General features: G+C 43.3%; 1 protein-coding gene across 1 annotated transcript; it reads left to right on the top strand.

The window, feature by feature from the left end:
• Positions 1 to 12,165: 12,165 nt before the first annotated feature.
• Positions 12,166 to 67,890, top strand: Trit1 (tRNA isopentenyltransferase 1). The gene is made up of 11 exons (XM_045149134.1): positions 12,166 to 12,345; positions 48,212 to 48,352; positions 54,409 to 54,507; positions 55,183 to 55,328; positions 58,740 to 58,882; positions 60,784 to 60,895; positions 61,433 to 61,545; positions 61,775 to 61,852; positions 64,564 to 64,673; positions 64,985 to 65,102; positions 66,718 to 67,890. Exons 1-11 carry the CDS (start codon positions 12,166 to 12,168, stop codon positions 66,885 to 66,887), a joined length of 1,410 nt encoding a protein of 469 aa, XP_045005069.1. The 3' UTR covers positions 66,888 to 67,890.
• Positions 67,891 to 71,697: the final 3,807 nt, after the last annotated feature.

The following is a 71,697-nucleotide window of genomic DNA, read 5'->3' as shown; positions in this document are numbered from 1 at the left end:
CGAGGCCACCCAGAGACTATATAGTGAATTCTAGGTCAGGTTGGGCTACAGTGAAACCCCACCTCTAAAAAATAAAAATAAGGGCTGGAGAAATGGCTTAGCGGTTAAGCGCTTGCCAGTAAAGCCTAAGGACCCCGGTTCAAGGCTCGATTTCCCAGGACCCACGTTAGCCAGATGCACAAGGGGGCGCACGCATCTGGAGTTCGTTTACAGTGGCTGGAGACCCTGGAGCTCAGGCTGACCTGGAATTCACTATGTAGTCTTAGGGTGGCCTCGAACTCACAATAATCTCATCCTCTTACCCCTGCCTCCCAAGTGCTGGAATTAAAGGCATGTGCTACCATGCTCAGCCTTGTTGGTTTTACAAGTTAGGGTCTCAAGATAACCCAGGATGACATGAAACTCACTCTGTAGTTCCAGGCTGGCCTCAAACTCACAGCATTCCCCCTACTTCTGCCTTCTGGGATTAAAGGTGTACACTACCCTGTACACAAAAGGTGTACACAAATTCTGTTTTTTATTCTTTATTTACGTGTGTGTGTGTGTGTGCGCATGTGTGTGTGTGTGCATGCCTGTGCTGCTGCATGTATGTGGAGGTCAGAGGGTAATCTATGGGGGTTTCTTCTTTCCTTCCACTTTATTTTATTTATTTATGTATTTATTTTTGTTTTGTTTTGTTTTGTTTTTCAAGGTAGGGTCTCACTCTAGCCCAGGCTGACCTGGAATTCACTATGGAGTCTCAGGGTGGCCTTGTACTCTTGGCAATCCTCCTACCTCTACCTCCTGAGTGCTAGGATCAAAGGGTGTGCATTATGCCTGGCTTTTAAAATTTTATTTTATTTATTTATTTGAGAGAGAGAGAGAGAGAGAAAGGGAGGGAGAGAGCGAACATACTCCAGGGACTCTAGCCACTGCAAATGAACTCCAGACACATGCACCACCTTGTGCATCTAGCTTATGTGGGTACTGGGGAATCAAACCTGGGTCTTTAGGCTTTGCAGGCAAGTGTGTTAATTGCTAAGCCATCACTCCAGCTCCTGCCACTTTTTTTTTTTTCTGAGAGGAAGATAGCATTGTGCAACTGTAGTCTAACCCCAGATATGTGTGCCACCTTATGCACATGTGCAAACTTGCATGCTTGCATCACCTTGTGCATCTGACCTTGAGAGTTGAGAGTTGAACATGGATCCTTAGGCTTCACAGACAAGTGCCTTAACCACTAAGTAATCTCTCCAGCCCTTTTGTTTGTTTGTTTGTTTTTTCAAGGTAGGGTTTCACTGTAGCCCAAGCTGAACTTCTTTTATTTTTAATATTTATTTATTTATGAGAGAAAGAATGAGACAGAGACAGAGAATGAGTGCACTATGGCCTCTAGCTACTGTAAAGAAACTCCAGACACATGTATCACAATATGCATCTAGCTCACGTGGGTACTAGGGAATCAAACCTGGGTCCTTAAACTTCACAGGCAAGCACCTTAACCACTAAGTCATCTCTCCAGATGCCCCCCACCCCCAACCTTCTTCATGATTCTCCTAGCTCTGCCTCCCATTGCTGTAGGTGCACTGGAATTATAGATGCACGTACTACTTTGTGTCCTGCTTTACATGGGTGCTGAAGAATTTTTTTCCCCTTTTTCTTTCTTTCTTTCTTTCTTTTTTTTTTTTTTTTCTTTTCAAGGTAGGGTTTCACTCTAGCTCAGGCTGACCTGGAATTTATTATGTAGTCTCAGGGTGGCCTCAAACGCATGGTGATCCTCCTACCTCTGCCTCCCGAGTGCTGGGATTAAAGGCATGTGCCATCATGCCTGGCAGGAATTTTGAACTTGAATCAAAACACTTGTAATCAAGTGCTTTTATTTATTTATAAGCAGAGAGAGAGAGAGAGAGAGAGACAGACAGACAGAGAGAGAGAGAATGAGAGAGAGAGACTGGGCATGTCAGGGTCTCTAGATGCTACAAACAAACTCTAGATGCATGCACTACTTTGTGCATCTGGTTTTATGTGGGTATTGGAGAATCGAGCCCTGGTCTTTAGGTTTTGCAAGCCAGTGCCTTAACCGCTGAGCCATCTCTCTAGTCCACAAGCAAGTGCTTTTAAACAGTGGGCTATCTCCTCAGCTTTCTTTAAAAAATATATTCATTTATAGGGCTGGAGAGATGGCTTAGCAGTTAAGGCGTTTGCCTGAGAAGCCAAAGGACCCGGGATCCATTACCCAAGACACACGTAAGCCAGATGCACAAGGGACATATGTGTCTGGAGTTCATTTGCACTGGCTACAGGCCCTAGAGTGCCCATTCTCTCTCTGTCTGTCTATCTTCTCTCTATAGCTCTCTGTTTGCAAATAAACAAATAAGAATAAATATATATTTAAAAATTTTATTTATATTTTTTAAAATTTTTGTTTAATATTTTATTTATTTATTTGAGAGAGAGAGAGAAAGAGGCAAAGAGAGAGAATGGGTATGCCATGGCATAGTCTATCCACTGCAAATGAACTCCAGACACGTGTGGTACATTGTGCATCTGGTTTTACATGGGTACTGATGAATTTATCCCTGGTCCTTAGGCTTTGCAGGCAAGCCCCTTAACCATTGAGCAATGTCTCTAGCCCCATTTATTTATTTGCATGCAGAGAGAGATGAGAGGAAGAAGGCCAACAGAAAAAAAAAAAAAATGGGTGCACCAGAGCCTCCAGCTGCTCAAATAAACTCTAGATGCATGGGCCATTTTGTGCATGTGGCTTCATGTAGGTACTGGGGTATGGAAGCAGGCAATTAGGCTTTGCAAGCAAGTGCCTTAATTGCTGAACCATCTCTCCAGCCCTCCTCAGCCTTTTTCTAAATTTTTGTTTGTTATTTTTGAGGCAAGGCCTTACCCTAGTCCAGGATGATGTAGAACTCATTTTGTAGTCCCAGGCTAGCCTGGAACTCACAGGAACTTTCCTTCTCTACCTCCTGAGTGTTGGGATTAAAGGTGTGTACCACCATGCCCAGCTAACTCTAAAATTTCTTTTGCTTCTTTTCTTTTTAGATTTTCAAGGTAGGGTCTTGCTTAGCCCAGGCTGACCTGGAATTCACTATATAGTCTCAGGGTGGCCTCAAACTCATGGCAATCCTCCTACCTCTGCCTCCTGAGTGCTGGGATTAAAGGTGTGCACACCACACCCAGCTAACTCTAGGATTTATTTGTCTACAGTAACCTAATCTGTAATCCCATTCTCCTGCATTTTCTGGATGTGTACATACCCTTGAGAGCCTCTTTTCTCTTCAGCCTCCTTTCAGAAGAGTGAGCTGCTACTTTGCATGAAGTCTTATGGGAGAGGGAGAGGGTTAAATCCAGTACCTGGGCAAGAGTACAATAGCTTTCCTGACTTTCTCATGCCTTCTTTTCTTTTCTTTTCTTTTCTTCTTCTTCTTCTTCTTTTTTTTTTTTTTCGAGGTAGGGTCTCACTCTGGTCCAGGCTGACCTGGAATTCACTCTGTAGTCTCAGGGTGGCCTTGAACTCATGGCGATCCTCCTACCTCTGCCTTCCAATTGCTGGGATTAAAGGCATGCGCCACCACGCCTGGCATCCCATGCCTTCTTTTACCTCATTACTTTGCAATGCTTTCCATTAGAGAGTTTTATGTTGGCGTTTCAGAAATACTTATTAACTCCTGGTCACAGGCTTCAATTTCCTAATTTTCTGTTGAATATAATGCCTCTGATTAGGATGTCAAATTGCAGAAGATCTTTCAAAAAGTATTTATTTTTATTTTTCAAGGTAAGGTCATGCTCTAGCCCAGGCTGTCCTGGAATTCACTATGTAGCCTCAGGGTGGCCTTGAACTCATAGTAATCTTCCTACTTCTGTCTCCCAAGTGCTGGGATTAATAGCACATGTCACTACACCTGGCCTCATAAATTATTTTTAACATAGTTTAGAGTTCAGAAGATCACTAGAGAGTCACGAAAAGATACAAATAAAGCAGTCATGGTGGTGCATGCCTTTAATCCCAGCACCCACGGAAGCAGAGGTGGGAGGATTGCTGTGAGGCCACCCTGAGACTACATAGTGAATTTCAGGTCAGCCTGGGGCTAGAGTGAGTGAGACCCTACCTCAAAAAATAAAAACAAAATTAAAAAAAGAAGATACAAATAAGATAGTCTTAGGGATTTCAAAAATTTTTCGGTTCCCATTTTCTTTTGGTAGGGCTGGTAGAAATGCAATGAACGGAAATGTGCTGTGTTTTTCTCACTTCTCTTTGGTATGGACCACAGGCTCCGTTCTGATTTAGGAGTCTTTGCTGCTCAGCAGTTCAGTGATAATTCTCCCCATGGTCTACAGGATCCCTGTTCTCCTTGTTTCTATAGCAACAGCCCTGTGTTGCTTGGCTAGAAGCAATTTTCTGCTGCTGTGGTGAAGCCTTTTTTTCATTCCTTTCTCTTCAGTTGCCTTGGTAACCAGTCTCTTCCTCTTTTGGTCTCTTGGTGGTAAATTCTGCCCTCCTGTTTTTTTTCTTCTCTCTCTCTCTCTGTCTCTCTCTCTCTCTCTCTTTCTAGTGAAAGTCACCTGGTGGTGGCTTGGACAGGGCTATCCTGTCTGTGAGTAAGCACACTCTGTCATCATTGGACTGTCATCGGGAAATCAGCTTCCCTTCTCCTTTATTTGCATCATTTCTCTAGCCTGCCATCTTTCTGGTGGTTGCCATGGTAACCATACCCTTCGAAAGTCTCCAGGCAAAGGCTCTACAGTTAACAACCATCATGTGAGAGTGTCTGCCAATATGTGGCCACACATATCTGTTTTAAAACCCAGCCCCAGGCGGGTACCACAAATTAGAGAGAACAGGCTTTTCATCAAAGCTAGCTGAATTGAGAAAAGGAGGGACCAGGGACCAAGAACTGGGAACTGGAGTTCTCTAAACAGTGTATGTGGCTACATGGTTCAAGCCGGGTCTGTGATAGTGGCCATTTTGCCTAAGGAGACTCAAGTGATTGAAAAGGATGATGGCAGTCATTGTTGGCAGCCTAGTCAGAAGTTCTAAATTTCTAGTAATTCCACCTTTGGCACAATGAATCCTAATGTCTTACCTGAGAGCCGTGCAGAGCCAATCTCAGAGGAAAAGCAACCATAATTCTTCTTTTCTCTAGTGCTGTATACTGAACCCTGGGTATCATGCTTACCAGTTAAATGCTGTACCAGTAACCTGTATCCCTAGAACTCTTGCCTATCTTCCAGTTAGCAGAAAAGGTATTTTAGGTCTGCTTGCACACCACTGAAAGTTTCTCCGCCTTTAGGCTGCTGCTCTTACTGCTTTAGGGAGGCAGATGGGATGTTACAATTATAATACTTTAAAGGGTTCAACAAATGGTGGTTGCTCTGTGCCAGGACATGGTAGCAAGCACTTTCCAGATATTAATTTATTTTCTCCTTTTGACAATCCTGAGAGGAATTTAAAAATAAAATCATTGAGGGGTTGGGGATGTGGCTTAGTTGATAGTGTGTTTGCCTGGCATGCGTGAAGCCCTGGGTTCAGTCACCAGCATTGTGTAAACTAGACGTGGTAGTACACCCCTGTGATCTTGGGAGGTGGGGATGGGAAGATCACAAGTTCAAGGTTGGCTGGGTATGGTGGCACATGCCTTTAATCCCAACACTTGGAAGGCAGAGGTAGGAGGATCACTGTGAGTTTGAGGCCACCCTGAGATTTCATAGTGAATTCCATGTCAGCCTGGACTAGAGTGAAACCCTACCTCGAAAAATAACACAAAACAACAACAACAACAAAAGAGCCAGGCTTGGCATGGTGTTTGTTGTAGTCCAGTTCTCATTGCTGGTAGAAATCACCCAACCAAGAGTAGCTTCTGGGAAAAAGAGGTTTATTTTGGCTTACAGGCTTGAGGGGAAGCTTCACGATGGCAGGGGAAAACGATGATATGAGCAGAGGGTGGACATCACCCCCTGGCCAACATAAGGTGGACCATAGCAACAGGAGAGTGTGCCAAACACTGGCAAGGGAAAACTGGCTTTAATACCCATAAACCGGCCCCCAACAATACGCTCCCTCCAGGAGGCATTAATTCCCAAATATCTATCAGCTGGGAACCTAGCATTCAGAACACCTAAGTTTATGGGTGACACCTGAATCAAACCACCACAGTGTTACATGCCTTTAATCCCAGCACTCAAGAGGCGAAGGTAAGTGGATTGCCATGAGTTCAAGGCCACCCTGAAACTACATAGTGAATTCTAGGTCAGCCTGGACTAGAACAAGATACTACCTTGAAAAATAAAAAAATAAAAAGAAATTCAAGGTCATCCTTGATTATTCAGCCAGATTGAGGCCAGTCTGAGGTACATGGGACCCTGTCCCAAAACAAAACAAACAAAACAAAATAAAACAAAACATTGAGGTTAAGAGGTGAAGTGTCCAGAATGCCCTGACTTTAATCCCCAGCATAAAGAAAAAAAAAAAGGCTATGGAAGTGGAAGATCAGACAGCAGACAAGTGTGGGAGCTGGGATTTAAACCCAGGTTCAGCCAGGCTTGGTGGTGCATGCCTTTAATCCCAGCACTTGGGAGGCAGAGGTAAGAGGATCGCTGTGAGTTCGAGGCCACCCTGAGACTGAGACTACATAGTGAATTCCAGGTCAGCCTGGGCCAGAGTGAGACCCTACCTGCAAAAACAAACAAACAAACAAATAAACCCAGGTTCATCTGATTCCAAAGTCATTTCTTCTTTTTCCTTTTTAACTTTTTTTTTCGTTTGTTTTTTCCAGGTACAGTCTCACTCTAGCCCAGGCTGACCTGGAACTTACTAAATAGTCTGAGGCTGGCCTCAAACTCACAGTGACCATCCTTCCTCTGCCTCTTGAGTGCTAGGATTAAAGGCATGCACTACCATGTCTGGCATTTAAAACTACTTTTTCTCTCTCTTCTTAAAATATTTTATTAATTTATTTTATTTGAGAGAGAAAATAAGAGAGAATATGGGCATGCCAGAGTCTCTAGCCACTGCAAACATACTCTAGACTCATAGGCCACCTTCTGCATCTGGTTTATGTAGGTACTGTGGAGTCCAACCTGGGTTCTTAAGCTTTGGAGGCAAGTGCCTTAACCACTAAGCCATCTCTCCAGCACCCCCTCCCCTTTTTGTGTGTGTTTTTCAAGGTAGGGTCTCACTCTAGCCCAGGTTGACCTGGAATTCATTATGTAGTCTCAGGCTGGCCTCAAACTCACAGTGATCCTCCTACCTCTGCCTCCCTCGTGCTAGACTTGAAAATGTGTGCCACCAAACCTGGTAATATTTATTTACTTATTTGAGAGAGACAGAGAAAGATAGATAGAGAGAGAGAGAGAGAGAGAGAAAGAGAGAGAGCAGGAGAATCAGAGAGACAAGGTGCTGCAAGCTCTGAATGCACCATTTTGTACATCTGGTTTTTTTTTTAATTTTTTTTGAGAGAGAGAGAGAGGGAGGGAGGGAGGGAGAAAGAGAGAGAGAGAGAGAGAGAGAGAGAGAGAGAGAGAGAATGGGCATGTCAGGGCCTTCAGCCACTGCAAATAAACTCCAGAAGCATGTGCCACCTTGTGCATCTGGCTTACGTGGGCTGTAAGTATTTGAACCTGGGTCCTTTGGCTTCATAGGCAAGTGCCTTAACCACTAAGCCATCGCTCCAGCCCTGTGCATCTGGTTTTACATAAGTACTGAGGAATTGAACCTGGCCCATCTCTAGCTCTCCTTTTTTTTATGAGAGAGAGAAAGCACACGAGTGCACAGTGAGAGAGAAAGAATTGGTGAGTCAGCCACTGCAATCAAACTTCAGATGCATGTGTCACATTGTGTGTCTGGCTTACTTGGGTTCTGAGCTTTGAACCTGGATCCTTAGGCTTCTCAGGCAAGCACCTTAACAGCTAAGCATCTCTCCTGTCCCCCTTTTAAAAAAAGCATGTGTGGGCTGGAGAGATGGCTTAGCGGTTAAGCACTTGCCTGTGAAGCCTAAGGACCCTGGTTCGAGGCTCGACTCTCCAGGATCCACGTTAGCCAGATGAACAAGGGGGCGCACGCATCTGGAGTTCGTTGGCAGTAGCTGGAGGCCCTGGCGCCCCATTCTCTCTCCCTCTCCCTATCTGCCTCTTTCTGTCCCTCTCTGTCTCTCTCAAATAAATAAACAAAAATAAAAAAAAATTTTTTAAAAAGTGTGTGTGTGTGTGTGTGTGAACTATGATGAGTGTCATATATGCACATATATGTACAGACGTGTGCTCATGTGTAAGATATTCTTTCTCTATGCTCTTCTGCCTTATTTCCTTGACACAAAGTCTGTTTCCCCTCACTTGTCCCACCACCATTTCTCAGACTAGCTGGCTAGTGAGGCCCCCTGAGTGTTGGGGTTTACAGGTATACATGGTCAAGTTCAGCTTTTGCTGGGAATGCAATCAGGGTCCTCACGCTTGCCCAGTAAGCATTCTTGCCCACTAAACCATCACCCAGCTCCCCCAAAACCATTTTTTAAAAATTTATTTGAAAAAGAGGGAAAGAGGCAGGGAAAGAGAGAGAGAGAGAGAGAAAGTAGGCATGCCAGGGCATCCAGCTCCAGATGTGTGTGTCATCTTGTACATCTGGCTTACATGGGTCCCGGGGAATCGAACCTGGGTCCTTTGGCTTTGCAGGCAAGTGTGTCAATTGCCTCAATTGCTAAGCCATCTCTCTAGCCACACTGACCCCAAAGTCATTTTATAAAAAAGGTTTTTTTGAGGTAGAGTCTCACTCTAACTCAGGCTGACCTGGAACTCACTCTGTAGTCCCAGACTGGCCTCAAACTTCTCCAGAATGCTGGGATCAAAGGTATGGGCTATTAAGCCCAGCACCATTTCTTAAGGAGGTGGGAGAAATCTATTGAACTTTGGTCTTCTATGGATAGATAGATATAGATATAGATATTATTGATAACTTCAATACTTATAGACAACACACCATGGTATTTCCCTCCTCTCCTCCACTTTCCCCTTCATAACTCTACTCTTTGTCACATCACCTCCCTCTCTCCATTAGTGTCTCTTTTAATTTGATGTCATCATCTTTTTCTCCAATTATGAGGGTCTTGTGTAGGTATTGTTAGGCACTGTAAGGTTTTGGTCCTAATTTTTTTAAATGTTTATTTATTTATTTATTTGAGAGAGAGAGAAAGAGGCAGATCAAGAGAAAGAGAAAATGGGCACGCCAGGGCCTCTAACCACTGCAAAGGAACTCCAGATGCATGCACCCCCTTGTGCATCTAGGCTTACATGGGTCCTGGGGAATCGACCTGTGGTCTTTAGGCTTCACAGGCAAATGCCTTAACCACTAAGCCATTTCCCCAGCCCTTGTCCTAATTTTTAATTTTAATTTAATTTAATTTATTTATTTTATTTTGGTTTTTTGAGGTAGGGTCTCACTCTAGCTTGGGCTGTCCTGGAATTCACTATGTAGTCTCAGGGTGGCCTTGAACTCAGTTATCCTCCTACCTTCTTAGTGCTAAGCACTGGGATTTAAGGCATGTGCCACCATGCCTGCCTTGGTTCTAATTTTTCTCATCCTAATTTTCACATGAGGCCTGTTAATTGCTTTATCTTTTCTGCCTTCCTTCAAGTTCTTCTTCTAATTTTGTGGGTTGTTATTTACTTGCTTGTTTTCTGTTCTGACTTATCTCTTGAATCCTTTGGCCAAACAGATGGAAAGTTTTGTCTTTACTTCTAATTGCATCTAGGGTTGCATTGCTGAGTATAAGCATTAGAGCTGGTGCCCTTACCCAAGAACCGGGCAGATTTAATTTTGGAGAATGCCACACCTCTGAGCTCACTTGTTGCAGCAAAAAGTAAGGAAGTAATTCTCTTATCCATTTAATGATTATTGGGGGCTGGAAAGATGGCTCAGCAGTTAAGGCACTTGCTGGAAAAATCTAATGATCCAGGTTTGATTCCCCAGTACCCATGTAAAGCCAGATGCACTGTGACACATGCATCTGGAGTTTGTTTGCAGCAGTTGGAGGCCCTTGCAAGCCTATTCTCTGTCTTTCTCTTTCTCTCTCTGCTTGCAAATAAATAAATAAATAAAATTATTTTAAAAAATGATTATTGGGGCTGGAGAGATGGCTTAGCAGCTAAAGTGCTTGCCTACAAAGCCTAAGGACCCAGATTCGATTCCCAGGTTCCACATAAACCATATGCACATGGTGGCACATGTGTCTGGAGTTCGTTTGCAGTGGCTAGAGGTCCTGGCACGCCTATTCTCTCTCTCACTCTCTTTGTCTCAAATAAATAAAAATAAGTCTTAAAAATGATTATTGGGGGCTGGAGAGATGGCTTAGCGGTTAAGCCCTTGCCTGTGAAGCCTAAGGACCCCGGTTCGAGGCTTGACTCCCCAGAACCCACGTTAGCCAGACGCACAAGGGGGCGCATGCGTCTGGAGTTCGTTTGCAGTGGCTGGAGGCCCTGGCGTGCCCATTCTCTCTCCCTCTCTCTCTCTGTCTCTCTCAAATAAATAAACAAAAATTACAAAAAATAAAAATAAAAAAATGATTATTGGAGTCGGGTGTGGTGGCGTAAGCCTTTAATCCCAGCACTTGGGAGGCAGAGGTAGGAGGAGTGCCGTGAGTTCGAGGCCGCCCTGAGACTCCTTAATGAATTCCAGGTCAGCCTGGGCTAGAGTGAGACTCTACCTCAAAAAAAAAAAAAAAAAAAAAAAAAAAAGGATTATTGGTTTGTCAGTTTGTATGGTTTGATTCAGGTGTTCCCCATAAACTTAGGTCTTCTGAATAGTATGTCCTCAGCTGATGGCAATTTGGAAATTAAAGCCTCCTAGAGTCAGTGTGTTGTTGGAGGTGGGCATATGGATATTATAGCCAGTTTCCCCTTGCCAGTGTTTGGCAGTCTCCTGTTCCTGTTGTCCACCTGATGTTGGCCAAGAGGTGATATCCACCCTCTGCTCATGGCATCATTTTCCCCTGCCATCATGGAGCTTCCCCTCAAGTCTGTAAACCAAAATACCCCCCCCTTTTTTTTCCCCCCACAAGCTGCTCTTGGTCGGGTTTTTTCTGCCAGCAATGTGAATCTGACTGCAACAGTTTGATACTGTGTTTTGTGTGAGGTATTAGAGATTGACGTAATCAGAATTTGTCCATTGTCTTTTTAAAAAAATGTTTTTATTTTATTTGAGAGACAGACAAGAGTGAGTATGGGCCCCTCAGTGCCTTCTACCAGTGCAAAGGAACTCTAGACGCATGTGCCACCTTGTGCATGTGACTTTAAATGGGTACTGGGGAATCCAACCCTGGCCATCACACTTTGCAAGCAATCGCCTTAACTGCAGAGCCCTCTTTCCAGCCCCTGTCCCTTGTCTTTATGGAGCTAACCAGCTTGCAGTAGAAATCAGACAGCAAACAAGAGGCCTGTATTGAGATTTTTATACTGTTAAGTAGTGCTATGAAAAAAAAGAACTGGATGTTTCAGCTAATCATATCGCCAGATCTGTTTAAAAATATCTTTAGGGCTGAAGAGATGGCTTAGCGGTTAAGCGCTTGCCTGTGAAGCCTAAGGACCCCGGTTCGAGGCTCGATTCCCCAGGACCCCACGCTAGCCAGATGCACAAGGGGCTCACGTGTCTGGAGTTCGTTTGCAATGGCTGGAAGCCCTGGCGCGCCCATTCTCTCTCTCTTCTCTCTCTCTCTCTGCCTCTTCCTCTCTCTGTCTGTGGCTCTCAAATAAATAAATAAATAAAAATAAACAAAAAAATTTAAAAAAATCTTATTTATTTGAGAGGGAGAAAGAGGGGGGGAGAGAGAGAGAGAGAGAAAATGGGCGCACCAGGGCCTCCAGCCGCTGCAAAAGAACTCCAGACGCATGCACCCCCTACGTGGATCCTGTGGAATCGAATCTGGGCCCTTTGGCTTTGCAGGAAAGTGCCTTAACTGCCGGGCGATCTTTCTAGCCCCAGGCTTGTTTTAGACGGTGTTGACATCCCTCTTTACAAAGCAGGTATTTGTGCTGATACCAACTAGTGGATGGCAGTCACGTGGTGAGCCTTTGTCTTTGCAGCTCCGGCTCCTTTAGCTCCCTCCTTCCTTCCAAGTTGGAGATCCACGCTGGCACGCTGACAGTTGCCATGGAAACAGCTGCTCGGACGCATGCGCGTGTGTCTCCAAGATGGCGGCTGCAGCTGCAGCTGCTGCGCGAGCCGTGCCGGTGGGCTCAGGATTCCGGGGCCTGCGGAGGACTCTGCCTCTGGTCGTGATTCTCGGGGCCACGGGCACTGGCAAGTCCACCCTGGCTCTGCAGCTAGGCCAGCGGCTCGGCGGCGAGATCGTCAGCGCCGACTCCATGCAGGTATGGACCGCGCTCGGCCAGGGCCTGGGAACCCCGGAGGGCGCGTGCGGGCCTCGGGAGGAGGGGACACCCTGCCGCGTGCTCGTGGAAGTGGGTGAACCTCGAGGCTGGTGGGTGCAGGGGGTTAGGTGGAGAGAACCTGTGCCCACCAGGCGACAATCTTCTCTTTTGGTCATCGGATTAATTTATAAGGACATTACTGTTTTGGCCATACTATGATGAGCTTTACTTACGAATGAAAATATTGGAGCCTGGAGAGAGGAAATGACTTTCTCCGTGTTACTTAGCGAATTAGTGGAGGGGCTGGATCCAGTAGATGTCTTTCTTATGAAACTTATTCCTTAATTTCATAATTCGCTGTAATTTCAATTCTAACCCATTAAGATCAGTATAAATCAGATGTCACCTGTGAGTGTGTTCTGGGTAGTGAATAGGACCAACACTCAGGAGACCTGGATTCTGGTCAGAATCTGCCATTGGCCACATTAGATTAACATTGCCCTTTATTTGGATGCTATTTTGTCAAGTGGAGGAAATGTCGCTCACCTCTCAATCACAGGGCCAAAGTGGTTAATGAATGAAATAAAATGAGGTACAGTGGAGAACAGCATGGCTGCTCTGAAGAAAGCCAGGCATGTGGTAATTGTTTGCTGAAGCTGAAGTTTTTAATACTACTTGGTTTTGTCCTTTAAAAAAATTATTATTATTATTATTATTATTGTTGTTATTTTCAGTTTTTCCGATGTAGGGTCTCTATCTAGGCTGACCTGGAATTCCTTCCCTCTGTAGTCCCAGGCTGGCCTTGAACTCACGGGGATCCTATCTCTGCGTCCTCAGTGCTGGGATTAAAGGTGTGTGCCACCACTCCCATTTTGTCCTTTTTTTTTTTTTTTTTTTTTTAGTTGGGAAGCACAGAAAAGGTGTAACATTCATCATTTGTGCTTGAATGGGCAGCATAGGTGACATATTTGACCTGAGGTGATGAAGGAATTCTACAGCTGCTTGTTGAAGAGAATTTGTAGTTATGAGTGTTCAGAGTAAAAGAAATGTTGAACATAAATTACCTATCTGACAAGTACTGAACCAAGAAGAGTAATTTTCCCCTTCCTCTACCCCATAAGCTCCTGGTATGATTTCCACCTTCATTGTTTCATTAGACCATCATCACCTGTGAATTGATAGGATGTTCAACATCAACCTACCTTGTATCAGTTTTGGAAAACACAATTTAGCTCAAATCTCAACCCTAGTTTTCCCAAGGTATATAACTTTTGCCTATCCTGTTGATGTGCCTTTGCTTCTTCTATAAAATAGGAAGAATATCACCACCACAACATGATAGTGATGATTAAATGAAGTGAGGTGCGTGACGCACTGAATACAACATGTGGCACATAGTAAGAGCTGAAAATGTGGAAGCTATTTTTTGTGCAGATACGACCATAATCCTTGTTCTTAGGGTGTTTTTGTCTGGCTAACCATAAAATAAGGCATAGCTAGTAAATGAACAGAGGTACTTATGGAACTTTCCAAGGTGGACAAGATCAGAAGAGACTTCAAGTGCTGGATTTTATGATAAACTGCTCAGTGTTATAGGATTCCTAGGATGGGAGAAATCAGTGAAGGCTGCAGTTGCAGTCAGGTTCACATGACTGGTAGAAATCACCCAGCCAAGAGCAGCTTGTGGGGAAAAAAGAGGTTTATTTTGGTTTACAGGCTAGAGGGGAAGCTCCACAATGGCAGGGAAAACAATGGCATGAGCATAGGGTGGACATCACCCCCTGGCCAACATCAGGTGGACTATAATAACAGGATAGTGTGTCAAACACTGGCATGGGGAAACTGGCTGTAACACCCATAAGCCCGCCCCCAACAATACGACACCTCCAAGAGGCTTTAATTTCCAATTGCCATCAGCTGGGGAACCTAACATCCAGAACACCTAAGTTTATGGGGGATACCTGAATCAAACCACCACAGCTGGTATATCAGGAAAGTTCTCTAACAGAGGACTTGAAGACGGTGTGGTGGTGCACACACCTGTAATCATAGCACTTAGAAGTCTTGAGGCCCTTTTTGTCTATGTAGTGAGTTACACACACACAAAAGTTTAGAAAGTAGGTTGTTTGTATAGGGATAGGTAAGAAAGAAGAAAAGGTATGTATGTAACAGGAAAGAACATAAATGAAGATATAGAAGATGGAAAGGTACAGTCTATGTAGATAGCAAAATGACACTGTTCAAGAGAAATGTATCATAATAGATACTATGGACTGATACAGGCAATATGCAAGAAGCATTCTTTTTTTTTCCTTGCTTTTTCTGAGATAGGGTCTCATAGTTCAGGCTGGAATTCACTATATGTCGTCTCAGAGTGGCCTTGAACTCAGAAGGCCTCCTACCTCTGCCTTCTGAGTGCTGGGATTAAAGGCATGTGCCACCATGCCTGGCTCCTAGAAGCTTTCTTCTTCTTTTTTTTTTTTAAATTTATTTATTTGCATAGATAGAGGGAAGAAAGAGGGAGAGAGAGAATGGGCATGCCAAGGTCTCTAGCCAGTGCAAATGAACTCCAGATGCATATGCCACTTTGTGTACTTGGCTTTATGTGAGTACTGGGGAATTGAACCTGGGTTCTTAGGTTTTGCAGGCAAGCACCTTAACCACAAAGTCATCGCTCCAGCTTTAACCGCTGAGCCATCTCTTCTATATATATATGTTTTTGCCAGGTAGGGTCTTGCTGTAGCCCAGGCTGACCTGGAATTCTCTATGTAGTCTTAGGGTGGCCTCAAACTCATGGCAATCCTCCTACCTTGCTTCCCCAGTTCTGGGATTAAAGGCGTGTGCTACCATGCCCAGCTGTGTTTAGTTTTGATTATCCCTTGGCTATTCTGTTTTTTTTGGTTTTTTTTTTTTTTTTTTTTGTTGTTGTTTGTTTGTTTTGTTTTTTGAGGTAGGGTTTCACTCCTAGCCCAGGCTGACCTAGAATTCACTATGTAGTGTCAGGGTGGCCTTGACTTGAACTCAGGGCAGTCCTCCTACCTCTGCCTCCTGAGTGTTGGGCTTAAAGGCGTGTGCCACCATGACCTGCTTTTGGATATTCCTAGTATCTTCTCTTGATTCTTCTTGGAGAACTTTGACTTTTGATTTTACTTTAAATATGTGTGTGTGTGTGTGTGTGTGTGTGTGTGTGTGTGTGTATTTGATTAAAATATTTTTATGTTTATTTATTTGAGAAGTAAGTAGGTAGGTAGGTAGGTAGGTAGGTAGGTAGGTAGGTAGATAGATAGATAGATAGATAGGGGGAAGGAGAAACAATGGGTGTGCCAGGATCCCCAGCCACTGCAAATAAACTCCAGAGAAATGTGCCCTGTTGTACATTTGGCTTACATGGGTCTTGGGGAATTGAACCTGGGTCCTTAGGCTTCACAGGCAAGCACTTAACTGCTACACCATCTCTCCAGCCCCTAAATTTGTTTTTTCTTGAGGTAGGATCTCTTTCTAGCCCAGGCTGACCTGGAATTCACTATGTTGTTTCAGGGTGGCCTTGCACTCAAGGTGCTCCTCCTACCTCTGCCTCCTAAATGCTAGGATTAAAGGCATGTGCTACCGTGCCCAGCTTTTAAATATGTGGTTTTTTAAAATTTATCTGAAATATGGATAGACAGAGAGAGAGAGGCAGGTAGAGAGAAAGTATGGGCACACCAGGGCCCCCAGCCACTGCAAATGAACTCCAGATGCCTGTGCCATCTTGTGCATTTGGCTTATGTGGGTCTTGGGCAACCAAACCTGGGTCCTTTGGCTTTGCAGGCAAGTGTCTTAACCACTAAGACATCTCTCCAGTCCTGATTTTACTTTTAAGTCCAATTAATGAAATAAAGTATCTGTGTCCTACTGACTTTAGGTATGCACAATTCATTTCTGTCTTTGCCCACCAACCTGCTCTTTGAGGCTAGTTCTATTGTGCTTTGTTTTTTCAAGGTAGGGTCTAACAGTAGCTCAGGCTGATCTGGAATTCACTATGTAGTCTCAGGATGGTCTGGAACTCATGGTGATTCTCCTACCTCTGCTTCTCAGGTGCTGGGATTAAGGCATGTGCCACCATTCCTGGCTTTGACTCACTGTTTTAGCCAGTGGAAGGAAATGTTTCTTTTTTGTTATTACTATTTTTTTTAAGAAATGTTTTACTGATCTATTTATTTTATTTATTTATTTGGTTTTTCAAGGTAGGGTTTCACTCTAGTTCAGGCTGACCTGGAATTCACTGTGTAAACTCACGGTGATCCTCCTACTTCTGCCTCCCAAGTGCTGAGACTAAAGGCATGCACCACCACACCTGGCTTATTACTACTGTTTAAAAATATATATGTACTTTAAAATTTATTTGCAACTAAAGAGTGAGAATGGGCATGCCAGAGCCTCTTGCCACACTATAAAACTCCAGATGCATGGGCCACTTTGTGCGTTTGGATTCATATGAGTACTGGGGAATCAAATCCAGGCTGCCAGGGTTTGCAAGCAAGCCTTTTTTGTTTTTGTTTTTGTTTTTCAAGGTAGGAACTCACTCTAGCCCAGGCTGACATGGAATTCACTATGTATTCTCAGGATGGCCTCGCACTCATGGCAATCTTCCTACCTCTGCCCCTCTAGAGTGCTGGGATTAAAGTCACATGCCGCATGCCACCATGCCTGGCCTAAGCCTTTTTTTTTTGAGGTAAGGTCTCACTTTAGCTCAGATTGACCTGGAACTCACTCTGTAGTTCCAGGCTGGCCCTGAATTAACAGCAGTTCTCCTACCTCTGCCTCCAGAGCAAGCTGGGATCAAAAGGGTTCACCACCACACCCACCTCCTTTTTGTTTGTTTATTTATTTTAATTTTAAAAAATTATTTATTAGAGACAGAGAGAGTGAGAGAGAGAGAGAGAGAGAGAGAATGGGTGTGCCAAGGCCTCTAGCCACTGCAAATGAACTCTAGACACATGCACCACCATGTGCATCTGGCTTATGTGGGACCTGGAGAATCGAACCTGGGTTTTTAGGCTTCACAAGCAAGTGTCTTAAGTGCTAAGCCATCTCTCCAGCCTTTTCTTTTTTTTTTTTTTTAATTTTATTCATTTGTTGGGGATGCACACCAGGACCTCTAGCCACTGCAAATGATGCATGCACTGTGCATCTGGCTTACTTGGGCCCTGGAGAATTGAACCTGAGTCCTTAGGCTTTGTAGGCAAGTGCCTTAACCACTAAGCCATTTTTCCAACCCATTTTTATTTTTATTTTTTTGTTTTTTTGAGGTAGGGTCCCAGTCTGGCCCAGGCTGACCTGGAATTTACTATGCAATCTCAGGATAGCCTCAAACTCATGGCAATCCTCCCACCTCTGCCTCCCAAGTGCTGGGATTAAAGGCATGCGCCACCAAACCCGGTCCTTTCTTTTTTTTTTTTTGAAACAAAATCTCACTATGTAGCCTAGTCTGGCCTCAAAATTCTTCTCCCTCAACCTTGAAATAAAGATGTTACTTTTCTGTGACTTGATATATGCCTCCCCCCCCCCCAAGGTAGGGTCTCTCTCTAGCTTAAACTGACCTGGAATTCACTATGGAGTCTCTGGGTGGCCTTAAACTCATGGTGATGCCTCCTAAGTGCTGGAATTAAAGATTTTTTTTTTTTTGAGGAAGGGTTTCACTCTAGCCCAGGCTGATCTGGAATTCATTATGTAGTCTCAGGGTGGCCTCCAACTCAGTGTGATTTTCCTATCTCTGCCTCCTGAGTGCTGGGATTAAAGGTGGTCACCACCATGCCTGGCTGAGAGAATGGTTCTCATCTTTAATGCCTCATATCTGCAGGTTCAAGTCATGTGTTCTGCACACCTGCAATCCCAGCACTTCTTTCATATCATCCTGCACAGGCACATGCTCAGTTTTTACCAGCATGGCGACTGCATTTTATGCTTCATAACTTGATGGAGCTGAAGAAATGGCTCAGCAGTTAAAGGCCCTTGCTTGCAAAGCCTCACAGCCCAGGTTTGAGTCGCTAGTACTCGCCTCTTTTTCTTTACTTGTCTTGCACCCTGTACTTTTTTTTTTTTTTTTTTGAGGTGGGGTCTCACTCTAGCCCAGGCTGACTTGGAATTCATTCTGTAGTCTCAGGGTGGCCTTGAACTCACAACAATCCTCCTACCTCTGCCTCCCAAGTGCTGGGATTAAAGGTGTGAGCCACCATGCCCGGCCTATCTTTTTTTTTTTTTTTTTTTTTTTTGAGGAAGGGTTTCACTCTAGTCCCAGCCTCATGTTGCTGAGATGAATCTCCAGACCAGACACAGTTTATGGGAGGAAGAAGATATTTAGTTGAAGCTTTCAGATCTATGGGAAGTTCCACAATGGTAGAAGTTGGCCCCCTTTCACAGGACCACGCAGGAAGTGAGAAAAGCCACAACAAGCACACTTAGGGAGCTCCAGACAAAGCTCAAGCACTTTGCCTATCTTTAGACTGGAATTTCAAATCACCCCACACCTTAGAGCTGGACCCCAGGACCCACTCACAGTGACACCTCCTCCACCCAGTCTAAATTACAAACTTTAATCAATTCCTGTATCTATTTGGGGTTATCCATTCAAAGGACCACACCATATACACCTGGACACAAAGTAGCTGCTGTGTTTGATCCCAGCCTGGCCATGGTAGTGGGAGGCAAAGGCAGGAGAATCTGAAGCTCATGGGCCTGACTCCTTTGCAGCAGCAAGAGACCCTTCTCACAGAAAGTGGAGCACAGACATCTCTAGATTGAGTGACCCTCCACATGTGTGTCTTGGCATGTGTGTGCCCATACAAGCACAAGTTCTCATCCCTGAGCCACAGCCTCACCTCTTTTTCTTTACTTGTCTTGCATCCTGTACTTTTGTTTTGTTTTGTTTTTTTTGAGGTAGGATTTCACTCTAGTCCAGGCTGACCTGGAACTCACTATGTAGCCTCAGGGTGGCCTCGAACTCACGGCGATCCTCCTACCTCTGCTTCCTGAGTGCTGGGATTAAAGGTGTGCGCCACCATGCCCCGCCTATACTTCTTTTTTCACCTTGCCTATAGGATCGTTCTAACCCTCTAGTGGGCATTGCCTTTCAGGGAGAGTACTTGTTTAGTAAACCTTGAATTAGTGCCTTAAGCAGGACGTGGCTCTAATCTGTAACTTATGCACTTAGAAAGCTAGGGCTAGAACTGGAGGCCCACCTGGGCTACTGAGCGAGTTCCCGGCTAGCTTGGGCTATATCATGAACCTGAAAACACAAAACTAACAAGAAGTTAAGTGCAAGCTGGGCGCGGTGGCGCACGCCTTTAATCCCAGCACTTGGGAGGCAGAGGTAGGAGGATCGCCATGAGTTCGAGGCCACCCTGAGACTCCATAGTGAATTCCAGGTCAGCCTGGGCTAGAGTGAGACCCTACCTCGAAAAACAAAAACAAAAAAAAACCAAACAAACAAAAAAGAAGTTAAGTGCATCTGGGTGTAGTGGCTCACATCTTCAGTCCTGTCCTAGCCCTGAGGAGGCAGAGGTAGGAGGATCACCAAGAGTTTAGAGAGTGAGGATCTACTCTCTAGAACTACAGAGTGAGTTCCAGGCCAGCCTGGACTAGAGTGAGAAACTGCCTTGAAAACAACAACAGTTAAGTGCTTTAAGCATTGAAGTGAGAATGTAATAAGTCTGAAGTAATTTTATTTATTTGTTTTTTCAAGGCAGAGTGCTGGGATTAAATGCCACTGCCACCATACTCAGCTCTTTCTTTCTTCTCTCTCTCTTTCTCTCTCTTTTTAAATATTTTGAGATAGGATCTTGCTACCTCAAAAAAACAAAAACAAGAAAAAAAATTTTTTTTTGAGAGAGAGAGAAAGAAAAAAGGCAGAGAGAGAGAGAGAGAGAGAGAGAGAGAGAGAGAGAGAGAGAGAGACAATGGGCCTCTAGCCACTGCAAACGAATTCCAGAATGTACGTACTACCTTGTGTATCTAGTTTTACAAGGATATTAGGGAATCAAACTCCAGTCCTTAGCTTTTGTAGGCAAGTGCCTTAACCACTGGGTCATCTCTCCACCCCTCTTTTTCTCCTTTTGAAGCAGGATTTCATGCTCACCCAGATTGACCTGGAACTCGCTCTGTAGCCCAGGCTGATCTTGAACTCATGCTGGTCCTCCCTCAGCCTGTCTCAAAGTGCTGGGATGAAGGTGGCTCTTTTTTTTTTTTTTCTCTTCTAGGTAGGGTCTCTAGCTCAGGCTGACTTGGAATTACCTAGGTAGTCTCAGGGTGGCCTTGAACTCTCCTACCTCAGCCTCCTGAGTGCTGGGTTTAAAGGTGTGCACAGCCATGCCCTCCTAGAAGGTGGCTTTTACTGTGGATTTCTGCATGGCAGATCTGACAAAAGCAAGGAAACTTTGGGCTGATAGTCTGATTTTTTTTTTTTTCCCCCAAGCCTTGGTGGTTTCACAATTTACAGTAACATAAATATTCTCCTTCAGTAGTAGAAGTCAGAATTCAAGGAGAGACCAGTAATACAATCCTGGTTTTCCAGGATGGAAAAACTGAGATACAGAAAGATTAAAGAGCTGACTAGAGATCACACTGCAAGACACCCATACTCCTGGAAATCGGATCTGGGTCTTCTGACTCATTTGCAGAGTCTGATGTATTGCAGGAAGATGATACCAAAGTCTTCTTTTCAGTCTGCGTTGTCGTCTTGGCATGCACATTCAAGGTCCAGTGCATCGCTTTCAATGAGTGGATGACATTGTACTGAGAAACTTGAAGGCACTGGCCAAACTGTACATAGACATCCTGGATATTTCCAGATTTTCAGCTCCAGGCTAAGAGAAATCAACAAAGTATTCTATTTGTGTTTCTAGAGAGCAAGCATCTCTGCTGCCTTAAGCCTTCACATCCTGTAGAGAAGCAGGAGTCAGACATAGTCCCCTGGTGTCTCCTAACCTTACCAGAGGAGGTGCAAATGGGTTTTGGCAGACTGACTGGCGAGCAAGCTATGTGTCATCTAACAGATGTAGAACTCTGTTCTTTTTGACTGCTTCGGAACATAACTTAGGAACAGTGTTTTGTTCTAAAGGACTGTCTGTCTGATAGTGCTCAGGGTGATCTGGGGTGCATGGAGAGCAGTATGAAAGGAGAGATGGGATGAGGGATCACAGTGGCTTAGCACGACAGAAAGACCTGTTAAGCAGGAGAAACAAGGCATGTCCAGAGGCTTGTTGCTACAACTGGCCGAGGCGATCTTCTGAAACGAACATAACAGGAGGCTCAGAAGACAGCTCAGGTTTTTTTTTTTGTCTCGGATGAGTTTTAGGTCCTCTGGCTTTCCTTTGGCTAGGTTGCATACATATGGTCACTTTTTTTGCAACTACAAGGAGAACTTGGGAATAACCTTCTATGCTAAAAGGAAGGAGAAGTGACTTTGGCCAAATAGGAAACCACAGGAGAGCACAAATGAGGTTAGTAGACTCCTGCTTGTGAGCTTAATCGCTGCCTGGGGCAGGGTGTTGCAGCAGCTGGGTAACAAATGGAAAGGAGGATTTGAAAGCCTAGAGTTGTCTGAGATGCCTGAGAATTCACACATGTGGGCTGGAGAGATGGCTTAGTGGTTAAGGCGTTTGCCTGTGAAGCCAAAGAACCCAGGTTCAGTTCTTCAGTACCCACATAATCCAGATGCACAAAGGGCACATGCATCTGGAGTTTGTTTGCAGTGGCTGGAGGCTCTGGAATGCCCATTCTCTTTCTCTCTCTCTCCTATTTCTCTGTGCTGCAAATAAATAAAATTAAAAAGATAATATTTAAAAAAATTAATGCATGTACTCCATGGGATCAGGATCTGGCTGTATTGTGTTCTCATGTAGTTTTGTTGGACTCTTCTTCTTTTTTGTTTTTATTTTTTGGTTTTTCGAAGTAGGGTCTCCCTCTAGCTCAGGCTGACCTGGAATTTGCTATGTAGTCTCAGGGTGGCCTTGAACTCATGGCGATCATCCTACCTCTGCCTCCCGAGTGCTGGGATTAAAGGACAGTGCCACCACGCCCAGCTCTGGACTCTTTTAAAACTATTTTTATTTATTTATTTGCAAGGAGGGAGGGAGAGAGAGAATGGGTGTGCCAGGTCCTCCAGCTACTGCAGATACATGTACCACCTTGTGCATCTGGCTCTACATGGGTACTTGGGAATTGAACCTGGCTGAGCCATCTCTCCAGCTCTGTTTGTTGGACTCTTGATCTTTGGAGTCAGACCAAGATCTTATGTTTGCCTTTTTACTTACCTTTGGGGTCCTGCTTCTGAGCAGGAGCCTCGCTCTTCCCACTTCAGTGTGGCAGCTCGAGAGAGCGCAAGCCCTCACTAGTGGACCATGAATGGTAAAAATCACAGTGCTAAAAGCCATAACAAGAACAATTATGTCAGCACGAAGTTAAATGTTTGGCATATTTCATCATAGTTGTTATCCTCACATATCCTTGTAAGGCAGTCATATTATTATTTCACCCTAAATATTCTATTTTGAACCCTTATCTCTGTGCTGTTCTGTTTTCCAGTAATTTCTCTCTTTATCCTCTGTCCCCTTCTTTTTCTCGGTTACGTGGTGTGCATTTTTATCAGGCCCAACAGAGGGAGAAATATTTCTGACACCAAAATGAAGAAGAGTTGCACATACTTGTTCTGAAAGCAGCCGGGAGGACTGCTAGGGTGGAGGAGGAGGACCAGCAAAGAAGCAGGGAGGGTGGAGAGGGCAGCGAGGGATGGCGGGTAAACAAGCACAAACTGTAAGGATACAGATGTATGAAAACACTGTAATGGCTGGGTGTGGTGGCGTACTTTCAATCCCAGCGTTTGGGAGGCAGAGGTAGGAGGATTACTGTGAGTTTGAGGCCAGTCTGGGGCTACAGAGTGAGTTTCAGGTCAGCCTGGGCTAGAGTGAGATACTACCTCAAAAAAACAAAATAAAACAAAGAAAAGAAAATACTGTAATGAAGCCCATTATTATGTATGTAACTTTATTATTATTGTTATTTTGTTTGTTTTAGGGTAGGGTTTCACTAGTCCAGGCTGACTTAGAATTCACTATGTAGTCTCAGGGTGGCCTTGAACTCAAGTAGTCCCAGGGTGGCCTTGAACTCAAGGCGATCCTCCTACCTCTGCCTCCCGAGTGCTGGGATTAAAGGCGTGCGCCACCACGGACAACTTGTATCCAACTTTAAATAAGCACATGTTGTCCAGGAGTGGCCAGCAACTGTCTGGTACAGAGGGTTTGAGGGACAGGGGTAGGTGAAACTAAAAATACAGACCTTGGGAACAAATTGCTGAGGCCCTTTAAAGGCCAAGTCACAAGGCTTAGGGTTTTAAATAGGGAAGTGATAGTAAATCTCATTTCTGAAGTAACTTTGGTGGTTGGATGAAGAGTGGGTCAGAGAGGGAAAAACAGTTTAGGATTCCTTTTTCTAGTTTACTGGCGTTTGCTACTGAGGTTTCTTCCTACTCACACAGAAGTCCAGTCATCTGTAGCTAGGATCCACATATGAGACGGAACATGTGATGTTTGGCTTTCTGGGCCTGGGTTACCTCACTCAGTATAATCCTTTCCAGATCCAGCCATTTTCCTGCAAATTTAATAACTTCATTTTTCTTTACCTCATTTATTTCAAGGAGGGGGCAATAGAGTAGAGAGAGAATGGGCATGCTAGGGCTTTTAGCCACTGCAAATGAACTCCAAGTGTATGTGCCACTTTGTGCAGCTGGCTTATGTGGGCACTGGAGAATCAAACCTGGGTCCTTAGATTTCATAGGCATGTGCCTTCACTGCTAAGCCATCTTTCCAAGGGTGACTATTTTTAACATTGGTAAATAAACTTTGGTTGATGTACTTATGATTCATATGTTACATACCATCCTGTATTCTGCTTTTTAAAAACCAAGACATGGTGGATATATTTATGCATAATTCTGTATAGCTCTCTATATTAGTGGACTCAATCTGGGGTAGTTTTGCTCCCTGAGGGAAACATTTGACAATCTCTGAAAACAGTTTTGGTTGGAATAACTGAAGAAATAGGTTCCTAGCATTTAGTGAGTACAGGCAAGAGACCTTGCTAAACATTCTGCTGGGTAGAAAACAGCCCCACAACAAGAATTATGTGGTCCAAGTAGCATTAGTACTGAGGTTGAGATACCCTCTTTTACATTACTAGGGTTTTTTTTGTTTTTTTTTTTTTTGTATTTTTAATTTTGAACTAACTGTAGATTTATAGTTTTAGAGAGTACAGGGATTTCCTATATGGGTTTTATCCATTTTGTCCTAAAAGTAATATCTTATCATCATGGTATGTTTATCCAAACTAGGACAATGCTAGGTAATACATACACCAGTAGCAATTGTAGAGTTGGATTTTACGTTTTCCCACTAATGTCTCTTTTTTGTTTGGGGTCCCATGTTGAATTTAATTATGTGTCTTTACTGTCCTCTAGTCTGGGATGCTTTTTAGTCTTTCCTTCATGTCTTTGATACTTTTCTTAAAAAAAATATTTATTTGAGAAAACGAGAGAGGGAAAGGCAGAGAGAGAGAAAGAGAGAGAGTATGGGTGTGCCAGGGCCTCCAGCCTCTGCAAACGAGCTCTAGATGCATATGCCACCTTGTCCATCTGGCTTATGTGGGCCCTGGGGAATCGAGCCGAGGTTCTTTGGCTTTGTAGGCAAATGCCTTAACTGCTAAGCTATCTCTCAAGCCCCATCCTTGATATTTTTGAAGGATATGAGTCAGTGTCTCACTCTGGTCTATGCTGACCTGGAATTAGCTATGTAGTCTCAGGTTGGCCTGGAACTCACAGCAATCCTTCTACCTCTGCCTCCCGAGTGCTGAGATTAAAGGCATGTGCCACCACGCCCGGCAAGTCAGTTCTTTTTTAAGAATGCTCCTTAGGACTAAACTGGCATTACAGATTTCAGGAAAATCACAAAAGAGAATACCATTCTCATTGTCTTATGTCAGGACTAAATCAACAAAGGTTGGTGAAGCTCACTCACTTTAGTCATTTAATGAAGGCTGAGAGGCAATATGTGTGTATGCACAGGTATATGCATTTCTGTTTCTGTATATAAAAAGAAGCATGCGTTTATAGTCACGTCTGACTCTAATCCAAGCACCAGATTCATTCTAGGCTTTCCTTTCTTCCTTATTTGTGACTTCTTTCTTTGAGAGTAAGAAATTTGGCCCTCAAGTAGGGTGATGGCACAGGCTTGCAATCCCACCACTCAGGAAGTAGAAACAGAAGGATCAGGAGTTTAAGCCCAGCCTCAATTATATAAAGTTTGAGTCTACCCTGGGCTACATGAGACCCTGTCTTAAAAAAAAGCTGAGAGGTTGAGGTAGGAGGATCACTGTGAATTTGAGGCCAGTCTGGGGATGCAGAGTGAGTTCCAGGTCATCCTGGGCTAGAGTGAGACCCTACCTTGGAAAAAAAAGAGAAAGAAAAGAAATCAGGTTCTCATAGTCTTTAATATAGTTGCTTACTTATATAACCTAAAAAGTAGCTATAGTAGTCACTCTTATGAGAATAGTGTATAATTTTGTTTTTAGCCTGGCAGTATCTAATAATTACATTGTTTTATAAGTTGCTAAGATTAACTTCTTTTGTGCCACTCAGGTGTGTTTGAGACAAGGTATTTTTGAACCCTTGTCCTGCTCCAGCCTCCCAAGTGTTGGGATTACTGGTGTGCACCATCATACCCAACCCACCTTTTCACTTATGTCAGGTGTTTGTAATATTTAGAATTATGTATGGTAGTCTGTAGCTTATCTTGGGTTTCCCAGATAGTCTTACTCTAGGCCAGGCTGACTGGGAGAACTTCCTTTGTAGCTGTAGACTGGCACCAAACTCATTCTCTACCTCAGCCTCAGAGTGCTAGATTAAAGATGAGCATCACCATGCCCAGGCAGTCTGGTTACTTTAAATTTGTATATAATAAAGTGTATTTTGTTGTTGTCAGCTCCACATTGGTAGGATGAACTTACAAAGTAGACACTTCATGGGAGGAAGAGTTTTTATTTCAGGCTTACAGATCCAAGGGAAATTTTATAAAATGGTGGAAAACCGACCTCTCAGTCACACATCCAAGCAGAGAGACAACCAAACAGCCAGTGCCATAGCAAGCAAGCATGAACCTACTGCAGCAGGACCCTAGAGCTCACTCTGCACACCTTAGGCTGGAATTCACATTCATCCCCAGTGACACACCTCATCCTCCACCTCAGCAGGAGTCTGCCTGCTAGGGGCAGAAGTTACAAACTAAATTTTTTAAAAAACTATTTATTTGAGAGAGCAGTAGTAGAAAGAAGGGGTACATCAGGGCTTTTAGCCACTGTAAACAAACTCCAGATACATGTACCACTTTGTGCCTTTGGCTTATGTGGATACTGGGGAAGTGAACCTGGGTCCATAGGCTTTGCAGGCAAGTGCCTTAGCAGCTACGTCATCTCTCCAGCCCTGCAAACTCAATTTTTTTTTTTCGAGGTAGGGTCTTACTCTAGCCCAGGCTGACCTGGAATTCACCATGGAGTCTCAGGGTGGCCTTGAACTCATGGCAATCCTCCTACCTCTGCCTCCCGAGTGCTGGGATTAAAGGCGTGCGCCACCACGCCCGGCTTGCAAACTCAATTTTAGCAACACCTGAGTTCATGGGGTTCATATAGTCAAGCTACCACAATTATGTACAGTTCTGTGGGGTATAATGTTCCCCACTTTAAAAATGTTTGTGTGCAGCTGGGCGTGGTGGTACACACCTTTAATCCCAGCACTCGGGAGGCAGAGGTAGGAGGATTGCCATGAGTTCGAGGCCACCCTGGACTAGAGTGAAACCCTACCTTGAAAAAAAAAAGTTTGTTTGGGGCTGGATAGCTTAGTAGTTAAGGTCCTTGCCTGCAAAGCCTAAGGACTTGTGTTCGACTCTCCAGATCCCATGTAAGCCAGGCGCACAAAGTGATGCAAGGTGATGCAAGCATGCAAGGTCACACATGCACATAAGATGGCACACACAATTTCAGTGGCTGGAGGCCATGGCATGCCAATTCTGTCTCACTCATTCTCTATTTCTTTCTGATTGGGAAAAAAACTTGGTGGGAGGCACGTTGGAAAGATGGCTTAGTGAGTGGTTAAGGCATTTGCCTGCAAAGCCAAAGGATCCTGGTTCAATTCTCCACAACCCACATAAGCCAGATGCACATGGTAGCACATGCCTCTGGAGTTCATTTGCAGTGGCTGGAGGCTCTGGCATGTCCATTCTCTCCCTTCCTCTCTCTCTCTCTCTCTCTCTTTCAAATAAATAAATAAATAAAATATATTTAAAAACAAAAAAGAACACCAGACATGGTGGCACACACCTTTAATCCCAGCATTCGGGAGGTAGAGGTGGGATGAGTTCGAGACCATCCTGAGATGACATAGTGAATTTCAGGTCAGCCTGGGCTAGGTGAGACCCTACCTCAAAAAATAAAAACAAAATAAATAAAATAAAAAATAAATAAACAGGGCTGGAGAGATGGCTTAGCGGTTAAGTGCTTGCCTGTGAAGCCTAAGGACCCTGGTTCAAGGCTTGATTCTCCAGGACCCACGTTAGCCAGATGCACAAGGGGGCACACGTGTCTGGAGTTCATTTGCAGTGGCTGGAGGCCCTGGCGTGCCCATTCTCTCTCTCTCTCTCTCTCTCTGCCTCTTTCTCTCTCTCTGTCACTCTCAAATAAGTAAATAAAAATGAACAACAAAAAAATTTTTTTTAAAAAATAAATAAACAAAAATTAAGCTGGGTGTGGTAGTGCACGCCTTTAATCCTAGCATTTAGGAGGCAGAGGTAGGAGGATTGCCATAAATTTGAGGCCATCCCGAGACTACGTAGTGAATTCTAGGTCATCTTAGGGTAGAGCAAGACCCTACCTGACAAACTTTAAAAAAAATAGTTTATTTATTATGGTAGTGTTGCAGTCAGGTTTGCATTGCTGGCCTGACCAAGAGCAGCTTGTGGGAAAAAAGGGTTTATTTTGGCTTACAGACTCCAGGGGAAGCTCCATCATGGCAGGGAAAACAATGGCAAGAGCAGAGGATGGACATCACCTCCTGGCCAACATAAGATGGACAACAGCAACAGGAGAGTGTGCCAAACATTGGCAAAGGGAAGCTGGTTATGATACCTATAAGCCTGCCCACAGCAATACAATGCCTCCAGGAAGTGTTAATTCTCAAATTGCTATCAGCTGGGGACCTATCATTTGGAACACATACATTATGGGGACACCTGAAACAGACAACCACATTCTGCCCCTGGCCCCTATAAACTGATAACCATACATGATATAAAATACAATTCATTTAGTTCAACTTTAAAAGTCCCTATAGTTTTTTATCAATCCCAGTGATGTTCAGATATCCCCATAGTCCAGGTCTTTTAACTAAGATGTAATACCAACTACCCCCCCCCAAAAAAAAACCATAATGGCACAGAATAAACATTCACACTGCAAAAGATGGTATTGGGTATAGCATACAAATACAAGATTTAAAACAAACAGGGCAAACATCAAACTGTAGGTCCAGGTCTGAAAGCTCTAACCAGTGACAAGTTTCCAGTTTAACCAGTGAGCAGTCTCTGGAGTTCCAATTTCGCCCCTCTAGGTAGGCTACTCACAGTCCTGGAAAACTTCATCTGGTGCTGGCAGCTCTCCTTGTCAGCCATCCCATCGTCCTGGAATTGGGTCTACTGCAATCCATGGTTCATCCTCATGGCTCTATACAGGTAATTCAACAAGCCTGCTTCATACTGCCCATGGCCATTTCCAAAATACAAAACCATGTTGCAAATCCAGTGACTCATTCTTTTCATTCATTTGTTATACCCATAATACCAGGTGGACTACCAACTTTTTAATATGGGGGGGATAGGATAAAGCCAACTTTGAAGAACAGGACACTCCTGCAGCATTCAAACCCCTTCAAAAGACTGCATTCTTCCTGTTGTTCCAGTGCAGATCACCTGGCCTGGTCTCAGTGGTTGTAATCTCTAAAACAATTGCAGCTCAATGGGCAGCAGTTTCAGCCAAAAGATTCCATTTTTTTTAAAAATTTTTTAAAATTATTTATTTATTTATTTATTTGAGAGCGACAGACACAGAGAGAAAGACAGATAGAGGGAGAGAGAGAATGGGCGCGCCAAGGCTTCCAGCCTCTGCAAACGAACTCCAGATGCGTGCGCCCCCTTGTGCATCTGGCTAACGTGGGACCTGGGGAACCAAGCCTCAAACCAGGGTCCTTAGGCTTCACAGGCAAGTGCTTAACTGCCAAGCCATCTCTCCAGCCCAAGATTCCTTTTTTCTTTTTGGTTTTTTGAGGTAGGGTCTCACTCTGGTCTAGGCTGACCTGGAATTAACTCTGCAGTCTCAGGGTGGCCTTGAACTCATGGCGATCCTCCTACCTCTGCCTTCCGAGTGCTGGGATTAAAGGCGTGTGTCACCACGCCCAGCCCAAGATTCCATTTTTTAAAAAATACTTTTTTATTTATTTGCAAGAGGGGAGAGAAGGAGAGAGAATAGGCACACCAGGGCCTCTAGCCACTGCAAATGAACTCCATGTGCCACGTGTGCATTTTCTGGCTTTACATGGGTACTAGAGAACTGAACCTGAGTCCTTAGGCTTTGTAGGCAGGTACCTTAACTGCTAAGCCATTTCTTCAGCCCCAATTTCATTTTTTTTTCTTCCTCTTCCATATCCTTCTGCTCATACCAGTCCATATCTATGCAATGCAGCCCTGCGTAAGTTCCTGGGACATAGGCAAACAGAAGGCAACAAGCCTCTCACACACAGTTTCTAGCCCAGTCCAGGTAAAACACTTTCTTGCCCTCACAAGCCAAACCTTCACAGTCTGTAGTTCTTATTGCATTCAGGTCCTTCAACTCTGACCAGAATAGTCCATCAAGCTGTAGTTACAGCACTGCAAGGCCTCTCTTAGGCCAAGATTTCAAATCTTTCCACATTCCTCCCTCAAAACAGTTCCAAAAGGCCAAAGTCACACAGTCAATATTCTAGCAGCAATGACATCCCACTCTCAGTACCAATTTTACTGTTGGAGTCAGGTTTGCATTGCTGACAAAAAACACCTAACCAAGAGCAGCTTGTCTTACAGACTTCAGGGGAAGCTCCATGATGGCAGGGAAAACAATGGTATGAGCAGAAGGTGGGCATAACCTCCTGGCCAACATCAGATGGACCACAGCAACAGGAGTGTGTGCCAAACACTGGCAAGGGGAAGTTGGTTATAATACCCATAAGCCCACCCCAACAATATACTTCCTCCAGGAGGTGTTAATTCCCAAGTTGCCATCAGCTGGGGACCTAGCATTCAGGACACCTAAGTTTATGGGGACACCTGAATCAAACCACCACAGGTAGTAGATTCTACTGAGGGCCTTAGATGTGCTAGACAAGCAATCTTATTACTGACATACACATTCTAATCCTGGACGAAAAATGTATGGGCTTGTTTTGAAAAAAAACAAAAAACAAAAACCATGAATTTTTTTGTATGTGTGGTGTACGTGCACATGTATATGTGTGGTCACATGTGTATGTCAGTGCACAGAAGAGGATTAGGTGTCTTCCTTGATCACTCTACACTCTGGCCCAAGCTGGCCTGGAATTCACTATGGAGTCTCAGGTTGGCCTGGAACTCACAAGGTGCTGGGATTAACTGTTCCACTTTTTATTCTCTCTCTCCTTTTTTTTTTTTTTTTTTTTGGTTTTTCTAAGGTAGGGTCTCACTCTGGTCCAGGCTGACCTGGAATTAACTATGTAGTCTCAGGGTGGCCTCGAACTTTCGGTGATCCTCCTACCTCTGCCTCGCAAGTGCTGGGATTAAAGGCGTGCACCCACGCCTGGCTTTTTTTTTTTTTTTTTTTCGAGGTAGTATTTTTCTGTAGCTCAGGCTGACCTGGAATTAACTGTGTAGTCTCAGGGTGACCTTTAACTCAAGGCATCCTCCTACCTCTGCCTTGTATTTGTTATGTATGCTTGGTACCAGTACTTCTTCCTTTTTTTAAGGTGTTGGATATTAAACCCGGACCCTTGATCATCCTAGGCAGTTGGCAAGCATTCTGACACTGAACTGTATCTCCAGCTATCTTTCCCGCTGGACATGTGCACTCTCTGGCCATAATAAACGATACTGCTGTGGATTTATATGTATATAAATTTGTTTGAGTACCTCCCCAAAATAATTACCCCATTTTCAGTTATTTTGGCTCTATACTTGTGAGTGGAATTGCTAGGCCATGTGGCAGTTTTGTTTAACTTTGAGGACTGTCTTAACTTTCTCATAGTAGTGGTACTGTTTTACATCCTCATCAATGTACACAAATACCACTTCATATCTTCTCTAATATTTATCTTTCTTTTTAAAAATTTATTATAAAAGCTGTTGTGGCACACGCCTTTAATCCCAATACCTGGAAGGCAGAAGTAGGAGGAACACTGTGAGTTTGAGGCCATCCTGACTGAGACTCCATAGTGAATTCCAGGTCAACTTGGGCCAAAGTGAGACCCTACCTCAAAAAAACTTTACATAAGTATACTCAATATGCCATCCTAGTGGGTATAAAGTGTATCTATATTTATTTATTTATTTTGGTGATCCTCCTTCCTCTGCCTCCCACTGCTGGGATTAAAGGTGTGTGCCACCAGGCCGGCTCCTAAGTTTATTTATCTTTTAAAAAATTACATAGTCACTATTGATGGTATGTTTGTTGGCCTCACCTCCCTCCCCTTAGGCCAGGGATTGAATTTATGTTTTAAAACAATATACATACATACATACATACATATATATATATTTTCTTAATTGATAACTTCTGTACTGACAATAAACCATGATAATTCCCTCTCCTCCCCCACTTTCTCCTTCATAACTCCACTCTCTATTATATTCCCTCCCTTTATGCATTAGTCTCTCTTATAGTTTGATGTCATCGTCTTTTTCTCCTATTAAGAGGGTCTTGTGAAGGTATTGGTAGGCGCTGCGAGGTCATGGATACTGAGGCCAATTTGCATCTGGACAGTTGCATTGTAAGGAGTGGTACCCTTCCTTTGGCTCTTACATTCATTCCACCAACTCTTCCGCAATGGACTCTGAGCCTTGGAGGGTGTGATAGAGATGTTTCAATGCTGAGCACTCCTCTGTCACCTCAGCACTATGTTGCTTTTTGGGTCCTCCCAGTGCTCACTGCCATGTGAAAAGAGAAGCTTCTCTACCAATAGTGAGAGTAACATTAATATATGAATATGAACAGTAAGTGTAGTGCTTTCAGGGTAGTTTGATGAGAATATATGCATTTAGCCAGACAAGAGCAGGCTTTATACCCCTAAGGCACATGACCTTCCCCTGCCATAGGCTTTTGATTAGGTTTTCAGTACCAGGCATGTATTCCCTCCCACAGAGTGGGCCTCCAGTCCAATTAGAAAGCATTTGGTTTCCCCCAGAGCAGACATGCCACTATTGCACCCATTTGGTCATTTGGCCTGTCTGGTCAAACTGGAGGCTTCTAGTGTGCACTGTTTTCACCACTGATGATTTCTGTCTTCCGTAGGGCTGCATACAGTGCAGCTTTTTGCCAACTTTCAGTTGGCTGGGCTACAGGAGGAGTTTTTCAGCTCAGCACCAGCTTGATTTTTTTTAGTGATCTTGCTGCCCACACATATGAAGTCTTCAGCAATAGGGTCTTACCATCTGTTACTCCTGGGAAACCAAGGGTCTTGGCAAAAGCCTGTAATGTTTTGGAGGCAGCAGGGACCTCCCTGGCCAACAACTTACTGGTAGGTATCTCATTCCTGGCACTGAAAATGTTCTAGTAGCAACCTATGGCTTCTGGATGTGCCATACATCCCATGTTAAATGTCATTTATTTATTTATTTATTTATTTATTTATTTATTTATTTATTTATTGTTTTTGTTTTTTGTTTTTCGAGGCTGGATCTCACTGTAGCTCAGGCTGGCCTGGAATTTACTGTGTAGTCTCAGGGTGGCCTCAAACTCATGGTGATTCTCCTACCTCTTTCTCCCGAGTGCTGGAATTAAAGGCATGCACCACCATGCCCAGCTCTATTTTTTTTTTTAATTTTATTGATTTTTCAAGGTAGAGGCTCTCTCTGGCCCAGGTTGACCTGGAATTCTGGAATTCACTATGTGATCTCAGGCTGGCCTCTAACACACAGCTATCCTCCTACCTCTGCCTCCCGAGTGCTGGGATTAAAGGCGTGCACCTCTATGTCCGGACCTTTCATATGTATTATTCAGAGTATCTTGAATTTTGAATGACCCTCCCCCCACCCTTCTCTTACTCAGTCTCTTCCCCTGGCCTCACTTAGGCCATTCCACTCCCTGTAATCTGTTCTTCTACTTACATATATACAGTACCATCCCCTAAAGTCCTTCCCTCTCCTCCCTTCCTTATAGCCTTTTTCCAGCTTACTGGCCACTGGTACCGATTTTTTGATCCAAGCTCACACACAAGTCTAAACATTTGTATCTAAGATCCACATATGAAAGAGAACATGTGACATTTGCCTTTCTGGGCCTGGGTAACCTCACTTAGTATAATCCTTTCCAGATCCATCCATTTCCCAGCAAATTTCATAATTTTATTTTTCTTTATTGCTGAATAGAACTCCATTGTGTAGATGTACCGCATCTTTATTATCCATTCATCTGTTGAGGGACATCTAGGCTGGTTCCATTTCCTAGCTATTGTGAATAGAACAGCAGTAAACATGGTAGTGCAAGTATCTCTAAGGTAGTGAGATGAGTCATTAGGATCTATGCCTAGGAGTACTATAAATGCATGGCTGTACCAAATTACATTCCTACCAACACTGTTGAAGGGTTCCCCTTTTTCTGTATCCTTGCCAACATTTCTTGTCATTTGTTTTCTTGATGGTGGCCATTCTGACAGAAGTGAGATGGAATCTCAAAGTAGTTTTAGTTTTCATTTCCCTGATGACTAAGGATTTAGAACACAGTTTTATATTTTATTTATTCATTTGCAAGCAGAGAGAGATAGAGAGGAGAGACAATGAGTGCACCAGAGCCTCCATCTGCTTCAAAGGAATTCCATATACATGTGCCACTTTGTGCATCTGGTCTTACGTGGGTACTTGGGAATTGAACCCTGGACATTAGATTTTACCGCAAGTACCTTTACCACTGAGCCACCTCTCCAGCCTCATGTTTTCTTATTCTTTTTTTCTGGTTTAGTTTTCTGAGGTAGGGTCTCACTCTATCTAGCCCAGGCTGACCTGGAATTCACTATGTAGTTTCAGGGTGGCCTCAAACTCTTGGCAATCCTCCTACCTCTGCCTCCCGAGTGCTAGGATTAAAGGCATGTGCCATCATGCCTAGCCTGCTTTTTTCTTTTTTTTTTTTTTTTTTTGAGGCAGGGTCTCACTCTAACCCAAGCTGACCTGGAACTCAGTCTGTAGCCCAGGCTGGCCTTGAACACATGGCAATCATCCTACCTCAGCTCTCTTCCATGCTGGGATTAAAAGCATGCACCACCATGCCCAGCCTATGGTTTGTGTTTTTGTTTATTTATTTATTTGCAAGCAGAGAGAGACATATATAGAGAGAGACACACTGGGTGCTCCAGAGCCTCTTGCCACTGCAAATGAATTCTAGATACGTGTGCCACTTTTTACATCTGGCTTTACATGGGTACTGGAGAATCAAACTCAGGTTGTTAGATTTTGCAGACAAGTGCCTTAACTGCTGAGCCATCTCTCCACCCCAGCCAGTGAGATTTTTTTGAAGAGATATTTTTATTATTTATTTATTTATTTGAGACAGAGAGAGGGAGAGAGAGATAGTGAGTGAGAATGGATATATCAGGGCCTCTAGCCACTGCAGATGAACTCCAGATGAGTGTGCCACCATGTGCTTCTAGCTTACATGGGACCTGGAGAATCAAACCTGGGTCCTTAGGCTTCATAGGCAAATGCTTTAACCACTAAGCCCTCTCTCCGGCCCCCAGTGTGAGATTTTTGTCTTAAACAAGAAAATGTTCTGCCCACTGCTTTTTTTTTCCTCTGAGTCTGCTACACAGATTTGTAGGGGGATTGTAGAAAACCTTGAGGTCTTGCATTATCCTCTCCTTTCCTGTCCCTCTTTCTTTTGTCCTCTCCTCTTCTCTCTTCTGTCCCTTGCTCTTCTTTTCTCTTTCTTTCCTTTCTTTTTCTCTTCTCCCCTGCCTCTCTTTCCTTCTTCCTCTCCTCTCTTCTGTCTTGATTGCATCTCACTGCCCAGTACGGTACATGTAGCAGTGCTTCTCAACCTTTGCTGCACTTTGGGGTCACTTTGAGATCATTAAAAAGCACTGATATATAGCTTATATGTGAGCAGATTTCTACTGCTTAGCATTAACATTACTGATTTACCTGATTTCAAATGCCAGGATTTTCTCCCAGTTTACAGTTTGTTTGTCTGACATCTTCCTTTAGCCTGGTAGACACATCTGGGCTTTGGTCTCAGCACCACAGCTCCATCCATATACATGTAACCTCAGGTCACTGACTCTCTCTGGGGCCGTTTCCTCTTTGGATATGTGTGAGTGGAGAAATTTACTGGATTAGATCAGCAGCTGTCAACATCTTGTTAAGAGCCATTTCAATATTTTAGGCTTTAGCCAGGCATGTTGGTTTATGCCTTTAATCCCAGCACTCAGGAAACTAGGGTAGGAGGATCACAAAGAGTTGCCAGTCAGTCTGGGCTACAGTGAGACCCTGCTTAAAAAAAGTGAACAACAAAAAACAAAAACCAGGATTTTAAAAAGTTTGTAGGCTTTATGGGCAACACATTTTCTCAGTGACTAAAGCCCCTTTCATCCTGGTATATTGTGATTATTTTATTTCAAACCCTGGCCAGAGTTTCACCTCAAAGAGCCAAGAAAATCTTGTTTAACCACCACTAATTAAATATAATATTAAGTAATTACTGTACTATTTATCATCTGCCTGGCATGATTCTAAACATTTTACGTATATTAACTAATCCTCAGAATACCTAATGAGGAGTGTAGGTGTTTTCATTACTTTTACTCTATAGATGATGAAACTTGAGGCAAAAAACCAAACATACACAAACGCTCCCCAAAACTTAACTTGCCAAATGAAGGTTACAAATGAGTGGTAGAGTCAATTTGAACGCAGATAATCTGCTCCATTGTACTATACAGCCTTAACTTACATTGAGTACTTCCTGGTAAAGAAGCAACTCAGCAATGATTTATGTCCGGCTGTCCATCCGTCCTTCCTCCTTCCTTTTTTTTTTTTTTTCTCTTTTTTTTGAGGTAGGGTCTCACTCTAGCTCAGGCTGACCTGGAATTCACTAGGTAGTTCAGGGTGGCCTCAAACTCATGGTGATCCTCCTACCTCTGCCTCCCAAGTGCTGGGATTAATGGCATGTACCACCACACCTAGTCAACTTCTCCTTTTCTGTTTTTAAAATATTATTTATTCGTGTGTGTGTGTGTATGCACGTACCAGGGTCTTTTGCTACCGAAATTGGATGCCTGTCTGGCTTTACGTAGGCAATTGGGAGTAGAACCTGGGCTGGTAGGCTTTGCAAAGCAAATGCCGTTAATTGCTCAGACAGCTCCTCAGCCTTATGGATAGATGACTTTGTTGTTGTTGTCATCTAAATGTCCTTTGTGTTTTGCTTCTTTTCTTTTTTTGAGGTACAGTCTTGCTCTAGCCCAGGCTGACGTGGCATTCACTATGTAGTCTCAGGGTGACCTTGAACTCACAACGATCCTCCTACCTCTGCCTCCTGACTGCTGGGATTAAAGGCAAGCACCACCATGAGAAGCTTAAGGACTCAGGTTCACTTCCCCAGGACTCACATAAGCCAGATGCAGAAGGTAGTGCATGTGTCTGGTGTTCATTTGCCGTGGCTAGAGGCCCTGGCATGCCCATTCTGTCTCTCTCTCTGCACCTCTCTCTCAAATAAATAAATATAATATATATATTTTTAATGTGGTCTTATATGATTTTCGTCTTTTCCTTTAAACAAAGACCACCACAGGAAGAATGAGAGTCAGGATGTATATAGGTGAAAATGATAGCTCACACTTATAAACCTAGTACTCAGAAGGCTGGGACAGGAGGCTCACCATGAGTTTAAGTCCAGCCTGGGCTACAGATTGAGATCCTGCTTCAAAAAAGCAGCCATGATCTGCACTATGAATTCCATTTCCTCAGCCCTTTTATTATTATTATTATTTTACCCCAAGTAGGGTCTCATTCTAGACCAGGCTGACCTGGAACTCGCTTTGTATTCCCACGCAATCCTACCACCTTTGCCTCCAAAGCACTGGGATTAAAGGTTTGTGCCACTACCCCCAGCCCAATAATTCCTGCCCTTGAAAAGATGGGAAAGGGTAAAACACCTTTTTTAATTTCTTTTTTTTTTTTTTTCAAAGTAGGATCTTGCTGTAGCTCAGGCTGACCTGGAATTCACTATGTAGTCTCAGGGTGACCTTGAACTCACAGCAATCCTCCTACCTCTATAGTGCTGAGATTAAAAGTGTGTGCTACCATGGCCGGCTTCAGACTTTTTTTAATATTCTATTTTTATTTATTTGAGAGAGAGAGAGAGAGTGTGTGTGTGTGTATGAATGAATGAGTGGGTGCACCAAGGGACTCTAGCCACTGCAGTCAAACTCTAGACTCATGCATCATCACGTGCATCTGACTTATGTGGGTCCATAGCTTCACAGGCAGACAGACAGATACCTTAACTATCCAGTCCCCCACTCCTCTTTTTTTAGAAATAAAAAAATATGTTTTTTTAAGTAGGGCATGGTGGTACATCCCTTTAATCCCAGCACTTGGGAGGCAGAGGTAGGAGGCTTGCTGTGAGTTCAAGGCCACCCTGAGACTACATAGTGAATTCTAGGTCAGCCTGAGCTAGAGTGAGATCCTACCTTGAAAAGAAAAAAAAAAAAAAGAAAGTTTAGGAGATGGCTCAGTGGGTCAGAGCACTTGCCTTACAAGCACAAGGACCTGAGCTTGATTCCACATGCCCACATTAAATGTCAAGCATGGCTGTGGTGTCTGTGACCTCAGTCTTGAGTGAGGCTCACTGGTCAGCCTGTCTGACTGCAAAACAGCAGCTCCACATTCTCAAGGAAGAATGATAGAAGAGAACCCTTACATTCTTCTCTGGCGTCTGTATGCGTGCACATAGAGGCTATGTATCTACACACACGCATGCGTGCGCACACACATGCAATGAAATTTTAAAACAGTTCACTTTAAAAAAATTTTTATTGTTTATTTACTTATTGAGAATGACAGAGAGAAAGAGGCAGAGAGGGAGAGAGAGAGAATGGGTGCGCCAGGGCCTCCAGCCACTGCAAATGGACTCCAGATGTGTGCGCCCTCTTGTGCATCTGGCTAATGTGGGTCCTGGGGAATCAAGCCTCAAACCAGGGTCCTTAGGCTTCACAGGCAAGCGCTTAACTGCTAAGCCATCTCTCCAGCTCCAGTTCACTTTTTAGGAAAGTAAAGTTAGTCAAGAGATCAGTCTTTCCCCTGTTCAACATCAATTCAACCGAATTTGATAAAAGGAAAATCAAACTGCCTGTGGTGGCATAGCCTATAATCCCAGTACTCAGAAGACTGAAGTATGAGGAGTGCTATGTGCTCAAAGCCAGTGTAAGCTACAGAGTGAGTTCCAGGTCAGCCTCACCTAGAGTGAGACCCTGCCTCAAAGACACAAACAGCAATAACCAAGCAAAGGAAAATAAATTTTCTCCTTGGGCATAGTGATTCATGCCAGTTATCCCTATACTCAGGAGTCACTGGTAGGAGGACAGCTGTGAGTTTGAGGATGTTCTTGTCTACATAGGGAATGCCAAATTATCCAGGGATACATAGCCAGACCCTGTTTCAAAAAAAAAAAAATCAGGTTTCTGGTGAGTCATTATCCTTTAAAACAATTGTTTTCCCCGCTTTTACCTATTTGTGCCCTATTTTTTATTTTAAAGCTTGAGCTTTTAGAAGAAGTGTGAGATATGAGAAACTTGAGGCTCCACAGAGAAAATGACTTCCCTATGTCACAAAGCTGATTTATGTAGAACAGGTATTAGCAACATGATAGAGACAGAACAATGACTGTGAGGTCAAAAGACATGGGTTCACATTTTCCTCCGTCAGCAGTTACCTGAATGACTTTGAGCAGGTTTCCTAATGTATCTTGAGTTTCCATTTGCTTTTAGCCAAAGGATGATGTGAATGCAGTCTTAGTGTTCTATACTTCCTGCATGAAGTATTCACGGACTGTTTTCCTTAGATTCAGTCTTGTGCTGGATGCTGAGGCTAGAGGCACATAATATAATGTTTTCCTTCAAACTTCTAGTCTAGTGGGGAAGCTGGAACTATTTATTAAATTTTTTATTTATTCATTTTATTTAAGAATTTTTTTTCTTTTTTTTCCTTTTTTTTCTTTGTTTTCTTTTTTTTTCAAGCTGTGGCATAACATTTTCCCATATTTAAGAATTTTTAAAATTTATTTTTATTTATTTGAGAGATAAAGAGAGGGAGAGAGAGAGAATGGGTACACCATGGTCTCCAGCCACGTGTAACCGAACTCCAGACACATGTGCCAACTTGTGCATCTGGCTTACATGAGTCCTGGGGAATCAAACTTAGGCTTTGCAGGCAAACATCTTAACTGCTAAGTCATCCCTCCAGCTCTTATTTAAAATTTAAAATTTTTAGCCATGGTGGCACTACCTTTTTAATCCTAGCTCTTGGGAGGTGGAGATAGAAGGATTGCTGTGAATTTGAGGCCCGCCTGAGACTACATAGTGAATTCCAGGTCAGTCTGAGCTAGAGCGAGACCCTGCCTTGAAAAAAAAATATATTGATTCCTTTGTGTATGTGTTGTATGTGTTCATGCCCACGTGAATGCCAGGGTCTCTTGCTAGTGCAAACATATGCCCATCCAGCTTTACATGGATGGCTTGGAAATAGAACCTAGATTGGCAGGAATTGAACCTGGACCATAAGGCTTTGTAGGTAATCACCTTTAACCATTGAACCATCTCTCCAGCCCCCATGCCTACCCAGTTGTTTTTTGGAGGTAAGGTCTCACTAGCTCAGGCTGACCTGGAATTCACTATGTAGTCTCAATGTGGCCCTGAACTCACGGTAATCTGCCTCCTGAGTGCTGGGATTGAAGACATGCACTACCCACACTCAACTTTGGTTTTTTTTTTTTTTTTTTTTTTTTTTTTTTGTGTGTGTGTGTGTGTGTGTGTGTGTGTGTGTGTGTGTGTGTCAGAGATAGAACCAGAGCATCAGGGCCTGTAGCCACTGTAGTCATACTCCATATGCATATACCACCTTGTGCACATGTGTGACCTTATATGTGTATGGCTTACATGGGTTCTGAGGAGTTGAACCTGGGTCCTTATGCTTCGTAGGCAAGTGCCTTAACTGCTAAGCCATCTCTCCAGCCCTGGCTCATTTAAAAAAAAAAAAAAAAAAAAGTATTTTTTTTATTGAGAGAGAAAGAGAGCAAGAGAGAATGGATGTGCCAGGGCCTCCAGCCATTGCAAACAAACTCCAGATGTGTGTGCCCCCTTGTGCATCTGGCTTACATGGCTCCTGGGTAATTGAACCTGGGTCCTTTGGCTTTGCAGGCAAGTGCCTTAACTGCTAAGCCATCTCTTCAGTCCCCTGGCTTGTTTTGTTTTTGACACTTTTAAATGTATTTTACTTATTTATTTGAGAAAGAGAAAGAGAGATAGAGAGAGGGAATGGGTATGCCAGGGCCTTTAGCCACTGCAAATGAACTCCAGATGCATATGCCCCCTTGTGCATCTGGCTTATGTGGGTCCTGGAAAGTTGAACCAGGATCCTTTGGCTTTGCAGGCAAATGCCTTAACTGCTATCTCTCCAGCCCCCTGGCTCAGTTTTTAAGTGAAGGACCTGAGGCACAGAGAGAGGTTAAATAATTTGCCTGAGGTTACATAGCTAGTGAGTGGCAGAGCCAGCATCCAAATCCAGGCAGCTGGCTCCAGACTCCTTCCTGTTGGCTTATACTTTCATTGATGACAGAAAGTTCCAGTAGGATATGCAGGTCTGGACCACAAGAGAACTAGATTGCAGACCTGGATTTTGGGAGTCATCACAGAACTAGTCATAGAAGCCCATGGGTATCAATCCAGAGAACATTTGTGTACAGAAATAGTGGGTGGATATTATAGTCTGTTCTCCATAGTGTTCCTATGATGTGAATTGCTAATAGATCAGCGGCTTACCTTAGTGACAGAGGCTGAAGAAGGGCCAGTGAGCTGAGAAGACCTGCAGACAATCAAGCCAGTGAATCCTCCAAGGAGAGGGAGCTCAGCAGTATTAGATGATGGCTTTGACTATGACTTACTTGGAGAGCTTAGTAAGAAAGTATTGCAGTCAGGGTTTGTTAGAGACCTCAGAAGAGAGATATCCATGGAGCAGTGGAGTGGGTAGGGTGAGGGTCCAGAGGTGGGACAATTGTGCTGATCTACAAACTTGAATATGTAGCTTTTCAAGGCAGGTCTGATCCATAAAGGCAAAAAAGTAGGTGAAGGACTTCACAGTCTAATTTAGAATAGGAAGAAAATGAAGTCAAGATGGTGAAGACAACTTGGAAGGAAACAACTGAATTGGGACAAAGCCTTTTTCTTTTGTGGTCAGCTATATGAGGCATCATAGCCAGTAAGCCCTTAGAGCTCTGGGACCAGCCCAGTGGCCAGGATGCTGCTGGTTAGCATACTCTTTACAGCCACCCAACAGCATAGCAGCTCTCAGGGTTGGAGCCTTAAATGGGTGAGAACTCTAGATGCGTGTGCCACTTTGTGCATCTGTCTTATCTGGGTCCTGGAAAATTGAACTGAGATCCTTTGGCTTTGCAGGCAAGCACCTTAATCACTAAGCCATTCCTCCAGCTCTTTTTCATTTAATTTTAATTTTATTTTATTATTACTTTTTAAATTTTTATATTTTGAGGTAGGGTCTCTCTCTGGTCCAGGCTAACCTAGAATTCACTATGTAGTCTCAGAGTAACCTCAAACTCACAGTGATCCTCCTACCTCTGCCTCCTGAGTGCTGGGATTAAAGGCATGCACCACCACGCCTGTCCAGCCCTTTTTAAATTTTTTTTATTTATTTGAGAGAGAGAGAAAGAAGATAGTGAAAGAGAATGGGTGCACCAGGGCCTCCAGCCACTGCAAACAAGTTCCAGTAGCATGCACCATCTTGTGTATCTTGCTTACGTGGGTCCTGGGGAATCAAACCTGGGTCCTTTGGCTTTGCAGGCAAGTGCTTTAACCACTAAGCCATATCGCCAGTACCTCTGCCCCCCTTTTTGAGGCAGGGTCTCACTCTAGCCCAGTCTGACCTGGAACTCACTCTGTAGCCCAAGTTAACCTCTAACCCATGGTGCTCCTTCTACTTCTGCCTCCTGAGTGCTGGGATTAAAGGTATGGGCTACCATACCCCATCAAATTTAATATCTTAAAAATTAAAAAAATATTTGAGGTATGGTCTCAGTCTTTATTATTTATTATTTTATTTGAGAGAGAGAGAGAGAGAGTAAGTGAAAGTCTGGGCATGCCAGGGCCTCCTGCCACTGCAAATGACTCCAGTCACATATGCACATATAGTGCATCTGGCTTTACTTGGGTACTGGGGAATTGGACCTGGCCCACCCAGGCCACCAGCTTTGCAAGGCTCTGAGAGGCATTCACAAAAGAGTCTTTGGCCAAGTCTGGGACGAGCTGAGAGACTGAGGTGATCCTTTTTGATGTGGAGGATACAAGTGGGGTCCTTAGTGTATGAGAAGGGGCTCTCCAGGTTTCTTGGTGTTCTCTGCAGCCCCAAGGAGAACCTCATTGAGGAGGCTGACAGGGATAAATGGGAACAACAGCTATACTGGTCTCACGGAAAGCATGGTGGAACTTCAGGGAAAGATCTATCAGCTTCTCCTATATGATGGCCTTCTGAGTGACTGTCTAAGCCAAGCCTGAGAGTGATAGGCCCTATGCCAGAGGGTTCCATAGTAAAATGGGAGAGAATGTGTGGGAAGATAATTGGTTGGGTATTCATCCATGGCACAAGTTGGCTGCCAAATTTATCTTCATCCACAGAGTTTTTTTTTTAAATATTTTTATTTATTTAGGAGAGGGGGAGAAGCAGATAGAATAGGCACACTGGGACCTTCAGCCACTGCAAACAAACTCGTGCATCTGGCTTACATGGGTACTGGGGAACTGAACCTTAGGTGATGGGTCCTTAGGCTTCACAGTCAAGCATCTTAACCACTAAGCCATCCCTCTAACCCCACAGTTTTTTGTGGATAGATGGCTAAGGTGTAACTCTATCTAGGGTACTGCCTTTGCCTTTTTCTCACACGTTCTTTGGATACCTAGAGCTGAACCTGGCATAACATTTGGATCAGAGGAGGATCTATTTCCAACCAGTAGCAGCTGCAGCATCAGTAGGGTCAGCAGGTCAGCATAGAGGCCATCTGGGCAGTGATGTCAGCTGTGACCTGCAGAGCCCAGAGCTGTGAACCTTGTGCTATGTTGGGGTCTGCACCATTTTAACTTTCTTTCTTTTTTTTTCTTCTTTTCTCTTCTTTCCTTTTGAAGGAGGAAGTTTCAAGGTAGGATTGCACTCTAGCCCAGGATGATTTGGAATTTACTCTGTAGTCCCAGGTGGGCCTTGAACTCACAGCAACCTCTTACCTCTGTCTCCTGAGTCCTAGAATTAAAGCTGTATGCCACCACAGTGGGCTCCCATTTTAAATTTCTAAGCAAAAGTATCAAAGGTTCTAGTTTCTCTATATACTCATTGGCATTTGTTTTTCCATTTTTTTTTCTTTTTTTTTTTTTTTGAGGTAGGGTCTCACTCTAGCCCAGGCTAACCTGGAACTCACTATGTAGTCTCAGGCTGGCCTTGAACTCATGGTGATCCTTCTACCTCTGCCTCCCAAGTGCTAGCATTAAAGGCATGAGCCACCACACTCAGCTTTATTTTTTATTTTTATTTATTAATTTGAGAGAGAGAAAGAGATTGGGAATTAATGGGCATGTCACAGCCTCTGGCTACCACAAACGAACTCCAGAAGCATGCACTACCTTGTGCATCTCGTTTACATGGGTTCTGGGGAACTGAACCTGGGTCCTTAAGCTTTCCAGAGAATGCTGCACCAAGGCCTCCAACTCCAGATTCCTGTGCCACTGTGCATCTGGCTTTACATGGGTACTGGGGGATTGAGTCCAGGTCATTAGGCTTTGTAGGCAGTTAGCTAATTGCTGAGCCATCTCTCTCCAGGTACTCTCTCTCTCTTGCTCTTATAAATAAATAAAATTAAAAACATACTTTTAGTTAATTTATTTTTATATGAGACAGAGAGAGAATAGTTGTGCCAGGGCCTCTAGCCACTGTAAATGAACTCCAGATGCATGCGCCACTTTGTTCATCTATCTTATGTGGGGCCTGGAGGATCGAACCTGGGATCATTAGTGTTCATAGGCAACTGTCTTAACTGCTAAGCCATCACTCCAGCCCAGTAAATAAAAAATATATATTTTGTATTTTGATTTTCAAGTAAGGCCTCACTCTAGCCCAGGCTGACCTGGAATTTACTGTGTAGTCTCAGGGTGGCCTGGAACTCATGGTGATCCTCCTACCTCTGCTTCCCAAGTGCTGGGATTAAAGGCATGCGCCACCACGCCTGGCTTATCCTTTTTTCTTTCTTTCTTTCTTTCTTTCTTTCTTTCTTTCTTTCTTTCTTTCTTTCTTTCTTTCTTTCTTTCTTTCTTTCTTTCTTTTAAATAGACATATCAGGCCACTCTGGCCACTGCAAACAAACTCCAAATGCATGGGTCACCTTTTGCATCTGGTTTATTTGTGTACTGGGGAATCAGACCTGGGTCATTAGGTTTTGCAGGCAATCACCTTAATCACTAAAGCCATTTTTCCAGCCCCAAAATCCCTTTTTACTATAACATTCTTAACAACATTCAGAAATATTAGCAAAATTGACTTGCTCCTATGTAAGCTCTTCAACAGGGATCATTTAGAATTCTGAGCTATAGCAGAACAATTATTAAGTTATTGCCTCCTTTTGTTTTCCTTCCCTACTCCCCTGGCATTGAAGGCAGATGCCACAAAGCCTGGCCCGCTCTCCCTCCCTCCTTCCCTCCCTCCCTCCTTCCTTCCTTCTTTCCCTCCTCCCTCCCTCCCTCCCTCCCTTCCTTCCTTCCTTCCTTCCTTCCCTCTTTTACTCCCTTTCCTCTTTCTTAAAAAAAAATTGAGGGCTGGAGAAATGGTTTAGAGGTTAAGTGCTTGCCTGTGAAGCCTAAGGACCCAGGTTCGAGGCTTGATTCCCCAGCACCCACATTAACCAGATGCACAAGGGGTTGCACGCATCTGGAGTTCATTTGCAATAGCTGGAAGCCCTGGTGTTCCCATTCTCTCTCTCTGTATCACTTTTGCTGTCTCTCTCTGTCACTCTCAAATAAATAAATTAAAATGAAATAAAATTTTAAAAAATGTCATTTCTAAAAAATATTTGAGTAAGTATGGGTGTACCAGGAACTCTTGCCAACTGTAGAACTTCAGATGCATGTGTCACTCTGTGTATCTGATTTTATGAGGGTACTAGGGAATCAAACCCAGGCCAGTAGGCTTTATAAGCAAGTGCCTTTAACCAGTAAGCATCTCCCCTGCTCTTTCTTTCTTTCTTTCAGTGCTGGTGATTAAGTGCAGGCCTTAAACAGGAGAGTGCCCTACTACTGAGCTGCATTTCCAGTCCCCTGCCTGAGTTTACTTAATGTGTACAGTGGAAGACACTAGTGGATAATATATACCCCACAGCATTCTATAGCAGCAAGGAATTTTCTTGCTCAAGGTAGACAGACTAGGACACCCTGTGACTTTGGAGTCCATCAGTATTCAAATGCAAGAATACAGCTCTACTGTGAGGCACAGAGTAAAGGAGATAAAAAGGCAGCGCTGGTACTTTCCTTGTAGGGCTATATGTTATTTCTTTGGTGCACCATTTTACTATTTTAGCAGTTCTGCTGGTTTGAAGATAGCTTGTCTCCTCCCACTGCATAAGTAACCTCAGTAGCTAAGAGTACAGAAGCTCGGTGTTACAGTGACTGATATAATTTTTCCCAGGGTGTGAGGGCAGTAGTGGCAACAAGTGACATTAATGCAGGTGGTAATGTCAAGGTCCTCCCATAGTACTTACAGAGTGCCAGGCAGAACCAAAGTGCATTTTAACTCACTGAGTCCTCACACCAGGCCTGTGAGGTGGTAGGTATTATTATCTCCATTTTACCTATGAGGGATTGAAGTGGGAAGAGAGGTGACTGCCTGGATACTTCAGGAACAAAAACTCATAAGTGGCAGAGCTGGGTATTTATGTTAGGCAGCATGGTGCTAGAGTTCTCCTCCTAACCTTAATGCTGTCCTTTCCTTACTTGACACCCATATAAGTAAAGAGAAATGTGAGATAACAAATGCCTTTAACATCTTTGTGGGCTCTATGGAACTTATTATTTGTTCATTTAGTGTTCCATGTAGAATCGGTGATTACAAGGAGAACATTTAATCCCAAACATTCATTCCTATTTTCAAACCAGTATTTTCAGATCTGTTCTCCATTTGAGACCTTGCATTTAGACAAAGTACACTTGAACTTTTTACTTCGGTTGGCAGATCAAGAGCTTACAGGCAGGATATTACCTTTGAATATTTAGACTGTATGTGCTGAGTCCTGAAGCAGTACTTTGCATAGATCAGTGTTTCTACAAGAGTATAGCAGTATTAGGATTTCTGACTTCAAAGCGAGTGTACATGTTTTATATGTGTCTTTGTAGATGGAGGCTACTTCTTCATAAAATGTAACCAATCTCGTATGATTCTAAAACCTTTTTCTTTTTCTCAAGATAGGGTCTCACTCTAGCCCACATTGACCTGGAATTAGTCTCAGGGTGGCCTCAAACTCACAGTGATCCACCTCCCTCTGCCTCCCAAGTGCTGAGATTAAAGGCATGCACCATCATGCCTGGCCTTAAAACCTTCTTTAGAGTACTTTAAATCTAAATGTGTGTGTGTGTGTGTGTGTGTGTGTGTGTGTGTTTGTATGTATATGTATGTATGTGTATATATATATATGCATTTTGAAGTAGATTTGTGAGCAATGCAAAATTTTATCTTTCTGGAGACTTGTCATACTTAAATAAGTAAATGCTTATGTTCAGACCTAGAGAATCTCGCCACCGCCCCGCCACCCCCCACGGTAGGGTCTCACTCTGGCCCAGGATGACCTGGAATTAACTATAGTCTCAGGGTGGCCTCAAACTCATGGTGATCCTCCTACCTCTGTCTCCAGAGTGTTGGGATTAAAGGCATGTGCTGTCACACCTGGTGAGAATCTCCTTTTAATCTTGCAGAATTAGTTCCCACTTGGGCACGGATTTACAAGCCTTTTTTTTTTTTTTCCTTTTTGTTTTTTCTCGAGGTAGGGTCTCACTCTGTCCCAGGCTGGCCTCAAACTCACCTGCCTCTTATCTTAAGTCTGAGCTACTAGCCACAATTGGGTGAGCTAGCCAGTGCTCTATTTTCTTATGTTTTCTGTGGCTTAACTAAGGCTCTGGTGTGTTTTCAGGCACAGGGGGAACCAATCATTCTTACCTGTCATGTGTGCATTTATTTTATGGAGACAGACTACTTTCTCATGCTAATTTTCTTTCCCCTAGGTCTATGAAGGGCTAGACATCATCACCAATAAGGTTTCTGCCCAAGAGCAGAAGATTTGCCAGCACCATATGATCAGCTTTGTGGATCCACTTGTGACCAGTTACACCGTGGTGGACTTCAGGAACAAAGCAACTGCAGTGATATCCTTAAGAAAAGACATATTTATAAGCTGTAGATTTATAAATGTGATGAGATTACTAGTAAAATTTCAAAGGGATTTAAGGTAGAGAAGGATTGGAAAGAATATTTTGGGGCTGGGCATGATGGCACATACCTTTAATCCCAGCACTTGGGAGGCAGAGGTGGGAGGATTGCCGTGAGTTTGAGGCCACCCTGAGATGACATAGTGAATTCCAGGTCAGCCTGAGCTAGAGCAAGACCCTACCTCAGAAAAAAAAAAAAAAAAAAAAGAATAGACCTGGATAAAACTAAGAAAAATTTGAGAAGAGAAGCTAAGTGATGGGACTGGAGAGATGGTTTAGCAGTTAAGGCACTTGCCTGCAAAGCCTAAGTACCCAGGTTTGATTCCCCATATTCCACATAAGCTTGATGCACAAGGTGGCTCATGCATCTGGAGTTTGTTTGCAGTGGCTTGAGGTCCTGGCATGCTCATTCTATTTTTCTCTGCTCTCTCTAATAAATAAATGGCAATAAAAATATTTTTTTAAAAAAGATAAGTGGGTTGGAGAGATGACTTAGTGGTTAAGGTGTTTGCCTACAAAGCCAAAGGACCCAGGTTTAATTCCCTAGGATCCACATAAGCCAGATGTACAAAGGGGAACATGCATCTGGAATTCGTTTGCAGTGGTTGGAGGCCCTGGCACACCCATTCTCTCTCTCCCCCTCTCTGTCTCTTTCTCTTTCTCTCTCAAATAAATAAATAAAAATAAAGTTTAAAAAAATAAGCAAAAAAAGAAAAGCTAGGCAAGGGGATGCATTTCTGTAATTTTAGCACTTGAAAAGCTTATACAAGAAGATTGTGCAGTCAAGGCCTGCCTGGGAAACTTGGAGAGACTATCGCAAAAACCAAACCTAACCAAAACTAACAAGCAGAAAACCAAGACAATAACAAAAGAGATAAACATATGAGGGACTCCTCCTCTATTTAAAAACTTTAAATTGCCTTTAATATCTGAACTGGAACTTCCAGTATGAAAACTTATTGTTAGGGGGCTGAGAAGTTCAGTGGTTAAAGGTCCTTACTTGTAAGCTTGCTGGCCTGAGCTCACTTCCCCATTACCATATAAAGCCAGACAAAGTGGCACATTTGTTTGTGATCCCAGTATACCTATGGCATTGAGAAGAGGAGCCAGAACTCTGAAGCTCATGGGCCAACTTGCTGGCACACACACAGCAGAAAAAAATGAAGGCCTCGTGTCAAGCAAGGTGGAAGAAAAGCATTCTTCTCAGACCTTCACATACATAGTAATAGGCATGTCCACACACATTAAAAAATTATGGCCTGGAGAGATGGCTTAGCAGTTAAATGCTTGCCTATGAAGCCTACGGACCCTGGTTGAAGGCTCCATTCCCCAGGACCCATTAAGCCAAGATGCACAAGGTGGTGCATGCATCTGTAGTTCACTCTCAAATAAATAAATAAAAATAAACAAAAAAATTATTGAGGGCTGGGCATGGTGGCACATGCCTTTAATACTAGAACATGAGGGGCAAAGGTAGAAGGATCATGTGAGTTTGAGGCCACCCTGAGACTACATAATTAATTCCAGGTCAGCCTGGGCTAGAATGAAACCCTACCTTGAAAAACAAAATTATTGAGGGCTGGAGAAACAGGTTAGAGGTTAAGGTGCTTGCCTGTGAAGCCTAAAGACCTAGGTTCAATTCCCCAGCACCTACATAAGCACATGCATCTGGAGTTTGTTTGCAGTGGCTGGAGGCCCTGGCACTGCAATTCTCTCTCTCTCTGTCTTCCTCTTTCTCTCTCAAATAAATAAATAAATAAAATTTAAAAATTATTGAGTCTGGCGGTGGTGGCGCACGGCATCTCCTCAGCCTGAGTGAAGCAAATTTTATACATTTTTCTGTAAGTGGGAATTTGACTGTTTATATATTTTTGCTATTAAGTACAATACTCTTTTTTAAAAAAATTTTTTTAATTTTTAAATTTTTATTAACATTTTCCATGATTATAAAAAAATATCCCATGGTAATTCCCTCCCTCCCTCCCCCACACTTTCCCCTTAGTAATTCCATTCTCCATCATATTACCTCCCCATCTCAATCATTGTACAATACTCTTATGAATAAAATCTACCACACACCTCCAAGTGTGGTAAGAGTTTCTTTGGGGCAGAGTACTAGGGAATCGAACTCAGACTGTCAGGCTTTGTAAGCAAGTGACTTTAACCACTAAGCCATCTCTCCAGCCCCAAATATTTTTATCTATTTATGAGCAGAGATAGCGAAAGGGGGGGACAGAAAAAGAGAGAATAGGAGTGCCAGGGCTTCTTGCTACTGGAAACAAATTCCAGATACCTGCGCCACTTTGTGCATTTGGCTTCATGTGGGTACTGGGGAACTGAACCCAGGCCATCAGGCTTTGCAAGCAAACACCTTTAACCACTGAGCCATTGCCCCAGTCCTCATCTGAAATTTCTGTCATATGCAGTGTGTCTGATACAGGACTTATCCCCCCCCCTTCGCCGCCCCATGTAGGGTGTGTCTCTAGTTCAGGCTGACCTGGAACTCACTCTGTAGTCTCAGGCTGGCCTTAAAACTCACAGCAATGCTTTTACCTCTGCTTTCCAAGTGCTGGAATTAAAGGCATGTGTTACCATGTCTGGCTGTACTTTATTTTTTTTCCAAAACAATTTTGCAGGAACAGTTATTAAGTACTTACTTAATTCTCTACTGTTGTTTTGTGTTGTTTTCCGAGGTAGCTGAGGCTGACCTGGAATGCACTATGTAGTCTCAGGGTGGCCTTGAACTCAGAGCACTCCTACCACTGTCTCTCAAGTGCTGGGATTAAAGGCGTTTGCCACCATTCTCAGCTAATGTTCTTAATATATGAAGAGTTCTTATGAATATGAAAAATATTTAAAGGGCATAACCAATAATTCACAAAGGAGGAAGCAGAAGTGATGATAAACATGAAAAAAAGTTTGCTGTTCTTGCTAATCGTTGGCATGCAAATCAAAATCATGAGTTAATATATTTTCCCTATCAAATGGACAGATTAAAATGCAGATAATAATTCTACCTCGACCTAGTTTACAAGGCTGTGGTATCTGATGAGGTAAAGGTAAAGCCCTTTGCAAATTATCACACACCACAAAATGTACATTCTTGCTTTAAGACAGTAAGGTTATTTAGAAAGAACTGCTACAAAATGGAGAGCTAATGAAGAGTTCCAAAGGCCAGAAACAGCTGGGGAAAGCTCCATCCGGTCACTTCTAGGCCAGAAAGTTTGGAATTTTGGCAAGAGCCTAAAATCAGAATGTCAGGCTGAAGTTCTGTCTCCCCAGCAATTGGGAGGCTGAGGTAGAAAGTCTGTGAGTTCTAGGCCATCTTGGGCTACATAGTACCCTCTCTGACTCAAAAAACATACAAATATCCTGGCTGCCATTTAATTTGTTTTGAGACAGGATCTCACTATATTGCACAGGATGGTCTCAGCTCCTGGGCTCCAGGGAACCTCCTGCTTGACCTCCAAAGTAGGGAGGGGACTCCTGAGAGCTAGCTTGCTTATATTTTGTTGTTTTGTTTTGTTTGGCTTTTTTGATTTTGTGATGCTAGAGGATTTAACCTGGGCTTTGTGCATACAAAGCAAGCACTGTACTGTTGAGTTACTGCCCCCACCAGTCTTCTTGATTTGACTAGATAGATACTGAGGCTCAGAGAACAATATTGTCCAAGATCACAGTAGCTCTGTGACTTGAGTGAATAAATGAGACCCTTTCCCATCCAGTACATGTAATTACATCTTCCTCCCTCGTTCTGTTCTCTCCCCCTCTGGTATCTTGTCATTTTTTTGTTGTTTTGTTTTGTTTTCTTCCTCTCTTTCTTGCTTTTCCCTTTGCTAATTATATAAAGTTTTATTTTACTCTGTACTTACGTGTTCTCTATACTTAAAAGAGAGGGTAGGGAATTTGTCTTTGGGTTTTCGTTTGTTTGGTTGGTTTGGTTTTTTTGAGACAGGACCTCACTGTTTAGCCAAGGCTAGCCTGGAATTTACTTTGTAGCCCAGGCTGGCCTTGAAGTCATGGCAGTACTCCTGCCTCAGCCATCCAAGTGCTGGGATTACAGGTGTGAGCCACCATACCCATCTTGTCTTTTGTGTTTACCTCATTTAAAAAATATTTTTATTTATGTACTTAAAATATTTTATTTTTAATATATTTTAAAATAATTTTATTTATTTATTTGTAAGCAGAGAGATAGAAGAGAGACAGAGAAAATGGGTGGGCCAGGGCCTTCAGTCACTGCAAACTCCAGATATATGTGCTACTTGGTGCATATACTACTGAGCCATCTCTCTCGTCTCCCCCGCTCCACCCCCCAGGCTAACCCAGGCTGATCTGTAATTCACTCTGTAGTGTCAGGGTGGCCTTGACTTCAGCAATCCTCCTACCTCTGCCTCCCGAATGCTAAGATTAAAGGTGTATACCACCTTGCTCAGCTCTAGCTCTTTAAAAAATATTATTTATTTCAGAGAGAGAGAGAGGGAGAGGGAGGGAGTGAGAGAGAGAGAATGGGCACAGCAGAGCCTCCAGCCCCTGCAAACGATCTTGAGATGCATGCACCACCTTGTGCATCTGGCTAATGTGAGTCCTGGGGAATCAAGCCTTGGTCCTTTGGCTTTGCAGGTAAGTGCCTTAACTGCTAAGCCATCTTTCCAGCCCCAGTTTATCTTTTATTTTGATATCATCATCTTTTCCTCCTGTTATGAAGGTCTTGTGTAGGTAGGTAGTGTTAGGCACTGTGAGGTCATAGATATCCAGGCCCTATTGGGTCTGGATGACAGCATTATAAGCAGTCTTACCCTTCCTTTGTCTCTTATGTTCTTTATGCCCCCTCTTCCACAATGCACCTTGAGCCTTGGAGGGTGTGATAGAGATATGTCAGTACTGAACACTCCACTGTCACTTCTCAGCACTATAGTGACTTGAGTCACTCCAGTAGTCACTGTCATCTGAAAATAGAAGCTTCTCTAACCAAAGGTGAGAGTAGCATTAATTATTAATATATTAGTAAACATTTTTAAAAGTGCTTAGAGGGCATTTAGCCAGACAGCAGCAGATGTTACTCCTCTAGGGATCATGACCTCCCCAGCCACAGGCTTTTGACTAGGTTTTCATTACCAGGCATGTATTCCCTCCCATGGAGCAGTCTGCCAGTCCAATTAGAGAGTGGTTTGTTTTTCCCATAACAGACATACCACTGTTACACCAGTTGGCACATTTGTCCTGGCTGGCTGATCTTAGGGCTTGCAGGATCCACTGCTATTTAACACCCTTGATGACTTCTGTCTCCCAAAGGGCTGCCTGAAGTGTAGCTTTTTCCAGCTTTCTATCAACTGGTCCATAGAAAGGAGGTTTCCAGCTCAGCTCCAGCTTCATTTCTTAGTGACCTGCAGCCCAAACATGTGAAGTCTTTAGCAGTAGGGTCTTACCATCTACCATCAAGTTCTGGTCTGCTGCTGCTTTTTTTTTTTTTGGAGGTAGGGTCTCATTCTAGTCCAGGCTGACCTGCAATTCACTGTAGTCTCAGGGTGGCCTCTAACTCAAGCGATCCTTTTACCTCTGCCTCCTGAGTGCTGGGATTAAAGGCGCAGGCCACTGTACCTGGCTGCTTTCTTTCAATAGTCTCATACAGCCCAGGCTAGCCTCAAACTTACTATGTAGGCAAGGCTGGACTTGAACTATTCTGCCTCTACCTCCTAAGTGCTGGGACTACAACTATGTGCCTCCTTTTTATGATTTCTTGCTAGTACTCTCCTTGCCAAGTGACTCAGGATTTTTTTTTTAAGACTTTATTTTTTGTTTGTTTATTAGAGACGGGCGGGGGGTGGGGAGAATAGGTGCACCAGGGCCTCTGGCCATTGCAAACGAACTTCAGATGCATGTGTCAGCATGTGCACCTGGCTTACATGGGACCTGGGTCCTTGGGCTTTGTAGGCATGCACCTTAACCGCTAAGCCATTTCTCTAGCCCGTAATGTCTTTCTTAATGTTCACATTGAAGATATATTTGCTCGAGACAAAATACCTATTGTTGTGGGAGGAACCAATTATTACATTGAGTCCTTGCTCTGGAAAGTCCTTGTCAGCACCAAGGTATGTCTCTTCACCTGGAAAAATGTGTTCCTCTTTTTTTTATGCCAACTGATTTTAGTGGAAAGAAGGTTGACTATTTCCTACACTCATCAGCTATAATTTTCCTTCTTGATATTCTGCAGCAAATGTCACCTCTGTATGTGAAGTGTACCCCTGGCTAGCCTGAGGGCAGGGGTTGTGTGTGGGAAAAATGCTTCTGTGTGGATTAATTAGCATCTGTGTGAGTTAACAGTAGTTAGTCTGATTCAGCATTTCCTGGCTGTCAACACAGTATATAATGCCAGAGGAGTCCAACACTGACCTTTCCTATGGAGAAATTGTTGCATGGGGCAAGACTTTGCAAATAGTAATGTGCTGGCAATTCTGGTCTGTTTGCTCATCCTTGCTGGGGAAACAGCATTCCTGGATATGTTAAATTAGATCTGGTAGCCCTGGGACCTGTTTGTAGTCAAGACAAACATGCAGGATAACCAAGTACTTTCCTACACAGTAAGCCCTCCTTCGTCTTGCTTGCTGTGTGACCTCATAGTACTTACCATCAGTGCTGGTTCATCTTTCTCTCATTTGTGGCAAGAGCTTCTGATTTGTGTCTAATCTATATTCCTAATACCTAGCCAAGTGCCTGGTCTATACACAATCTCAGTGTTTATTGAATTTACTGTCTTTGTTTAATAGCCCCAAGAGCTGGCCACTGAGAAGGTGGTTGACCGGAAAGCAGAGCTTGAAAAGGAGGATGGCCACATACTCTACAAACGCCTAAGCCAGGTGGACCCAGAAATGGCCTCCAAGCTGCACCCACATGACAAACGCAAAGTGGCCAGGTAAGGAAGCTTGGGCCCATTGCCCCTGAGTTCCTGTAGAGTTGGGAGGTAGTGAGGTGTTCAGTTTACCTGGTTGATGAGAGGTCTGGTAACAGTGGAGATGGAGGTTGCTTTAGCTCAGTGGGTTGGGTGGCCCTGCCTCAGTCCAACTCCCTTAATAAACAGTTGCACCCTACTTTGTTGTTACATTTTAAATGCATAGTACAATATCGTTTTCCCCTCGGGCCTATGTAATCTTGCTTCATTTTCTATTTGATCTTTGCTTGTATAACAGTTTTCATATAAATTTTTTCTGGCATACAGTCTGTTTACATTGTGATTTGGGTTTCATAATTGATTGTGTAATGCTGGGTCTTGCCCCAGCAGCTTTCCCAGTGGGCGGTGGATTTTATAAAGTGTCTCATAGATCAGCTCATCTCTGAGTATGGAGACTTTCTCATAGGGAAGAGAGGTGGGGAAGGAACTCGTAAGGTGGCTTTGGAATTGCATCCTCATGTTAGCTTTATTTTTTAAAAAAATTTTTATTATTTATTTATTCATTTGAGAGTGAGAGAGAGAGAGAGAACAGGCACACTAGGGCCTCCAGCCACTGCAAATGAACTCCAGATGTGTGTGCCCCCTTGTGCATCTGGCTAATGTGGGTCCTGGGGAATCTACCCTCGAACCTGGGTCCTTAGCCTTCACAGGCAAGCACTTAACTGCTAAGCCATCTCTCTAGCCCTTAGCTTTATTATTTTTTTTCTTCAGTGATGGGAGTGATTATCCTATCTGGCATAGCAGACCATCTTAATGAGGAACTTACTAAATGAGAGCCATATGTATGAAATTTTATAGTAACATTGGTGTTGATGGGGTTATGAAATATCTCATTCACAATTTTTCAAGAGTAAGTAGAGTCTCACTGTAGCCCAGGCTGACCTGGAATTTACTCTGTAGTCTTAGGGTCTCAGGCTAGCCTCAAACTCACAGTGATTCTTCTACTTCTGCCTCCTGAGTGCCAGGATCAAAAGTATGCACTGCCATGCCTGGCTTCTTTTCATTTATTTTTAAACTTTTTATTGACAAATTCCAAAAATACAGACAAAATACTGTGATCATAATCCCTTCCTATTATGCTCCCTAACCCTCTCCCAAATCTCCCTCTAAAGACTGAATCCCTTCTTCCAATGAAGACTAGTATTTCTTGGCTGGGCATGGTGGTACATGCCTTTAATCTGAGACTACAGAGTGAATTCCGGGTCAGCCTGAGCTAAGAAAGATCCTACCTTGAAAAGCAAAAAAAAAAAGGCTAGTATTTCTTAATACTTTTTCATTGCTATATCCCCCTCCAAGAGCCTTTTTAGAATTGATTTCAGGTCTTTGGAGGACTGCATTTTATTCTAAGGCTTTGTTGTTGTTCTTATCATTGGAGGCATTATTACCCTTGGTGAGAATATTCTTCTACTTAGTGAACTTTATGCTTGCTAGTTCTCACACTTTTTATTTTGACACAGGGTCTCATATAGCCCAGGCTAGCCTTGAGTTACCTGTGTGATCCTTTTGCCTCTGCCTCTGAAGTGCTGGGATTACAGGTGTTTGTTGTTGTTTTTATACCATCTCTACACATTATATATATATATATATGTATGGATGTGTGTGTGTGTGTGTGTGTGTGTGTGTGTGTATACACACACACACACACACACATCCATACATACATATTTTGTTTACTTGTTTTTTGAGGTAGTGTCTCATTCTAACCCAGGCCTAACCTGAGTGCTAGGATTAAAGGTGTGCGTCACCATACTCAGACACACACACACACACACGCACACACACTTTTTATTTGAGAGAGAGAAATAGGCAGATAGAGAGAGAGGGAGAGAGAATGAGCATGCCAGGGCCTCCAACTGCTGCAAATAAACTGCAGTTGCATGCACCACTTTGTGCATCTGGCTTACATGGGTCCTGGGGAATTGAACCAGGGTCCTTTGGCTTTGCAGGCAAGCATCTTAACCAGTAAGCCCCATGCATTTTATTTTATTCACACATTATATTTTAATTAAAATCCTTCAATTATTTTAAAAAACACATCAGGACCATTGTAGTAAACATTCATTTTTATATTATTTTGCAACATAAATTAAGAGCTTGGTTTTTATTTTTCTCTTCTGTAACTAGTCTTTATTTCTCAACATCTCTCCTTATTTTGCTGCTTCTAGACTAGACCTGAGCTTGTGCCTTGCTAAGAGTGACTAGATTCTAAGCAAGAGCTCTAGAGTCTCTCCTTAGAGAAGATTGGGGGATTTTTACTATTCTTTTGGGTTGTCCATATTCTAGTCTGAAGATAAGAAAGATACTGTTAAATTTTTTTTCCCTCAGAGCTGCTCTTTGAGTGACCGTGGATAATGAAAGACAAGGGGTCTCACTCTGGTGTTAGAGTTTCAGGAAATGGAAGTGGGTCAGGAAGGGACCTATCACTTTCAAGCTGATAGGTTGCAATGGCCCAGAGCAGGAAAGTATAGCTGTGGGGGTTCAGTTACCTGTGCTGCCTATCGGAGGCAACACAGAAGTGGAGGTGGATTAAGAATGAGTATGTAAGTGCTGGAGAGATGGCTTAGCGGTTAAAAGCAGGAGAATATAGCTGTGGGGGTTCAGTTACCCATGGTTGCATACTATCAGAGGCAACACAGAAGTGGAGGTGGATTAAGAATGAGCATGTGAGTTCTTTCTCCAGTAACCTTTGTGCCAAGAGAGTACTGGATTAGTCAGGAGCATTCTTGATTAATTTTAGATGTATTGAAAAGGAAAGTTGATGAGCTGGATGGACTGCATACTTGGTGCTGTGGGAAAGGTACTCTACGAGACCAGACTTGTCAGCGTGTACAGAGTGTCCCAAACAAGCTTTTACTACTCACTTGAAAGTGAATGAGTCTCTGTGTTTGTATAGAAGAAACATGTTATTTCTGTACCTGTTTAACTGATTTTAGAATGAATAGCATTATAAAGAATAGCATTATTTTTCACCCAGAACTTTTAAAAAAAGTTTTACTTTTAGTTATTTATTTGAGAGAGAGAAAGAGGCAGATAGAGAATGGGCATGCCAGGGCCTCTAGCCACTGCAAATGAGCTCCAGACACATGTGCCACTATGAGTTACGTGGGTCCTGGGGAATCTAACCTGGGTCCTTAGGCTGGCAGGCAAGTGCCTCAACTGCTAAGCCTTCTTTCTCCAGCCCTTCAACCAGAATTTTCATTAGGACTCTTTCTGAGTAACTGTAGGATTGGTGTAATTCTGTTCCTTCTTAGTTTGCATAACTTATGCTATAAAATGAGGCTTCCTGTAATATGCAGCCTTTCCTCCTTGGGAGTGAATATTTCCTAAAGGTTCTTATCATAGCCCTCCCCACACTTTTTTTTTAAAACAATTTAGGAGCTTACAAGTGTTTGAAGAAACAGGAATCTCACACAGTGAATTTCTTCATCGTCAACATTCAGAGGAAGGTGGTGGTCCCCTTGGAGGCCCACTGAAGTTCCCTAACCCTTGCATTCTTTGGCTTCATGCTGACCAGACAGGTAAAACCCCTTCGATGATCTAGAGTCCATTTGAGGTTACTATGTAGAAAATGCTTAGAATCACAGGTGTGGCTCATGAGCTGTGGTATTAGTTGCGAAGTTCATTATGGTATTGTTATTCCTTGACTTAGGCACAGTGCTATTTCCAGCCTAGGAATCTATCTGGAAATGGACAGAGGATAGTGTTGTTATTAAGATATCACAGTTAGGATGGGATGTATGGAATAGAAAAATGATTGCTATTCAAAATTCAAGGTTAAAGAGAAGGAAAGTTTCCTATGGAAGTGTGTCTGGTCTCATGTTTGACTATAGGCTGGACCACTGATTAGGCCCAGAAGTGGGTGTGAGAGTTAGCTAGACAGCTTGGTGGTGCTCACTGTTGAATGTGTCCCATGGTAACTTACTCATCTAGCAAACACTGAACATTCAATGAAGTCCACATACTCTGTACAGTAGTTGGGTTTTAGAGATGAATGAAGAGAGTGCCTGCTCTCAAGGACCTCCCAGTCTAATGTGGTGAAAGACAAGGAGAATGTTAGAGTGACCACTGCTGGGGTCGAAATGTGTTCAGAACAAGATGGAACAGAACTCGGTAATGCAAAGAATGAAGATGACTGGTAGTATTTAATTCTTAACACTGGAAATGTTAGCATAGAGAACTTGATTTGGAGAAAATAGCAGATATTCTATGCTATTTAAACTGTATTCCAAATGTAAGATGTCACTTTAGTTAGCAAGAGGTGATTGTACTGTCATTTAAAAAGTATCAAGAATTTCTGGGTGTGGTGGTACACACTTTTAATCCCAGCACTTGGGAGGCAGAGGTAGGAGGATCACCGTGAATTTGAAGCCACCCTTAGACTAATTCCAGGTCAGCCTGGGCTGTATCAAGAGGTTTGGAGAGATATATTAGTGGTTAAGGCACTTGCCTGCGAAGCCTAAGGACCCAAGTTTGATTCTGCAGGTCCCACATAAGCCAAATGCACAAGATGGTGCATGTGTCTGGAGTTCACTTGCTATGGCTAGAGGCCCTGGCGCACCTATTTCTCTCTCTAATAAATAAATAAAAAAATAAAAAGTATCAAGAGAGTAGACTTTTTTTTTGTTTGAGGTACCTAGCAGTTAGTTTTTTGTTTTTTTTTTTTTTAAACATTGCTTTAAAGATGTTGCTTAGGACTTAGGTTTTAGAACACTTTATTCAACAGCCTGTTCTCTCTCCATTGCAGCAAATGGAGAGAATATGATCATGGGCCACCTATTATTGCCTATGTAGCCTTGCTATTTATTTAGTAGCTCATGTTCTTTACCTCAGCCTCCAAAAAAAGGCATTATTACATTTTGTGAAACCCCAAGATGGGATCTTACAAAACCTGTAGGAGAGTTTATCATCTGTCATAAATATTAATATGTACATGTTGTTCGGGTTAATATACAGAACTAAAAACAGGGTTGAGGCTTACTAAAAGGTTTGTAAAGATACTTTATTAGTATAGGACATTTCTGTTTTTAAAAAGCAGAAGTATTGATAGTTATGAGCAAATTAAAGGTTTCCTTTTAGTACACAAGTTGTTACTTTTCAAGGTGTCAAAAAACAAACCTGGTCAATTTTCAAAAAAAAAAAAAGTATTTATTTGTTTTCAAGCAGAGAGAGAGGAGTAGAGAAAGGAGGGAATGGGCACACCAGGTCCACTGCAAATGAACTCCAGACACATGTGCCACCTTTTGCATCTGGCTTTATGTGGGTACTAGGGAATCAAACCCAGACCGTCAGGTTTTGCAAGTAAGTGCATTAACTGCTGAGCCATCTCCTCAGTCCCAAATTCTCTTTTTTGAGGCAGTCACCATGTAAGTGCCTAGGCACGTGCAACATGCTGCTAGTTCATGGGCTAATTTGATTCAAGTTCTAGATGAACGTTTGGATAGGAGAGTCGATGACATGCTTGCTGCGGGGCTCTTGGAAGAACTAAGAGATTTTCATAGACGCTATAATCAGAAGATTGTTTCAGAAAACAGGTGAGGATTTGGCTATTTTCCTGACTTCCTCTCTGCTCCCCACCCACAGTGGAAAGACTATAGACAACACTGACTTTGGAGCCACTTGTCTGTTAGTCTTTGTCCTTGGCATTGACAAGACTCTTGGAAGGAGGTTCCCTATACTTGGTACAGTTGCAGTTTTCTAATCTTTCAGATATTTCCAGGAGTTGCTTTTCAGTGAAGTAACCTAAGAGCTGCTGGGGAGGGAAGGGGACAATTTCAGTCAGTAACTGCTCAGTTGCCACTGGGTGTGGTGGCACACCCCTTTGATCCTAGCACTCAGGAGGCAGAGGTAGGAGGATCACTGTGAGTTTGAGGCCACCCTGAGACTACATAGTGAATTCCAGGATAGCCTGGACTAGAGTGAAACCCTACCCTCCAAAAAACAAAATAAATAAAACATAAAGACCCCAGTTGTCTCACCTATGAAATGAAATGGCTCAATGAGATAATGTCCGAGGACCCTGCTTGCTTTCAGAGGCACTGGCTCTTCTGCTGATGCTCTCCTGTTCCCAGCCAGGACTATCAACATGGTATCTTCCAGTCAATTGGCTTCAAGGAATTTCATGAGTACCTGATCACTGAGGGAAAATGTACGCCAGAGACTAGTACCCAGCTTCTAAAGAAAGGTGTGAAATCTTCCATCTCACCTATTGTTGGATGTTCCTGGGGACAAGTACTATGCTGGTATGGTCTGAGATAGAGCTAAGGCTAGAAGAGTCCCCAATGACCTTCAGCTGTGGATTGAAGTAGCCATCTGCTAGATTTAACACTGTGCTGTGATTTTTCTTCTTTTAGGCTGGGAGGGTTGTCTCTTGGCCAGGAAAGATGCTCCTATATCTCTACCATTTCTTTCAGGTGTTGAGGCTCTGAAACAAGTGACTAAGAGATACGCCCGGAAGCAAAATCGATGGGTTAAGAACCGTTTTCTGAGCAGTAAGTCTCACGTTTCTCCTTACCCCCTGGGTCCTTTTTGAGGGAGATAGATTTTGATGTCTTCTGGTCATCCAGAAAATGAACTTGAGTTTTTGGACCTGTTCTAAGAGATCCGACCTGGCCTGGGGGAGATATGTCACACAGATCATTCATCATCCAGGGGTGTTTTCTTGCGGCATCTCAGAAATGAACATTTCTTGTCTTATTCCTTGAACAGATGATACTGGCTGCAAGCAGGTAAGAACTACGTAGCAAGGTCCTGCAGAGTTAGAATTCAGGGCTGATTCTAGCTGTAGTTTTGTACCTGAAGACCATTTAGTATCTGTAGGGAACTTTTTTAGTTTAAATGGCTCTTGAGTCTGATAATCAGTTAAAAAGGACAGAACTTTCCCTACTTCCTTAAATCTCTTTTGAGGTCACACACCTATACTTTAATTACTTCAACTGAAACCTCAGTTGGAAGAGGAAGGAAATTTTACTTATTTATTTACTTATTTATGACAGAGAGAGGAGGAGAGAGTGAGTGAGTGAGAATGCGTGTTCCTAGGCTTCTACCTACTGCAAATGAACTCCAGATGCTTGTGCCACCATGTGCATCTGGCTTATGTGGCACCTGGAGAAGCAAACCTGGGTCCTTTTGCTTTGTAGGCAAGTGTCTTAACTGCTAAGCTATCTCTCCAACCCAGAAAGAAATTCTTGCCAGTTGACCCTGTATTGTATCATTGTCAATAAACTTGGTGCTATACATATATTATTGAGGCTTCAAGGTATGGGGGCTTATTCTTTTTCAGATAAGAAATTGAAGGTCTAGAGAAGTTAAATAACTTGTCCCCGGTGCCCTAACTTATAGGCAGTAGAGACTGAATACAGGTTTGTATTGTATTGACCTTAGACCAACAGTAGTGTGCTTATGAAATAAAAGGAAATTGATTTAAACATAAGTGGAAATCTAGTTTTATGTCGTGGACACCTTTAAAATATACTTCTGAATCATCCCCTATTGATCTTTTGCCAGTAGAGTTCTGTTCTCAGTTACAGGAAAAGCCAGCTAAAGCCTCTGTCCTTGCCCTGTGATACCTCGGAACATGGGCACCTTCATGGTGGTATTGACTCTGTTTGCTTCCTTCTATTTATCCTTTGTCTTATGTCTTGATAGCAGGATACTTCAGTCTTAGCTGAAGTTCATGTTCAGAAGTACAGGTTTCAAGTGCAATATCAACTTCCCAGGTTGACAGTACGTCTGAAACAAAAGGCTTTTTTGTAATAATTTGGAACTCCTCTGGTAAAGCCATAATACCTCCCCCATCTCTGAGGCAGGAAGGGTTGATGGCACAGTGTGTCATATGCTTGTTCCTCATTCGTGTGTGTGCTGGCACAGCCCTGGTGCCAGAGTGAAAGGCACAGCTGCCCTGTAAGTCAGGAGCCACATTTGATTGGCCAGGGCTGGTCTGCTGGGATATGGTTCTGGCAAAGAGCCAGAGGGACTTCCCCACCCCAGCTTGGCCTTGGACCCAAGCCAGAAATAGCAGCTGGGAGCCGAGAACTTGTTGAAAGGTGCTTAGACAGGGCACAGAAGCCCAACAAAGGACTTAGAGGAGAAAGGAAAATGTAGAGTGGCTTGAAAACAGGTGCGGAGCTTAACCAATGCCAGGTGTGCTGTGGGTGCTGCCTGCACCGTCCGAGTCTCACCTTTCCATGTGGTGGCAGGTGCAGCCTAGTCCAGTTTATGAAGACCCTCATTTGTGGTTGGCCCAATCAAAAGGCCAGCACCTGCCAGTTGTTGGCATCCCTACGTCTTTGATATGTGTCCATGGGATGATACTCTTTAACTTTAGGCAGCTGACTTAACTTAGCTGTGGAAGACCATTTAGTATGTCTTTAGACTGCAGAAGCTACTGGAGTCTCAGGTTTTGGTACATGGTTGGCTCAGATGAATGAATGCCTATTCTTGCAACCACCTGTCTCATGTCTTTTCAGGAGTGTTTACCAGCATTGTTGACTTCTTTAGATCTGGCCAGGCATGGTGGTGCACATCTGTAGGCAGGAAGAACACAAGTTCAGACCAACTTCAACTATATAATGAGTTCAAGGCTAGCTTGGGCCATATGAGTTCTTGTCTCAAACAAAACGCACAAATAAACAACACCTCACCACCAAGTGAAAACAACCAGCAAAAAAAGAAGGGGTTAGGCCAGGGCAGCGACATGGCTAGTCCTCAGCTTTGGCAGCTCATCGGCTCAGGCCCATGCTATGTGGGTGTTAGTAAGGAGTTTCATGAGTGCCTTGTTCTAAAGGGGTAGATGTAAATCTAAGGCTTGTAAGCACTCCTGTACAAAGCTGTGAACTGCTTCCACAGAACACAAGATGACATGCAACTTACAACAGCCAAGCTGTGATGTGTGCTGTCTTTAAGTTAGAGCCCTCACAGTGCTCACTCCCTTTTGGTGTCCCAACTGATCTGGAAGATTATACATCAGAGTCTCTGGTTACATGGCCAGGCCTACTGGCCACAGATGAGTCAAGCTTCTAGGTCTTTGGGATTATGGTTCATACCTAGAGTACAATGAACAGCATGGGCAAAAGGTTTCTTACCCTTTTGGCCCTGTGTGTTTCCTTTGAGGGTTTTAGAGTCCAGGGAGCAGAATAGATGGGATCTTGGAGGCCAACCCCTCACACCTTTTTTTTTTTTTTTTTTTTTTTGTCATCATTAGGACCTGGGCCCAATGTTCCCCCGGTATATGGCTTAGAGGTGTCTGATGTCTCGAAGTGGGAGGAGTCTGTTCTTGAACCTGCTCTTGATATAGTGCAGAGTTTCATCCAGGTGATTATTAATCATGGTAGGGTCTATTATCTGCCTTTCAGAGCGTTTTTCTTTGCTGACACTTCTGTTGCTATTTTGGGGAGCCATAGCTTCTTTTGCATGGAATAAAGCAGAAGGTTGGTTGCTTTTAGACTCTGGAGGCTGTGTTTTTACTTTCACATTTAGAAAGGTTGTTGCTAAAACCTGTTCATAGCCCACCTGCTCCCTGTGGTATGAAAAGAGAATCTTGGGAAAATCTTACTACTCTTAATATCTGATAATTCTATTCAAATCTCTTTGCGTTGAATGCCCCTTCTGTTTTGTTCTCTTAGGGCCACCAGCCTGCAGCCACTCCAATAAGGATGCCATCCAATGAAACAGAGAACAAAAGAAGCTACCATATGTGTGACCTCTGTGATCGAATCATCATTGGGGACCGGGAATGGGCAGGTAAAGTATAGGAAACTGCGGGGGTATCCTTGAGAAGTCTGTAATGTGGAGTCACACTTGCTGAAACTCAGGGTCTTTAGCTGGTTGGGTGCTGGAGTGTGCTTATTTGTGAGGCAAAGGTGCTAACCACTGCATGCTGAGTGTGCTTGTTTGTAACAAGACAGCCAGAGTCCTCCAAGAGCGTGTGCTCACATTCCTTGGAGGTTTTCTCAAATTGGTTAGCCATCTCCATATCCTAAAATGCAAAAGAAGACCCCAAGTCTTCAAGCTCTAGTTGGAATAGGTATTTTGTACCCGGATGTGTATGTGTAAAGAGTGGTGTGGGCGGGGGGGGGGGCTGCTTTTAGCTTTCCAGAACATTTTTGACTTCTTGATCCTCAAGAGAAGAGTTTCTTGGTCTTTCCTATTTAGGATTCAGTGGAAGTCTGATGAGATTTTAAGGACACAAAGGCCAGTCATTCCAAGACTGAGAAACAGAAGCCTAGGTAGAAGGGTACAGGGAGTGCATTCTTCAAAAGCCAGCAGACCTTTTTAGTGCTTCTCAAGGAGATGTGTTGAATTGGAGATAATGGTTCAAACTGTGATGGAAGATGGCAAATGGAGCCATGAGAGCTACCCTGTAACATGGGTATGAACAGCCACCACCCTGAGACTCTTTGTCTCTGCTTTAGAGCCTAACTGTGCCCTGTGACGGTTGCCTTGCATTGTCCTATGGGATTTCAGTAGTCAGCCAGTCAGCCCGGAATGCTTTATCCCCAAGCCTCACATTTAGAAACACTCATAAGGCTCCTTCCCTGTAGGAACCATGGGGCTTGTAGTTTACCCAGTGATGCAAGTCCTTTTGCACTGAGTACTGCTTGCTTGGATTCTCAGAGAAGTAGATTTTTCTCCCCATATCACCCAGTAGAATGTTTAGGTCTATTAACTGGTAACTAGCAAAATGAACCCCGTTGTCAGAGACTGGGGACGGCTGTGATTGCCCAACCAGCAGAAGAAGCCTTGATTGTTGTTGGTTTATAATGATGAAAGGGGAAGAGAAAGAGAGTGTCTGATTGTTTTATAAAGGAAACTTGGTAGTTTGATTTGTCAAATGTCCTTCAGGGAGAGCCTTAGAGAAGCAACATTTGTGAGCCTTTGTGAGCTTGGCTGTGTAAGCCTTCTATGGTGCCATCTGTCAGGTCCTTGCTCCCATCCCCTGCTGCCATGGAGAGCCAGTGCAGAGCCCAGTTTGCTGTAGGCTGTAGCTGGAGAACAAAGCTGACTTATTTTCCCAAGTAAATTTTCTTTAACTTCTAACCTTTTCCTTACTTATGCTAGTTCTAAATCCATAAAAATGATGCTTTTAGTATGTGTGAAAGAATTTAGCCTAGTCTTCCCCACTAGGTGTTCCCAGATGAGATTTCTTTGAAAAAGAACAGAGTAGTAAAAATGAGCCTGTGTATGTTAGTCAGAAGGTGAGAACTGCCTTAGGGCTGAGGAGAGCAATTGGCTATACTCATAGATAGTCTTTTCTATTGTTATTAAAGATTGTATGTTAAATTTAATTGTTTTAGGATTAATTTTCGAGACTCTTGATGATTTTTTTTTTTTTTACTGGTTGGTTTTGTCTTCTCAGCGCATATAAAATCGAAGTCGCACTTGCACCGACTGAAGAAGAGAAAACGACTAGACTCAGAAGCTGCCAGCACCTTCGAGAGTCAGAGCAATTCCCCAGACTGTGTTGTGGAGCTTAAAGAGAAGGAAGCCCCAGGGCAGCAGGGGCAGGAGCTGAAGTCCAGCATTTAATAGCCATGCCCAGTAGCCTTTGCACAGGAGGTGGGGATCAGGTTCAGGAGGGAGAGTGGGTCTGTCTCCTACACCTGGCTGACGAGTGCTGAGCAGAAAGCCCTTCCATCTTCATTCTGTGGTGTGGTCTGAAGGTCTCGTGTTCTTTGCAGTGGAAACAGCAGGCCTTTCAGCTCCTTGTGTGGCTGTTGTCTGATACAAGTCTGCTCATGATGTAGTCAGGGTGGGAATTTTTTCTTTGAACCTTAAAGGTTCTATTTTAGAAAGAAGCACAGATCACACATTTTATACTTGGGGATCTTTTTAGTGGTGAATACCAGGATTCAGTGCAACCCTTAAAAGAAGGTTTTTGTCCCAGACACTGGCTAAAAATATCTAATTTCCAGATGCTTTTGTAGATGACTGGAGTATTATGAGCCACAGTCAGGAGTTGTGGACTTGTGAGGAGAGCAGAAAAGGAGCAGCCTCAGTGAGATGATTAAATGAGCCTGGCCAGTTCTTTGATTTCCACAAAAGGAAAAGGAATCAGGCTGAGGTGGTTGTGACCTAAGTCTTAGACTAAAGACAACCCAAATCTGGAACTGCTCTTCTGTGATAACTGCTGTCTTTCTAGTGAGGTAAAAATGTATATTTTTGCATTTGGGAGGCAGGGGTAGGAGGATCACTTGAGAGTTCGAGGCCACTCTGAGACTGTACATAGTAAATTCCAGGTCAACCTGGCCTAGAGCGAGACTCTACCTTTAACAACCAAAAGAAAAAAGTATATTTTTTTTGAAAAGTTAAATAAATAAAAAGCTTGCAAGAGTCTCCTTGATCCTTTAAAAGATATAAATGTATATATCTACATATATACAGAATGCTATTATTGACTTAACAGCTTTTATCAGCCTTGACATTCTTTTTTTTAAAAAAAATATTTTATTTGTAAGCAGAGAAAGAAAAAGAGAATAGGTATGCCAGGGCCTCTGTCCTCTGCAAACAAACTACAGGTGTATATGCCACTTTGTGCATCCAGCTTTACATAGGTGCTGGGGAATTGAACCCCAGGTCTGTAGACTTTGCAGACAACTACCTTAACCACTGAGAAATCTCCCCAGCCCTAATATTTTTATTTATTTGAGACTGAAAGAGGCAGTGAGAAAGAGTGAATGTAGGTATGCCAGGGCCTCTTGTCTCTACAAACAAACTCCAGATGCATGTGCCACTTTGTGTATCTGGTACTGGGGAATTGAACTGGGGCTGTTAGGCTTTGCAAGCAAGGATCTTTAACCACTGAACAATCTCTCCAGCCCTGGATTTGACATTCTTCATAGACATAGCAGATGTGTAGTGAGTACTTATTTATATTCCTGGAAGACTTTCCAGAGAGGGTCTTTCATTGGAGACTTGTCATTTCCATTTGAAGCCCTCTTTCTGAAGTAATTTGAGATACTTTAATAAATACTGCCAGCAGTAATAAGTATTTATTTTTATATAACACAAAATGAAATGTTTTAGCTGTTTAATTCAGTAGCATTATTATGTGCTTCCACTGTGTTGTGCAGTCGTCACCACTGTTTTCAAGACTTTTTATCATTCTAGGCAGGAATTCTGTATTCATTAAACAATAACTTCCCAGATATATTTGTTCCAAGTCTGTTATGTGAGAAGCCCTGGAGTAGACTGATGGCAACCCAAAGATAGTATATGGTTCTTGTTTTTAGGGACCTTAGAAATATCATGTATAGATCCGGGAGTGGTGGTGCGTGGCTTTAATCCCAGCACTCGGGAGGCAGAGGTAGGAGGATCACATGAGTTTGAGGCCACTCTGAGACTACTTAGTGAATTCCAGGTCAGCCTGGGCTAGGCTGAGACCCTACCTCGAAAAACAAACAAAAAAGAAATATCATGTGTATATATGAACAACCAGCCTAAATAATACTACTGTCATAGAAGCCATGGGCTTTCAATTTAGAAGGAGGAATCATGGAAAAAGGAGCATTTCTGCTGGACCTTAAAATATTACTTGGGCCAGGTGTGGTGACGCACGCCTTTAACCCCAGCACTTGGGAGGCAGAAGTAGGATTGTTATGAGTTCGAGGCCACCCTGACACTACATAGTGAGTTCCAGGTCAGCCTGGGCTAGAGTGAAACTCTATCTTGAAAAACAAAATAAAAAGAAGAAAGAAAAAGAAAAGTAATGTCTGGAGGTTAGATGTGACGGCACAAACTAGAATGCCAGCACTGCAGCAGAAGGATCATGAGCTCAGGGCCAGACTCGGCTACATAATGAGACAAGAGACACAAAAAGGAACTCTTGGTAAAATGTGTTACTACCTGTACACAGGAGACTATATAGAAGAGATTGCATAGGAAAAGAGCTAATTTGACATTTTAGCAAAAGTACTGAATTTCCAAACCATACCACCTTTTGCTATGTGACTGTCAAGAATAAGTTGGTTTTTTTTGTTGTTGTTGTTGGTTTTTTGAGGTACAGTCTCACTCTAGCTCAGGCTGACCTAGAATTCACTCTGTAGTCTCAGGGTGACCTTGAACCCACAGTGGTCCTCCTACCTCTTCCTCCTGAGTGCTGGGATTAAAGGCATGCACTACCATGCCCGGCTAAGAATAAGTTTATTCTTGTTCAGGGGGTCAAAGAAGAAATCCTTCTACCCACACTATCTTATTCTGTATGGTCTGATTTTCCTGGTCAGTTTAATTCGGTACTTGAGGGGATTACAAACTGAGAAGGCACCTCTTCTTCCGTTTGTGGAGCTGAGTACTTACCGCACTTTAGATGCATTAACTTCTCCTAACCTTGTGGAAAGGCGGTTTCCCCTGGAGAAACCTTTGGGAGCCCGAGATCCAGCAGGGCAGCACAGCCAGCCAGCAGCAGGGCTGGATCTGAGGCGAGACCAGTAGAATTGAGCTGGTAAGTGCTATGTTAAGCTGACTGGTTTTAGGAAGGAAGCTTTATCTCTGAAATGGCTCTTCACTCAACTTGCTAAATACAGTCTAAAAAGCTTAAAAAGTCTCGGTGAACTAACAGGAAAAACAAGTTTTAATAATCCTTTTTCAAAAAGCCTTTAATCCTTGTGTCTGAAATACTTGGAGCAGCACCTTCTCATTGAACTCACTATTACTATGGCAGTTGGAATGCAGGAATTTTTTACCCTTCCCCACCCCCCAGTCAAAGTGCCTAATATTTTTCATTAAGCACTTGCTAAGTCAAGGCAGAGTGGTGGAGCCCACTGCTCACATTCTTAGAAACTGTGGATCAGTGAGTTGGAATTCCTGCCCTAGCAGCCAAGTCTCACTGACTCACTAGACACCTACCGAGTGCCCAGGTCGGAGGCAGCCCACCAAGTACATTTCTTCTCTGCAGGCTGACCTCCAGATGACCACTGTTGAATGTAGGAAGGGAACTTGGTCTTCTGTCCTGTGATTGTTACAATGCAGAGATGAGAGAATCCTTGGCCCCTTGTACAAATGGGAAATTGAGACCCAAGACATGGATTATCAGCGTCAGAGTAAGTTGTGACAGAACCAGGATGCACCTCAGACCACCTTTTCACTTGGCCACCAGATCTGTTACCAGATCTCTGTGGATAGCTGGAAGGACCATCGAGAGCAGCTTTGCCTGTTTGCTTAGCCTGGAGTGAGAATGAGGAATACTGTTTTGCACCATCTGGCCTTAGCTAATTCCCAGACAAGCAGTGTGCTTCTGTCCAGGTACTCATCACCAGAATGCTGTCTAAATGCCTTTGTTAATTAATTCCAACAGGCAGCAAGCAATTAGATTCATCTGTCTCTGCCAGCAGGATTTTTTTTTTTTTTTTTTTTGGGAAAAAGGGTCTCATTCTGTAGTACTGGCGTCCTTGAACTTGCGGTGGTCCTCTTGCCTCAGCACCCAAGTTTTGGGATGACAGGCATGAGTCATCACTCCCAGCCTAGAAAATCTCAGTTAGGTTTTCTGTGCTTGTTACAGTTCAGACAGTGTTTTATGGTAAGAAGTGCTTTGACTGTGAAGAGAGTTGAATTCTTAGTCTGGAAGTATTTTGATTCTTGCCTAGCAAGTAGAGTGCATCTGTGGTTCAACCCTCTAGCCCCCAGTAACTATGTAAACTCTTAGTCTCAGCTCCACACTCAACAAAGATGATTTTTTTCCACTTAGAACAGGATATACAGACTACAGAAAGGTGGTATGGCTCAGTGGTAGAGCACTTGTTTATTACTCATCAGGTCCGATGTCAGTCCACAGCACTGTAAAAAAAAAAAAAGGAAAGAAACAAACCCCACAGCACATTAAAGGCCAAAATCAGCAGCAACAACAACACACAAGCAAGCTTCTATGAATGCAGTGACTGTCTGTGTCCCCAGCACTGAGAAACAGTCCAATGTTTGTTGAATTAATTGCCTAAAAGCTAAGTGGGTCTCTACGTAAGTGATTCGCTTCGACCATTAAATGCTCTTCACCCAGCTGAAGAGGTCTTGGGGCAGCTCGGGGCAGTAGCCTTAGGTAGGAATTGCATTATTTGATTAGCACCTACTTGGACAGTTAGGGCTGTTTTCTAACTAACTGGTCATTTGTAAAGCTGTTCTGAATATAGACAAAGGAAGGTGTGTGGTGTGGTAGAGTGAAAGGCTGAGCTGCTATAACAGACTCCACAATGCAGTGGCTTGAAGAACAAAGCAGTTCTTTCTCGTGTAACAGCTCTGTGTTAACCTTTTTGAAGAGAGTAGTCCAGGTCAGTGGGGCAGTTCTGCCCTAGATGGTCATTCAGGGACACAGGTTCCTTGTATCACGTTGCTTCTACATCCTCTGGACTTT

Source organism: Jaculus jaculus, chromosome 5 (assembly GCF_020740685.1).
Source record: "Jaculus jaculus isolate mJacJac1 chromosome 5, mJacJac1.mat.Y.cur, whole genome shotgun sequence".
Classification (NCBI taxonomy): Eukaryota; Metazoa; Chordata; class Mammalia; order Rodentia; family Dipodidae; genus Jaculus; species Jaculus jaculus.
This window is presented reverse-complemented; position numbering and strand designations above follow the sequence as displayed.

Excerpts from the sequence above, each read along its gene's own strand:
- Trit1 (XM_045149134.1), top strand. The coding sequence starts at position 12,166 with ATGGCGGCTGCAGCTGCAGCTGCTGCGCGAGCCGTGCCGGTGGGCTCA. Across the intron at positions 61,546-61,774 it reads TACCCAGCTTCTAAAGAAAG|GTGTTGAGGCTCTGAAACAA; the intron begins GTGTGAAATCTT and ends CATTTCTTTCAG. Across the intron at positions 64,674-64,984 it reads TAGTGCAGAGTTTCATCCAG|GGCCACCAGCCTGCAGCCAC; the intron begins GTGATTATTAAT and ends TTGTTCTCTTAG.